The sequence below is a fragment of the Gorilla gorilla genome, chromosome 4, assembly GCF_029281585.2.
Source record: "Gorilla gorilla gorilla isolate KB3781 chromosome 4, NHGRI_mGorGor1-v2.1_pri, whole genome shotgun sequence".
NCBI lineage: Eukaryota > Metazoa > Chordata > Mammalia > Primates > Hominidae > Gorilla > Gorilla gorilla.
In genome coordinates this window covers 37682597-37754685 of record NC_073228.2, presented here as the reverse complement: position 1 = coordinate 37754685, position 72089 = coordinate 37682597, and positions in this window count along the sequence as shown.

The window sequence follows — 72089 nt, the reverse complement described above, 5'->3', positions numbered from 1 at the left end:
ATGGTCCTGCTTTTAAAGCCACGATAACTCAGAGAATTTCCAGGGCACTAGGGATACAATATCACCTTCACTGCACCTGTAGGCCACAATCCTCAGGGAAGGTTGAGAAGGCAAATGAAATACTCAAGAGGCACTTAAAGAAACTAACACAAGAATCTCATCTCCCATGGCCTACTCTCTTGCCCATGTCCTTGTTGAGAATCCAAAATTCTCCTCACAAAATGGGGCTCAGTCCATATGAAATGCTGTATGGATGACCTTTTCTCACAAATGACCTCCTGCTTGATCAGGAAAAGGCCAACTTCGTCAAAGATATAACTCCTTTGGCAAAATATCAATGAAACCTTAAAAACCTACCCAAAGATTTTCACAGAGAAGGGAATGGAGTTGTTTCAACCAGGAGTCCTAGTGTTGGTCAAATCCCTCCCTTTTACCTCCCCATCTATGGATTCTTTGTGGGAAGGACCATACTCAGTAATCCTCTCTACCCCCACTGCAGTTAAGGTGGCAGGAGTGGAATCTTGGATTCACCAGACCCGAGTTAAACTTTGGACACCCCCTGAGGAACCTGTGGGACCATCATCTCAGGAGTCCCAAGATCAGCCAGACCAACCTTGATACACCTGCGAACAATTGGAGGACTTGAGTCTCCTATTTCGGAAGGAAACATCCCAGACTAAAAAGGTTCCTACCAATGATCCTGAAGAAAAACCCTTTCCTCCTTAAAAAAGATAAGTGAAAACCTACATAATCTTTAACACCTCTCCTTCCCCCTTTAATGGAATCCATTTACTAGTTCATCATTATTAGCAGCATACTAATCATACTCTTTGCAATAGGACTATATACTGTAGCTCTTGCTGGGATGAAAATCCTAATCACATCAACCTTCTTTCTATCATCCTTCCTTCTGACAGCAATTTACTCCTACCTTTAACAGACTGGATAAAATGATTTTATCTTCCAAGGTACCCTCTTTCCTTTCCTACTTACTCTTTGCCTATCTATCCCTCCTGCTACCACACAATTGCCCCTACCCTTCCACTAGCTCCTAATTACCTCTACAAGTCTCACAGACTTTAAACTGTCTTATTTTTCTTATTAAACTAGAACCCATAGAGTGAACTTTTCTCAATTTGCTTATGACAGGTCATCTACTTCTGATAACTGTTCACTAATTTTGACCTTGCCCCATCTCACATTCCTGTTTCTTGTTTCATTTTTTTTTTCATAACTAACTAAGGACCTATATCCTAAGTACCAAAAGAGAACAGTCCCCCTTACATTCTAACATTCTGGCTAAGGGTGAATTAGGGCTTTACCTTTGTTGAGCCACGTTGGCAGAATATATTGAGAATCTTTGACATCTGTTTAATTCAGTATCTGGTACGTGTTAGGAGTAGACACTAAATATGAATTTATCAGATTTCCAAACATACTACCTTTGGAAAAAGTTAGTCTTGGGTCTATGAAGAAATGAAGTTGGAGATAAATAAGCCTTAGATGTGAGTTCAGGAGAGATTTTCTCACTTCTATGAGCCAGGGCTCAATATAACCTGGATTCTGAGCCAAAGAGAGTCCTAGACCAGATCAAATAGAGGTGTTAAGCCTTGGATAAACATATCAGAAAGACACAGTAAACAGGCCTAGGAAGTATTTCAGGCTCTGTACTTGTATAATAATTCTATATGTTGTATGGCCTTTCCATTATCCAAGACTATTCAGTAAAGTGTTATTAATAGTTGCAGCCTGACTATAATGACATGCAGAAAATTAGAAAAGTACTATGCCCACGTGGGGTAAAGTGATACAAAAGGAAGCAATTTCCCCTTTCTTGAGTAGTCCTCCTTCTTCCTAGAGTAGAGAAGGGTGAAGGCAGGTGGTAGCTATCATTAACAGAGGACAGCTACATCTGAAGAAGAAAGGAAGAAAAAGAGAGAGATTTTAACTTGTACCATTGATATGGTTTGACTTTGTCCCCACTCAAATCTCATCTTGAATTGTAGCACCCATAATTCCCACATGTGGGAGGGACCAGGTGGGAGATAATTGAGTTTCCCCCCATACTGTTCTCTCAGGAGTAAATAAGTCTCACAAGATCTGATGGTTTTATAAGGGGTTTCCCCTTTCACTTGGCTCTCATTCTCTCTTGCCTGCTGCCATGTAAGACGTGTCTTTTGCCTTCCACCATGATTGTGAGGTTTCCCAGCCACGTGGAACTGTGAGTCCATTAAACCTCTTTTCCTTTATAAATTACCCAGTCTTGAGTATGCCTTTATCAGCAGCATGAAAACGGACTAATACAACTATTATAATTTGAATACAAAAAAGAACTATGATCTTATTTTGTAGTCAAAGGCAGGTGAAGTCTAGAATATTGAAGTTCATGTATTTCCTTTTCAACGTTTTCTACTGTACTACAAGTTTCTCCAGAGAAAGAATCATGCCATTTTTATCTCAGTACTCCTGGTGCCAAGGTTATTCTTGCCATGATATGTAAGTGTTTAAGTGTTTAATAAATGCTCGTTCAGTCAATGAGACAGAAATAAAGCAGGAAAGTTTTTAAAGGTAGTTTAACCCTTTAATTCATTTTGACATGTATTTATTATTTTCCTAAAACATGAAATATATTTTTACCAAGAACTTGAAAGTACAACTATGAATAAGGTATGATTCTTGCTAACAATGTACAGCTTAGTGAAGGAGACATTGATGCAACTAACTCTAATATGAAACATGTGCAAACAGAACACTTCCTTATGAGTGTCAGAGGAGGCATTTTGGAGAAAATGTGGGCCTGACAGTCAAATAGGATCATGACCTCTGGAGAAGAACAGGGTATAAAAAGTGAGAGTATTTCCTAGGAATAATAATGTGGAGGCCAAGATGGGCTGACACTTACCCCAAATCATTCATTCAATCATTCAGTCATCTATTTAACAGACGTTTACTAAATATTTAATACGTGAAGCACTCGTGAAACAGATCATTATGATGAGGAAAAGAGGTATATCAAAATATTCATTTTCTAATGAAGAATAAGAGGGGAATGCCCAGTGAAAGGAGACATTTTGGGCATTTCTAGGCTTAGACAAGGCATTCTGAGGGCTTCTATGCAGCATGTCTTCTTTCTCGGAGAACAAGAGGAGGCTACCTGCATTGGGGAAAACCAGGGAAGGTCTTGATATGGCATTTCTAGTGCCAGATGGCAGGGCCTGGAATGGATCATAAAGGGCCAGAACAGGGTATGGAGATCCTAAAAAGTATAGGAATGGTTTAGGGATGTATTTGAGAAATGGCTACACTTCAGAGTAGAAAATCAAACCAAAAAAATCAAGGTGAGCAGTAAGCCAAGGGCAGAGGTAACACTAAGCTGAGGTCTAGGAATTCAAGCCCAAAGCACTAGGTAAGGTTTAGAAGAGGTAAGTTATTAGCCGGGTTTAAAGACTGACTACAGGCCGGGCGCAGTGGCTCACACCTGTAATCCCAGCATTTTGGGAGACCAGAGTGAGCAGATCACTTGAGGTCAGGAGTTTGAGACCCTGGCCAACTTAGTGAAACCCTGTCTCTACTAAAAATACAAAAATTAGCCGGGTGTGGTGGTGTGCACCTGTAATCCCAGCTACTCAGGAGGCTGAGGCAGGAGAATCGCTTGAACCCAGGCGGCAGAGGTTGCAGTGAGCCAAGATGGCACCACTGCACTCCACCCTGGGTGACAGAGTGAGACACTGTCTCAAAAAATAAATAAATAAATAAAATAAAGACTCACTATAATTTATAGAGGCAATCCACACAGTTCCTCCTCCAGAAGGGCATTATGGCTTATGTTAGAGGGTGGAAGCAAAAGGGGACTAAAAAAAGGAATAGAAGGAGTTGGAGGAGTTGGTGAAAAGCTGAAATGACCATCAGTAATCTGTAAGAAAACTTCAGTTGGCTTCCAACCCTGTGTTAGAATTTCAAGGGAAGACCCATTTCATTGGAATGATAATGACATGAACATAGTTTGTAAATTCTGGAGTGGATAAATTTATTGTTTAAGCCAGAACCAAGATAATTATAAGGGTATTGTCCAAATAAGAGTAAGACATAATCTCCAGAAAATGAATCTTGGATTAAAAATAGGGGAGAAAGATCATCATCTAATAATTCATGTACACAGCAGAGATTCACTTCAAATAAACAATGTACTAGGAGAACAGAGAAACCTTAGATGTCCAAATATATGGAACTGGGAGAGACTTGTTCCCTGAAAATATAGAATAAAAAATGGGTCCCTGTTTCATTACAGAAGTGTTGGCATGACTGTTGTTGCCATAAGCATTAATATCTACTCCTGGCTGGGCGCGATGGCTCACGCCTGTAATCCCAGCACTTTCGGAGGCAGAGGCGGGTGGATCATTTGAGGTCAGGAGTTCTAGACCAGCCTGGCCAACATGGCGAAACCCTGTCTGTACTAAAAATACAAAAATTAGCTGGGCATGATGGTTCATGCCTCTAATCCCAGCTACTTAGGAGGCTGAGCCAAGAGAATAGCTTGAACCCGGGAGGCGGAGGTTGCAGTGAACCGAGATCGCAACACTGCACTCCAGCCTAAGTGACAGAGTGAGAACCTGTTTCAAAAAAAAAGAAAAAAAAAAACTACTCCCGATGGTTTAGGTAAGCAAGTACCCTAAATGCTAATCCAATGACATTTTATCTTATTTTATAATTTTATCTTATAATTACCTTACTTAATACATCTATATGCTTTTATCTCACTCACTAAATTAATGGTTTTTAATCCCCAGTGTATATTAAACAACCTGGAAATGTTTATTTTAAATAAATATTTTAGAGCTCTACCAAGAAATTGTGATTTAATTGTTCTAGGTTACACCTTGGGTGCCAGTATTTTCAAATCTCCTAGTTAATTCTAATGTGCATTCTGAGTTGCAATTTCCACAGCACATTAAAATATCATCAACTACAAAACAGGGTCCCAATGGTTTATTTGGATTGGTAGAAAAATCTAAAGTTGAGATTCAGAATCATTGCTTATTAAAGATTACTTTGGAATGAAAGTAAAGATATTCAAAAATGTTCTAAAATATTCGTCCATGAGTATAGAAGGCTTCTGAATCAAAATATCTGAGAATAATCATTACCTGTCTTCTTCCTCAAAATCCAAAAGAAATGATGGGAGTTATAAATACATAACAGTCCAAGGAAACTGAGAAGCATCCTATTCTACATATCAAAATAATGAGGAATTTCTGGAAGATAAAAAGTAGATATGACGAAGAAACTGAGACTCAGTACATGCTTGAGATGTGACTAATGAAAAAGTAAGTTTTCCCCCTTAAAACTCTGGAATAACAAATGATGAGAGGCAGCAGGAAATAGAAGCAAGAGCCAGAAGTAGAAAATTCAGCAAGTAATTAATTAAAGACTGCAAAATAGCTACTCTGTCTCTGGCTCGCAGAGCATCTGGCAACATGGGATGCTAGAAGTGCTGAAAAAGGATGGGAATAGATATTTTTCATATAAAGAGAATGTTAAAATGTACAAACTCAGTTTAAGAATAAGTGAATACTCATGTGACCATGACTCCAGTTAAGAATAGAACATTGCTAGTACATTAAAATGCCTCTTTTGGATAACAACTTCTTTTTCCCCTAAAAGTAACTACTAGGCTGGGCACTGTGGCTCACGCCTGTAATCCCAGCACTTTGAGAGGCCTAGGTGGGTGGATCACGAGGTCAGGAGATCGAGACCATCCTGGCTAACACGGTGAAACCCCGTCTCTCCTAAAAAAAAATACAAAAAAATTAGCCGGGCATGGTGGCGGGCTCCTGTAGTCCCAGCTACTCAGGAGGCTGAGGCAGGAAAATGGCGTGAACCTGGGAGGCGGAGCTTGCAGTGAGCCAACATTGAGCCACTGCACTCCAGCCTGGGTGACAGAGCAAGACTCCGTCTCAAAAAAAAAAAAAAAAAGTAACCTTCTATGATCACAACTATAAACATTACTTGGTTTTTTCTCTTTTGGGACTTTGATATACATGGAATCATAGTGTATCTACTCTTTTGTGATTGCTTTTCTCGCTCAACTATATATTTGTAAGTTTCAAACTTGTTGATGTATGTACCAGCAATTCATTCCTTTTCACTGATAGATAATAATCTAGTTTATAAATATACAACCATTTTTTAACCAATTCCTGTTGAAGAGTATTTAGATTGCTTCCATTTTTTAAATTTGATGAACAGTACTGCTATAAATATTTTTGTAATAAAGCCTGATGCACATGTGTAAACAATTCCCTTTGTTATACAAATCAGAGTAATATATTCATATGCTCAACTTTCTTAGGGCATGCCAACCTATTTTCAAAATACTTGTACCAATTTACACTCCCACCAGATGTATATGTGAGATTCTGTTGCTTTGCATTTCTTGCCATCATTTGAGTCATTAAAGTTTTTTTTTTTGAGATGGAGTCTCGTTCTGTCACCCAGGCTGAAGTGCAGTGGTGCGATCTTTGCTCACTGCAACCTATGCCTCCCAGGTTCAAGTGATTCTCCTGCCTCAACCTCCCAAGTAGTTGGGATTACACGCGTGCACCATGAGTTTTGTCATGTTGGCCAGGCTGGTGTTGAACTCCTGATTTCAAGTGACCCGCCTGCCTCGGCCTTCCAACGTGCTGGGATTACAGGCATGACCCACCACACCTGGTCTTGAATCATTAGAGTTTAAAGCTTAATCTTGCGTTTATGTAAAATTATCTCATCATGGCTTTCATCTGAATTTATTTGATTACAAATGATAGAAACTTTTTGTAGTTTATAAGTCATTTGGGTTGCCTTTTTTTGTGAATTTTTTATTCAAACTTTTACCATATTGAGCTGCCCATATTTTTCTTACTTGTTTACAATATTTCATTAAGTTATTAATTCTAAAACTATTGGGCACTTTCTGTGTTCCAGGCCCTGTTCTAGACACTTGAGCTACATTATTAGAACACACACAAAATACACACATCCCTAAGTAAATATTCTCTGCTCTTAGACACCTTCTAGTGTTGAAAGTGTAAGGGGAAATAGGCAATAAAAATACAAAGGTAAACTATGTTGTATTTTATAAGTTAATAAGTTCTATCAGTTAAAAAAAGAAAAAAACATTAAACAAGGTAAAGGGTGTTAGATTGCTGGTGCCGCATGGGAATGGAGCAAATTACAATGTAAAATATTATAAGAATAAGCCTTATGAAGATACATATGAGAGAGTGAGTACATGAATATGCAAAGTTGAAGGCTTCATCATCCTGGGTCCTACAGTCACTGTGCTGATTAGAGATCCCTTACTGACCTGCACTGGGTATAAAATATGAGCAAAGAAGTTTATTTTGTCAAGCTATTGAGATCTGCAGGTTGCTCTTTACTAGGTCATCACCTGGCTCATCCTATCTGAGGCAGTTACAGTAAGACATGCAAATAAAAAGACTATTGTGATATTCTTGGAGTGTGGAATCCTTTAAGCAAAGGAGACAACCCAGAAATTGTAAAAGAAGGGAACAAATTTGATTACATAAAAACTAAAAGCTCTCTATAGAAAACCTACCATGGAAAAACGATAATAGATACATAATACTTTGTTGAAAAAATGATGATTTATAGACAAGGAATAGACATCCATAATGTACAAAGAGTTCTTAAGAATAAGTAACAAATAAAAATTAATTCTAGAAACATAGACAAGGAATATGGATAAAGCATTAATATAGAAGATCTGTGTTACATAACATAGAAGAATATTCACAGTACTTTAGAAACACACACACACACATTCCATACCTTTTTAAAAGTACACATATATAACATATAAAATGGAAACACACACATATGTGTGTGTGCGTGTATACATACACATACGATATATATTTTATTTGTATGTGTAAATAAAAAGTTATGGATAATATATAATAATATATTAACTATTAGAGTTCGAGAACTTTTTTATCAACTGCAAGTTCTTTAATTTTACAAAACAGTTAAAAATGTCAGAGTATGGTTATGTTTGGTAAATTCCAGTTAGCAATCGAAAATAATTGTATTATGTAATTTTGGTTATACTGCCCTATAAATATCAATTAGGTCAAGTTGGCTAATTATATTGTTCACAGTCTCTTTATGCTGATTGATCTCCCTGTTAATGTAAGTTATTGAGAGGGAAATATTAAAATCTCAAACAATTATTGCAGATTCACCTGTTCCTTTTTTGGGTTCTGTCATCTTTTCTTTACATATTTTGAAGCTGTGTTATTAAGGAAAATACATTTAAGATTTTTCAAATTATTTTTTCTTTTTTGCTGTTCTTCATGAACTGTAGATTAAAGATGGTTATATCTTCCTGTGAAAAAGAGATTTTATCATAAAATACTCTTATTTTTCTCTCATAACACTTGTTGTTTAGGTGTACTTTGATATTATTACAGTCATATCAGTATTCTTTTGCATAGTATTTATTATACATAGCATATCTTTTCCATTTTTTTATTTTTAACCTATATGTATGTTTATTTCAAGTGTGTTCCTTGTAAACAGCGTATAGTTGGAGCTTTTAAAAAAATTTAGTCAGCTGGGCGTGGTGGCTCACGTCTGTAATCCCAGCACTTTGGGAGGCTGAGATGGGCAGATCACCAGGTCAGGGGATCGAGACCATCCTGGCTAACACGGTGAAACCCCGTCTCTACTAAAAATACAAAAAAATTAGCTGGGCGTGGTGGCGGGCACCTGTAGTCCCAGCTACTTGGGAGGCTGACGCAGGAGAATGGCGTGAACCTGGGAGATGGAGTTTGCAGTGGGCCGAGATCCCACCATTGCACTCCAGCCTGGGCTACAGAGCGAGGCTCCATCTCAAAAAAAAAAAAAAAAAATTTACTCAAACAGATTTGACTTTGAACAAGTATGCAACATCATTGGTCAGTATGAAAATGCATTGTAAAACCATAATTAAATGCCTCCTTAAATCCAGCAAAATCGTTAAAATTTAAAAGAATGACAATAGCAAGTTTTGCAAGAATATAGACGAACTAGAATTCTTATACATTATTAGTAGGAGTGTTAATTGGTTAATAAAGCCACTTTGGAAAATGTTTTAGCAGTATATACTACCAAACTTGAACACATGGGGCTCTAAGACACAGTAATTCTACTCCTAAGTATATACCCAACAGAAATTAGATGAGTGTATAGTCCAACATAAGACATGCACGAAGTATTCATAGCATCTTCAATAATCACAGACAAAAACTGAAAATTAACCAAATGTCTATCAATAGGAATATTGATAACTAAACTTTGGTGCACTCATGCAGTGATATACACACAGCAATAGAAAAGAACTGATATGCAGGAAAACATGAATAAATCACATTGACATAACGTTGAGTGAAAAAATCTAGACAAAAAGGTGTATATACTGTTTGATTCAAATTATATAAAGTTTAATAAGAGGCAAAATTAACCTTGGATGACAGATACCAGACCATGGTTACTTCTGGGAGAGGATGATTGGTAATAAGATTGATTGGCATGAGGAAACCCTCTGATGTGCTGAAAATGTTCTGTCTTGACCTGAGTAGTGGTTTCATGGGTATATACAAATATAAAATGTCAACAATCTGTACACCTGAGATTTGTACATTCTATGTAAGCTATACCTAAATTAAAAAAAGAAAATAAAATAAATATCCAGTTTTTCATATTTAGAAAAATCCAAAAATCAGTTTATATGAAACCGACTTAGCATACACCATTTTGGGTTTATGTTATCTTTCCATAACCTAATGTTGGTTGAAATGAGGTGCTTTCCTATAGTCCTGTTCAGCAGTGCATACATATTTTGGGTGTTACTGTTTCTAAGTTTTTGAGCTGTGAAACTGATCCTTGGTCTTCATGAAGGATTGTGCTGAAGACACAATGAGGAGATATGACGGGAAACATAAAAGTGTCCAGCTCTGAATTTTATTGCTCTTTCCCCTCCAGATAAATAATTTGCCTAGATAAATGATTTATTAAGAATAATCATTTTCATGTATGACCTTACCCAGGTATTTCTGTTGATGTTGAGATGGCTGACTAATGACATTTTTGGAAGCATTTTCATCATACAAGAAAGTAGTGGTTATATTCATGCTAGTGAAATGTGCTAATGTTTTCTCTTCAAAAACACAACACATTTTGTCCCTTTGAAAAGATCAATTGAAGTTTCTTTAAAAGCTCAGCTAAATACACACCACCCTGTGAAAGATCACCTCTAGCAGAAAGTAGACAGCTGGAATCTCTGGGACAATTAAGTAGATGAGATGTGAGAACAGAGGTGCTGTTTTAATGGTTTTGTGACTGATTCTAAGCTCAGTGGAATTATTATGCCAACTTTTCCTCTTGTCTTGCTTTGATCTGGTAGTGGATACTTTTGAGAATGAATATTGGCAATAATCCTCCTGGCAGCATATAAGCAACTGAGCGTAGTTTCAAGAGTACCAGTTCTAGGTTGCTCAGGCTCAAATCCTGTGATCACCAGGTCTATGCTGGGAGTCCAGAGGAAAGTTACTCCATCTCTCTGAGCTCAGTTTCCTCATCTGCAAAAGTGGGTATATCAGTACATTCCACACAGCTTGTTGTGAAGATTAAACAGAATCATTTATGTGAAAGCATTTCAGGAAAAAATGAGGGATTTTTTTTTTTTTTTTTTTTTTTAGACAGAGTCTCACTCTGTTGCCCAGGCTGGAGTGCAGTGGTGCAATCTCAGCTCATTGCAACCTCCACCTCCTGGGTTCAAGCAATTCTCCTGCCTCAGCCTCTCAAGTAGCTGGGATTACAGGCATGTGCCACCACATCCGGCTAATTTTTTTGTACTTTTAGAGAGATGGGGTTTCAGCATATTGGCCCGTCTGGTCTCAAACTCCTGACCTTGTGATCTGCCCGCTTCTGTCTCCCTAAGTGCTGGGATTACAGGTGTGAGCAACTGCACCCAGCTGAAAATTTGTTTATACTAATCATGCCCAGAAAGAAGCATGAAAGATGTATAATCCAGCTGGAACTGAGAAGGTATATAGTAGATTTTATAGTAATAATTTCATGAGACAATGCATTAAATTAATTTAAATAGTACTTGATGTATAATGCTTGATAATAACATTAGCTCTCTTTATGTTAATTTTTAGCACTTTGAAAAAATGTGCATATTTAAAATCTAGACATACCTTAATTCTTGTGAACATTCAGAACAGACATTAATTGGCTTTTAATCTCTGTTATGCATTGATGACACAGCATTAGAGTGGGAACTTGGAAATTACTGGTCAAAGGTGATGAGGAACAAGTGGCTCTTTTCTTCCTTTCATTTTGTTCATGTGGGTTCTCTTTAAAACCCGTGCTCTACACAATCAGACCACAGTATTCCCTATTTCCCACATGGCAGGATGGGTGAAGATTGGAACTTCTATAGTCCTCCATATTATTCCCTCTTCCACATTATTAAACTTTTTTCAATTAGGCTTCAAGTTCCTTCAGATAGATTATAAGTGAGCCCTCTGGATTCAAAGGAAGCTCCCTTGTTACCTAGAGCCCAGGTATTCCGGCTTCTCAGGTAATCAGAAATTAATCTTTTCATCATCTCTCTATGAAGAGTGACAAGTTTTTAGAGAGTTAAAATTAAATTTAGCATCTTTTCAGTGATTCATTTTGCATTAAGAAAAACCACAGCCACTGAATAAAAAATAAAAAATCCTTGAGGACTCTACTTCATTTTATGCCTAGTGGCAAATATTACAGGATCATGCAGGCAGTTAGAAATGGTTCAGATCTAATTTAACTTTTCTGAAAAATGGCTTGTAGCCCATTGTCTACAGGATGCCAAAACATCTGATGACAGGTGAACACCTCAGCTGGCCATCTGGATAGTTACTAAATGTCAATCATCTGGGAGTGCCCAAAGAGCTGAATGGAAGACTGAATTTTCACTTTACTTCCTTTTTTCATATCTTTTCTCCATATTTTGTCCTTTTCACTATTCTTATTTCCCTTCTTATTCATCTATAACAACAGCTATTGGGTGAGCAGAATTTTCTTCCAGAATGACATGCCTTTCTCTCTGCCAGAGTCTCATCTTCCTTCCTCCATAGGACTTAACGTTGGTTGAGGATTCAAGCAAGTAATAAATTGTTAATAGGCTTCCCCACATGTAATTGATGTTGGCATTCTTCCAGGGCCCTTCATGTGAGTTTGGGGTGTAAATGTAGTTGTCCAACAGATAAAATGTGTGCAAAGTCCTGAACACTCAGTAAATTTCCCAAATTAATAACATCTTTGGTGCTTTTGATCTTTATGATAAAGAGAGAGATGAATATCTATTTGGCCATCCAGTCTACCTTGAATTTGTGTTCCTTATCATCACATCTTGCTGTCTGTAAAACTTTGGCAATTTTTTCTTTTACTTTGAGTCTCCTTTCGCTCACCAGTGAAAACAAAATAACCTGTGAGAGTTGCTGTGTGGACCAAATGAGATACCAAAATCTGAAAAAGTGCCTTGGAAACTGTTGAAGGATTTACAATTGTACAATATTATTTACTATGGTAGGAAGCATAGCATCAGGAGCTGAATACAAAGCAGAGACTTAAAAGCTTAGAAAGACCTCAATAACAAGAATCATGTCATTGTATGATTCCATGTTGGCTGAAATGAAGTGATTCTTACAAACGTTTGCTAAATGAGAAAAAAACTTTAAAAATCTATGAAAAAGAAGAATATTTAAATTTTAGTACTGTTACATTCTAATAGATTCAATCTGTTGTATAAAGTGATTGTTTTCAACCTGCTAAAAGTCAATCATTACTTATTTCTTAAGGTCTTACTATACACCAGGCCCTTGACTAGGACTACAACAAAGGTAAAGAAATCATTCAATATCAAGTAGAGAGAATTTTGGTTTGGGGTAGTGAATTCAGCCTATGTGTTTAATTCTCTTTTGTGTTCTTCACCCTTAGCCCCTTCCAATGAGTAAATTTTGTCAACACGACAAAGAATGAAAATGTTGGAAACCTACAAAATTTTTGAAAGGAAAACTTTCCAACCCCCAAGTCACTGGATACAGATAACTTGCCTAAGGATTGTGTGTAATAGGAGACTCCAGAAGGAGGTCAGCAAAGCAACCAGTCTGAGTGACATGGGCTAGAGGTAAGGCTGGAAGTCTTCCTGACTCCCCAGGTAGTAGTCAAGTAATAGACACTAAGCAAACAGAGATTGGGAACATTGCTTACAGGTTAAATACATAATTGCTCAACTAAAAAGAGAAATGGAGGTAGAAAGGAGTCTACTGGAAGTTGTAAATACTATGTTGAATTAGATGACCATCTAGAGAATTCTTAGAATGTCCTAGAACTCAAAGGCAAATAATGAAGAGATTCACATAATGATAAAAAATAAAAGAGGCAAACAGGCATGAAGAATAGATCCAAGATTATATATACACATATATATGTGAGTGTATACACACACAGAGTCCTCCTCTGCTCTCTATTTTGTGAAATAACTCCACCTATAATAAATACCATACCCAGATGAGTACAGAATATTTCTATATTCTTTGAAAATATTTTTCTGTAATGTTTAAACTATTTCAGGGAACTGAAAAAAATGAATTTAATTAATGAGAACAAAACCAAAATCTTAAAAAGAGAACTCAGAAAACCACACAGACCTGTCTGAGATACAGATGCAAAAATCCTAAATTCAAAATAAACTACTTAAAAGAATGAACTGTCAACACTATTCTACTTTTGTCTAATGAACTTGTTTGTTAGTTTAAAAAAACTTACTTGGATTTTGATTAATATTTTATTTAAATGATAGATTGATCTTTGGACAACAAATTTATTTACCTGAAGTACTTTCTAACTTTCTTAATGCTAAAACAATATTCTTTTCTTTCAACTATTACTACTCAAATTTGTTAATCCAAATCTCCTTTGGATGAGCCACCCTATTTTCAAATAACGCTTAAGCTTATATACTCATTTTTCCTGTAATCATTTGATGTTAATGTGACCAATGAGTCTGCTTCCAGTAGACTTCCACACACCAGGAGACTGGAAAGTTGAACTCTTAAGAGGATCACTTTCAACATCAAATCTGTGTCTATCTACATAGAGTTAACTGCTGCAGTAACGAATCCCCCCTTTTAGTGGCTTGCAGCAGCCTGTTTCTTTCTTGCTTATGTTAAAGGTCGATTGTAGCTTAGCTGAGGCTTAATGCTGTCTTTACTCTGGATCTCAGGTGTATGGGGCTTCAAGAATCTGGACGATGGCTGGTGTACTGGGCTGAATAGTGTTCTTTAAAATTTCATGTCCATCTAGAACTTCAGAATGTGATCATATCTGGAAATAGGATCTTTGCAGAATTAATTAGTTAAGCATATTGAGATAAAATCATCCCAGATTTAAGGTGGGTCCTAAATATAATGACTCATGTTTTGATATGAGGAGAGGACACAGAGACACAGAAAGTGATGTGAAGATGGAGGTAGAGATTGAAATGATGCATCTACAAAGCAAAGAATGTCAAGCACTGTTAACCACCAGAAACCAGGAGGGAGGCATGGCTTCTCCCTTGGAGCCTCTGGAAACAACCAACACTTTTAACCCCTTCACTTTGTACTCTTGGTCTTCTAAACTATAGGAGGCTAAATTTCTGTTGTTTTAAGCCACCTAGTTTGTGATAATTTGTTATGGCAGCCTTAGGAAACTCATACAGCTGGTGACTTAGGCAACAGGTAACTGAGTTCCAGAGTGTGTCTCACTTTGGCTCCACATAGAAGTGTCCTGCTTCCTTTCCACTCATAACTTGTTAGCCAAAACGACTTTCACAACCCCACACAACCAAAAAGGAGTCAGAAAGTGCAATCCTGTCATGTGTCAAGAAGCAGAGAACCAGAAATATTTGGCAACAGTACTAATGACTACACTGAGCCCGTGGTATTACTTTGCTTTCAGAGGCAGAAATGCAGGAAAAAATACGATGACTATACTGAACCCACTGTATTACTTTGCTTTCAGAGGCAGAAGTGCAGGAAAAAATATATCTTTGCAAATGCATTCTGATGAAAACATATGACAGGCAAATCCTATTCTCTTGTGACAGACAGAGAGATATTTCGCCCCCCAAATCTCCAAAGCGGCATTCCATATATTCTTTCTGATAGATACATCAAAGTTGAATTCTAAAATTTCTCTTAAAATCTGGCAATGACTCAACATTAGTAAGAAAAGCCTTCCTCATAATCATCTAAATGGCATTTTCAGAAGCAACATTAGGAAAATATTGCCTGAATTCATTCTACAGAAATTGGATTTGGATATTTTCTTTGAAATAATTTTTAAGACTCTTGTCTTTATAAGCTTCATTAAGACAAGAAAATGAGGAGGCATTTTAAGAGAAAAATTACTAAATTCATAGCTGGAGTCTGTTTCTGTTAGAGGTAAATAAATCATAAAGAGAAATAATGCTGGTGTTTTAGATTCAACTTACACAAAACTTCAATATATCAGCCAAATATTCCCAGCTTTGCTAAAAGTTATACTTTTTTGATAGCTTGAAGAACTTAGTCTTATGCCTGCTTTTAGAAAAGCGGGAAAAAAGTGTACCTCAACTTTTAAATCCAGCCAGGCTGTCACCCTTTGATAACAGAGTATTAGATAGAATAACTGAGAGCATTCAAACATTTTTTGAGATTTTCTTCTTTAAATTTTATTCTTTTTAATATACTGTGCCCAAATGGCTCTCTGCCTCCTGTTTTATATACTATGCAGAATTAAAGTAGGTGTTTTTATTTATAATATTTTTTATTTTTATGGGTACATAGTAGGTGTATATATTTATGGGGTACCTGAGATATTTTGATACAGACACAACAAGTAATATTCACATCAGGGTAAATGAGGTATCTGTCTCCTCAAGCATTTATCATTTCTTTGTGTTACAAACATTCCAATTTTACTCTTTTAGTTTTTTAAAATATATAATAAATTATTGTTGACTTTTGTCACCTTGTTTTGCTATCAAATACTGCATCTTATTTATTTTACCTAACTGTATTTTGTAGCCATTAACCAACCAACCCCATGAAGTAGGTGTTTTTAGATTGCAATGGAAAATTCAATACGTGATTATGTTAAAAACTTGATTTTCAATCCTTACTGATACCTTGTCCTTTTTCAATGTAAAATAATTAACAGAGAATACTATTTTTTAGCACTATGAATTTTAAAGAATGTTATAGTGTACCTAATTTTCCCTTAGCTATTTTTGGAAAAGTCTCCTGAAACAAATTCCATACAGAATGAAATATATAGAAAATATGTTAGCTTGTATGAGAAATTTAACAGCCTCTTGCCTTCAGACATTTCTAAGCCACTGCCCCATCTTCAACTCAACAAGTCATCAACTGTATTTTATTTTTAGTAACTTTAAAAATCATGAATCATGTTGAACCATTTAGGCAAAAATAATACGTATTAATAAAACTGTATTGTTAATTGTGAAGAAATTTATGTTTGGTCAAAAAAACTGTCATTTTGTTTCTTTATGTGTCAGTTTCTTCACATGAAAAACTATTTGACAAAGAACACTATGGATAAAATGTCGTAAAGAATTGTTGCCTGATTCAAATCTTCATAGAGTAATGCAGATACCTGGTGTGTAACAGTTTTGCATGTAATTTACTTCTTTATGATGAGATGATGTGTTCTTATAGATTACTGGGCTGTTTTGGAAGCCAGTGCTTAGAGGTCAATGATGCAAGATAATCTCTTGCTTCCTTTGTCCTATGAGATTTTTTTTTAATTTTTGCAAAAATGATGTTCATGAGCCTAACATTGCTGCATTATTATTATTGTTTAATTTTTAAAATTTGGGGGTACATAGTAGGTGTACATATTTATAAGGTATATTAAATCTACCAATTGACCCAGTAATCCCATTACTGGGTATATACCCTTTGGGTATATACCCAAAGGAATATAAATTGTTCTATCATGAAGACACCATGTACACATAAGTTCATTGCAGCACTATTCACAATAGCAAAGACATGGAATTAACCTAAATGCCCATCAGTGATATACTGTATAAAGAAAATGTGATACATATACACCATGGAATGCTGTGCAGCAATAAAAAATGATGTGAGTATATATATACATATATATGTCATAGTTTATGTCACAGACAGCCTGAGACCGTTCTTACAGAAACACCCCAGATCACAATTGAATTATGTGTGTGTGTATATATATATATATATATACACACACATATATATATATATACACACATATATATATACACATATATATATACACACACATATATATATATATACACACACACATATATATATATATATACACATATATATATATATGGCAGGAACATGGATGGAGCTGGAGGCCATTATCCTTAGCAAACTAATGCAGGAACAGAAAACCAAATACTGCATGCTTTTACTTATAAGAGGGAGCTAAGTGATGAGAGCACATGGAAACATAAAGGGGGGCTACACACACTGGGGCCTATTGGAGAGTGGAAGGTGACAGGAGGGGAGGCTTAGGAAAAATAATTAATGTATACTATGCTTAATACCTGGGTGACAAAATAATACATAAAACAAACTCCCATGACACAAGTTTACCTATATAACAAACCTGAACATGTATCCCTGAACTTAAAATAAAAGTTAAAATAAAAATGACAGTATATATGATACTGAACACACTTAGCAAGCATTTCAGGTAACTAACATGTACCTCACACTGCTAGCCCTGAATTCTTTCTCACTATATCTATCTTCTAAGTATGCTCACCATCTATGATTACTCAAAGAGAGATTACTTTTTATAATTTGAATTATAAAAACAAGAGCTTTCTTTCACATTTCTTACATATTAAAATTGTGTTGTAATATTGAATAATTTATCTCAAGCCACACCTGTCTCTTTTTATTCCCAAAAATGTGCTAGCTCCTTTCAACTTCACCCCTTAATTCAGAATTACTGTCCTCACATATACTATGTGCAGGCTGATGGTAACCCCAAAGCATTTGCTGGTTGAGTATTTGCATTTGTAGACTAGGAACTAGACAGTCGAAGTCAACTTGAAAATACAAATGTCCATCATAGAATCTGCAGTGTGGGTAATCTGCATAAGAATAATTGAGAATTTTCTCTAAGAAAAATTTTAACCCATAGTGAAGGCCTTGGATACATAAAATAATCTTATAATAGTAAAAAAATTACCCCAAATTATTATTCTTTCACATTTTTCATGGTAGTTTTTACTAAATTACAGGTGGAAAATAAGATGCTCATAAGAGTTTATCTATTCTAAGAAGCCACTCGCTACTCCTTTCTCTGACTGATGAAATACTTCTCATCCTCTAGGTTCAGGTTAAATGTCATATTCATATTGAAGCCTTCATTGATACTCCCACTCAAACTCATTTGTTCTCTCTTTTCTGTTTCTATGGCACCATATTCATGCTGTTAATACGTTTTATGTTGCCTTCTAGCTTATTTTATATAGTTTTGCTTCTCAGAGAGATTTTTAACTTCTTGACGGTAAGGACCTAGGATGATTTTATTTTTTTCATCCTCAGTGCTTAGTTCAGTTGCTGACAAGATCAGGTACATATCTTTTTAAATAAAGCTCCAAAGGTGATTCTGATGCACAACCACTTCAGAGTTTATATGAAATAAAGAATTTCTTAAATAAAAAGGAACATTTGATGAAAATTGAAAATACTGACTAAAAAACTAGATGTAAATTCAGCACAAGAGAGTGCTCATAGTGTAATGAGATGCCATTATTACTCATTTTTAACCTATTTCACATTAATTTTTGTTGTTATTTACCAAAAAGTTTTTAACCAACATACCCCATTTAGTAGCAGCTCTCTCCCTGGGTTTTCTGGATAACATAAAAAGGGCAGTGCCAGCCAGCTCTGACACCAACATAATGAGAATTTGTTAGACTCGTGACATCTGCCAGCTTTAGGGAGGTACTCAACGTAATATTGCAAATAAAGCTTGAAAATGACATTTTTAGTAGAGTTAATATAGTTTTTAAAAAAACCTTTTTCCCATCATACAACTGTTTTTAGTCCTCTCTCAGTTCAACTAGCTTCTATTTGCATAAGAAGCATTTTATGTCAGGGAGAAGCAGTGCTTTCCAGAGGGGGACAGGCGGGACAGAGTGGGCAGAGGGGGTAGGATGAACATGCCAAACAGCCAACACTCCCAAATAGAGATATTTCTTCTCTGAAATGATCAAGATAAGAGGTTTGAAATTTATTCATTTGGTAGTTTGAAGTGAATTTGTTTACAAATAAAAAGCCATTAATCATTTCTGAGGAGTAAGGAAGGAAATTAATATTTGTTATCTGCTAAGTGCCAATCATGCTTTCAGAACTGGAGGCTCTTGTAACTAACACTCTTTTCTTACCTACTCTACTCTTCTCAGCTTAGAGTCAAATCTTTCAGGGTACACCAATTATGGCGTTAAGGCATCTGAAATTTCAAAGGCCCTAAAGCCCCACAGTTTCATACTCTTCTGTGGCTACAGTGTACACTAAGCCAGTAAGAAGCAGTCATTTCATATTTAGACCTTTGTACTAATCAGAAGAAATTATACTCAAACAGGTTAAGACAGTACTTAAAGTGTGAGCCCAGACCACTGCCATCAAACTGCAGAGTGTAGGTGCTTAAAATAAAGATTTCTAAATGTCACCTTAGCCACACTAATGCAAAACCTTTGAAACTAGAGTCTACAAAGCTGTATGTTAACAAACACTTAGAGTATTCTAAAGTACAAAATAAGTGACTCAGGGGTTCATGCAGATACAACTTCGTAAGGACAAGATCCCCAATGAGTTGCCTGAGGGGTCCCTTACTGAACATTCTGAAAGTGGAGTGCTCGGACCCGTGGCCAACACTCATGCCAGTAACCTTCATAGTTGTTGTGCTTCAAGGAACCAAAGGAACCAAATTATAGTCAATTGTAAGCAAGTTTCACTATGAGTCTTGCCAAGCAACATACTTTGCTCTTCTCTCATCTCCTAGAGTACAAAGAAGGAGCAAAAATGCAATCTATAAAATCATGTTTCAGTTTTTGTTTCTGTCTTAATCTGTTTATGCAACTATAACAAAATACCACAGATTAGTTATAAACCATAGAAATTGCTTTCTCATAGTTGGGCAGGCTGGAAGTCTAAGATCAAAATGCTGCCAAGTTCAGGGTCTAGTAAGGTCCCAGCCAGTCTCTCTGTTTCTATGATGATGACTTATTGCTGTGATTTCACATGGTAGAAGGATGAAAAGGCAAGAGGTCAAACTCCCCTTGTAGCCTCTTTTATAAGGGCATTAATCCATTCATGAGAGCAGAGACCCTTATGATTTAATCACTTCCCAAATGGGCCTACCACTTAATAACACCAAAATCAGGATAAAGATTCAACATAAATTTTGAAGGAGACTCACATGTAACCCACAGCAGTTTCCAACTCCCTTGGACTTATTTTATACTTTTCTTCTCATTAAATATCAGCATAAATAGAGAAGAATATGTAGGTGTACACGTGCATATATATACCTTCACATTCGTTGTGGCCTGTGATAAGTCAAGTTTGGATGTTCAAGACTTAGAGATTATTTTTGATAGATTTCTGAAGCCACCAGTAGGAACTAAATGAACATTATACACATTAAGCACTACTTACTTAATAGAAGGTTGTAATGAAAGAAATGTGTAGATCAAATTCTAGCTGCATGTACAAAACTTTATTTATAAGCAGATGAAACCATCATAGATAACATTTCAGAAACATAAATTAGCTGTTTGTCAGAATAAAATGACCACAAAAATCTTCAAAGCAACATCTTGACAAGAAATGTTTAGAGAACAAATTTACAATGCAATTTAAAACTACAAAGTATTTGTATGTCCTGTTTATAATGAACATATATTGGATACAACTAATTTCAAGAACCTGTTGCTAGCATCCATTATAGCATTTGCAAATCTTCTAGTATTGATGGAGATAAATAAAGTTGAAACAATTAAAATAGCCATCTCTGGACTTGCAGATTAAACGCCAGCTGACCACCCTTGAAATGGGAATTTCTGAAGTAGACTACTGACTGATTGTTAAGCTTGAAATAACATATTCCAAATATCAGACCCTCAGTGAAATTTGGAACCATCATCCACTGCAAAAAAGAAATTTGCTTTCTTCTTTAAAAGGTGAAAAAGCTTCATTCCCATTCATTATTTCTAAGTGTTAAGTGGTTGAGATATATTTATATCAATGATTTTCTATATTTATATTCATATGTATATCAATGATTTTCTATTCTCCTAGGGTTTCCTTCCTATGTACTTATAGAACACACTCATTAACTTATTCATCTATAATAATATTACTGTCTACCTACTTTATCAAGTTTACTGTATAACAATTATAACATACTTTAACAATTTATGTGCCACTAAGAAAAAAAGAAAACATGCTGGTAAGTTGGGCAAATGCAATTTCACAATTTCAAGATGGTAAACTTCGAAAAAAATGGCATCATAGAACTGATGAAATATGGGGTATTTTATAAAAGGTAATTTTGTAGGTATTGAGACATTTACAAAGAAAAGAATATGACACGTATTTTTTTACAAGTTTTGTGAAAGAGAAAAATTACATTAATATTAATGCCACCAAGTGATATGGTGTAGAGAACACAGTGGTCAGAAGCAACAGAGAGTCTCAGATGTTTCTTCTACAAAAAAAGAGCATCTGTAGTTGTTACCAGACCCCACCACGTACCCAAAGTTAGCCTTTGGATTGCGGGTTTCCTCAGTATTGTTCCTTTAGTGGTCACCAGAAAGATATTACCAGAAAGGGGTCTGGATCCAGACCTCACGAGAGGGTTCTTGGATTTCACACGAGAAAGAATTTGAGGCAAATCCATACAGCAAAGTGAAGGCAAGTTTATTAAGAAAATAAAGGAATAAAAGAATGGCTACTCTACAGGCAGAACAGCCCTGAGGGCTGCTGGTTGCCCATTTTTATGGTTATTTCTTGATTATATGCTAAACAAGGGGTGGATTATTCATGCCTCCCCCTTTTAGACCGTGTAGAGTAATTTCCTGATGTTGTGATGGCATTTGTAAACTATCATGGTGCTGGTGGGAGTATAGCTGTGAGGATCACCAGAAGCCTCTCTTGTTGCCATCTTGGTTTTGGTGGGTTTTACCTGGTTTCTTTACTGCTACTTGTTTTATCAGCAAGGTCTTTATTACCTGTATCTTGTGCCAACCTCCTATCTCATCCTGTGACTTAGAATGCCTTAACTGTCTGAGAATGCAGCCCAGTAGATCTCAGTCTCATTTTACCCAGCCACTATTTAAGATGGAGTTGCTATGGTTCAAATGCCTCTGGAATTTTACCTCTCCCTTTTACAAGAGAACCAGTAAACCTAAGGGTTGCAGAGGGATGAAGATCCATCTTCCATAACTTCTTTAAGCTGAAAAGGGGCAATGATATTTCTGCCTAACTATGAGGGTCTCTTGTATTTGGGGTAGAGAGGAGCCGGTCAGAAAGCATTGGTATGTCAAGGGCCATTCAGAACTCCTGAGTTCCAACAAAAGGTTGGTATCTGGAAGATTAATGTGTTCAATTTAAGAAAATATTGAGTAAGTGTATTCTGCATTCCTACACAGAGTACAACAGCAATATATTCCACATGAGAAATTATACCAAGGTAACTGAATTTGAAGGCTTTCCGTGAACTGGGTAATGGTTGGAACCAAGCTGATATGGGGTTGCTAGCTGATTCCACTGTGCCCGTGATTAGAATATTGACTCCAGATTTTTACATTACCCATCTTTTTTGCTTCTTTTGAGCAGAAGCCAGAGATCACTGGTTGTTTTATAGAAATAAGCAATGTCAACCTAAATTTCAGGAAAAAACTCAAAAATAACTGATGAGATTAGACTCTAATAACAAGTGTACCATAGTTCTTGAAACATAATTTCTCTCTACAGTTTCCCATTTTTGCTAAAGACAAATCATGGTAAGACTGATTTGCTTTATTATACTTGGCCTAATTATTTGTATAAAGTGCATCAAAAATAATTACTTTTCACATAGATTTTAAAATTGGCTTTGATGGAACTCTGTTCTATAAGGAATCTCAGATAAGACTTTTTATTTAAAGGTGAGTCCAGCCATGGACCCTCAAATAACTATGAGTTGTGTAAATTCCTCTCCTGTTGAGGTCCCAAGATACCTTGGGCTCCTGGACCTGTCAGAAAGTGACATTTCATGACATTCTTTACTTACCACAGGTCAGAAACCCTGTACATAGACTGTGTAGATAAGGCATGAGGCCAGTTTTCCCAAAGTGCTTTTACTGGCTTTACAAGTAAAGTTTGATTTTTTTAAAGGAAAGCACACCATTCCAGCCAAAGCCTTGGGAAAATAACCAGTTTCTCCAATTGTGTTCTGTTGAAAAAAACAAAAAACAATTCTTATTGCACTTATACAAACAATTATATTGCTATAAATGAAGAATACTCACAACTAGTTTCCAAATTCTGGAGAAATCAGGTAGAAATAAATAAATATGCTCCAAATATTCTTTATAGGAATATACTTTACTCAATTGTTAAAAGCTGTAAATAGCTCAAAAAAAAAAAAAAAACCAGTTTCCTCTACTCTGAAAAACAAAGGATCAGCAACATTATCAGAAGAGTCAAAGTGGATGTGTCCAAGATGGTCAAATAGGAAGAGCTCCAGTCTACAGCTCCCAGTGAGATCAACACAGAACACAGGTGATTTCTGCATTTCCTACTGAGGTACCTGGTTCATCTCACTAGGACTGGTTGGACAGTGGGTGCAGACCATGGAGGGTGAGCTGAAGCAGGGTGTGGCATCGCCTAACCCAGGAAGTGCAACGGGTTGGGGGATTTCCCTTTCCTAGCCAAGGGAAGCTGTGAACAGACTGTACCCAGAGAAATGGTATATTCTTGACCAATTACCATGCTTTTTGTGCGGTCTTAGCAACCAGCAGACCAGGAGATATTCTCCCATGCCTGGCTCGGCAAGTCCCACACCCATGGAGCCTTGCTCACAGCTAACACAGCAGTCTGAGATGGACTTGTGATGCTGCAGATTGGTGCGGGGAGGGGCATCCACCATTGCTCAGGCTTGAGTAGCTCACAGTGTAAACAAAGAGGCCAAGAAGCATGAACTGCATGGAGCCCACAACAGCTTAGCAAGGCCTACAGCTTCTATAAATTCCACCTCTGGGGACAGGGCATAGTAGAACAAAAGGCAGCAGAAAGCTTCTGCAGATTGAAACATCCCTGACTGACAGCTCTGAAGAGAGCAGTGGTTCTCTCAGCACAGCATTTGAGATCGAAGAACGGACAGACTGCCTCCTCAAGTGGTTACCTAACCCCCGTATAGCCTGACTGGAAAACACCTCCCAGTAGGGGCCAACAAACACCTCAAACAGATGGATGCCCCTCTGGGATGAAGCTTCCAGAAGAGTATCAGGCAGCAATATTTGCTATTCTACAGCCTCTGCCAGTGATACCCAGGCAAACAGGGTCTGCAGTGGACCTCCAGCAAACTTGAGCAGACCTACAGCTGATGGGTCTGACTGTTAGAAGGAAAACTAATAAACAGAAAGGAATAGCATCAACATCAACAAAAAGGACATCCACACCAAAACGCAATCCGTAGGTAACCAATATCAAAGACCAAAGGTAGATAAAACCACAAAGATGGGGAGAAACCAGAGCAGAAAAGCTGAAACTTCCAAAAAACAGAACATCTCTTCTCCTCCAAAGGATTGCAACTCTTTGCCAGCAAGGGAACAAAACTGGACAGAGAATGAGCTTGACAAGTTGACAGAAGTAGATTTCAGAAGGTCTGTAATAACAAACTTCTCCAAGGTAAAGGAGCATGTTCTAACCCACTGCAAGGAAGCTAAAAAACCTTGAAAAAATGTTAGATGAATGACGAACTAGAATAAACAGTGTACAGAAGACCTAAATGACCTGATGGGGCTGAAAACCGTGGCACAAGAACTTTGCGACACATGCACAAGCTTCAATAGCTGATTCAATCAAGTGGAAGAAAGGATACCAGTCATTAAAGATCAAATTAATGAAATAAAGACAGAAGACAAGATTAGAGAAAAAAGAGTGAAAAGAAACAAACAAAGCCTCCAAGAAATATGGGACTGTGTGAAAAGACTAAATCTACATCTGATTGGTGTACCGGAAAGTGATGGAGAGAATGGAAGCAAGTTAGAAAACACTCTTGAGGATATCATCCGGGAGAAATTCTCTAACCTAGCAAGGCAGGCCACATTCAAATTCAGGAAATACAGAGAACACCACAAAGATAGTCCTTGAGGAGAGCAACCCCAAGACACATAATTTTCAGATTCACCAAAGTTGAAATGAAGGAAAAAATGTTAAGGGCAGCCAGAGAGAAAGGTCAAGTTACCCACAAAGCAAAGCCCATCAGACTAACAGCGGATCTCTCGGCAGAAACCCTACAAGCCAGAAGAGAGTGGAGGCCAATATTCAACATTCTTAAAGAAAAGAATTTTCAACCCAGGATCTCATATCCAGCCAAACTAAGCTTCATAAGGGAAGTAGAAATAAAATACTTTACAGACAAACAAATGCTGAGAGATTTTGTCAACACTAGGCCTGCCTTATAAGAGCTCTTGAAGGAAGCACTAAACATGGAAAGAAGGAATTGGTATCAGCCGCAGCAAAAACATACCAAATGGTAAAGACCATCGACACTATGAAGAAACTGCATCAATTAATGGACAAAATAACCAGCTAAAATCATAATGAAAGGATCAAATTCAAACGCAACAATATTAACTTCAAATGTAAATGGGCTAAATGCCCCAATTAAAAGACACAGACTGGCAAATTTGATAAAGAGTCAAGACCCATTGGTGTGCTGTATTCAGGAGACCAATCTCAAGTGCAAAGATGCACATAGGCTCAAAATAAAGGGATGGAGGAAGATCTACCAAGCAAATTGAAAGCAAAAAAAAAGCAGGGGTCACAATCCTAGTCTCTGATAAAACAGACTTAAAGCCAACACAGATCAAAAGAGAGAAAGAAGGCCACTACATAATGGTAAAGTGATCAATTAACCAAGAAGAGCTAACTATCCTAAATATATAGGCACCCAATACAGGAGCACCCAGATTCATAAAGCAAGTCCTTAGAGACCTACAAAGAGACTTAGACTCCCACACAATAATAATGGGAGACTTTAACACCCCGCTGTCGATATTAGACAGATCAATGAGACAGAAAGTTAACAAGGATATCCAGGACTTGAACTCAGCTCTGGACCAAGTGAACCTAATAGACATCTATAGAACCCTATATCCCAAATCAACAGAATATATATTCTTCTCAACACCATGTCACACTTATTCTAAAATTGACCACATAGTTGGTAGTAAAACACTCCTCAGCAAATGTAAAAGAACAGAAATCACAATAAACTGCCTCTCAGACCACAGTGCAATCAAATTAGAAGTGAGGATTAAGAAACCGACTCAAAACTGCACAACTACATGGAAACTGAACAACATGCTCCTGAAAGACTACTGGGTAAATAATGAAATGAAGGAGAAATAAAGATGTTCTTTGAAACCAATGAGAATAAAGACACAATGCACCAGAAATTCTGGGACACATTTAAAGCACTGTGTAGAGGGAAATTTATAGAACTAAATGCCCACAACAGAAAGCAGGAAAGATCTAAAATTGACACCCTAACATCACAATTAAAAGAACTAGAGAAGCAAGAACAAAGAAATTCAAAAGCTAGCAGAAAGCAAGAAATAACTAAGATCAGAGCAGAACTGAAAGAGACAGAGACACAAAAAACCCTTCAAAAAATCAATGAATCCAGGAGCTGGTTTTTTGAAAAGGTCAACAAAATAGATAAGCCACTAGCAAGACTAATAAAGAAGAAAGAAGAGAAGAATCAAATAGATGCAATAAAAAATGATAAAGAGAATATCACCACCGATCCCACAGAAATACAAACTACCATCAGAGAATACTATAAATACCTCTACACAAAGAAACTAGAAAATCTAGAAGAAATGGATAAATTCCTGGACAAATACACCATCCCAAGACTAAACAAGGCAGAAGTTGAATCTCTGAATAGACCACTAACAGGTTCTGAAATTGAGGCAATAATTAAAAGCCTACCAACCAAATAAAGTCCAGGACCAGACAGATTCACAGCCAAATTCTATTAGAGGTACAAACAGGAGCTGGTACTATTCCTTCTGAAACAATTTCAATCAATAGAAAAAGAGAAAATCCTCCCAAACTCATTTTATGAGGCTAGCATCATCCTGATACCAAAGCCTGGTAGAGACACAACCAAAAAAAAAGAGAAATTTAGGCCAATATCCCTGATGAACATTGATACAAAAATCTCAATAAAATACTGGCTGCAGGGCATGGTGCCTCAGGCCTGTAATCCCAGCACTTTGGGAGGCCGAGGCTGGCAGATCACAAGGCCACAATATCGAGATCATCCTGGCTAATGCAGTGAAAACCAGTCTCTACTAAAAATACAAAAAATTAGCCAGGTTTGGTGGTGGGCACCTGCAGTCCCAGCTACTCTGGAGGCTGAGGCAGGAGAATGGCAGGAACCCAGGAGGAGGAGCTTGCAGTGAGCCGAGATTGGGCCACTGCACTCCAGCCTGGGTGACAGAGTGAGACTCCATCACAAAAAAAAAAAAAAAAAGTACTGGCAAACTGAATCCAGCAGCACATCAAAAAGCTTATCCACCATATTCAAGTCAGCTTCATCCTGGGGAAGCAAGGCTGGTTCAACATACGCAAATCAATAAATGTAATCTATCACATAAACAGAACCAATGACAAAAACCACACCTCAATAGATGCAGAAAAGGCCTTCAACAAAATTCAAGAGCCGTTCATGCTAAAAACTCTCAATATGCTAGGTATTGATGGAATGTATCTCAAAATAACAAGAGCTATTTATGACAAACCCATAGCTAATATGATACTGAATGGGCAAAAACTGGAAGCATTCCCTTTGAAAACCAGCACAAGACAAGGATGCCCTCTCTCACCACTCCTATTCAATATAGTGTTGGAAGTTCTGGCTAGGGCAATCAGGCAAGAGAAAGAAAGAAAGGGTATTCAATCAGGAAAAGAGGAAGTCAGATTGTCTCTGTTTGCAGATGACACAAATCTGTATTTAAAAAACCTCATCATCTTATCCCCAAATCTCCTTAATCTGTTAAGCAACTTCAACAAAGTCTCAGGATACAAAATCAATGTGCAAAAATCACATGCATTCCTATACACCAATGATAGACAAACAGAGAGCCAAATCATGAGTGAACTCCCATTCACAATTACCACAAAGAGAATAAATTACCTAGGAATTCAACTTATAGGGATGTGAAGGACCTCTTCAAGGACATCTACAAACCACTGCTCAAGGAAATAAAAGAGGACACCAACAAATGGAAGAACATTGCATGCTCATGGATAGGAAGAATCAATATCATGAAAATGGCCATACAGCCCAAGGTAATTTATAGATTCGATGCTATCCCCCATCAATCTACCACTGACATTCTTCACAGAATTGGAAAAAAACTACTTGAAAGTTCATATGGAACCAAAATAGAGCCCACATAACCAATACAATCCTAAGCAAAAAGAACAAATCTGGTGGCATCACGCTACCTGACTTCTAACTATACTACAAGGCTACAGTAACCCAAACAACATGGTACTGGTACCAAAACAGATATATAGACCAATGGAGCAGAACAGAGTCCTCTGAAATAACACCACACAGCTACAACAATCTGATCTTTGACAAACCTGACAAAAACAAGCAATGGGGAAAGGAGTCCCTATTTAATAAATGGTGCCAGGAAAACTGGCTAGCCATATGTAGAAAGCTGAAACTGGATCCCTTCCTTACACCTTATACAAAAATTAACTCAAGATGGATTAAAGACTTAAATGTAAGACCTAACACCATAAAAACCCTAGAAGAAAACCAAGGCAATACCATTCAGGACATAGGAATGGGCAAAGACTGCATGACTAAAACCCAAAAGCAATAGCAACAAAAGCCAAAGTCAACAAACGGGATCTAATTAAACTAAAGAGCTTCTGTGCAGCAAAAGAAACTATCATCAGAGTGAACAGGCAACCTACAGAATGGAAGGAAATCTTTGCAATCTACCCATCTGACAAAGGGCTAATATCCAGAATCTACAAAGAACTTAAACAAATTTGCAAGAAAAAACAAACAACCCTATCAAAAAAGTGGGCAAAGTATATGAACAGACATTTCTCAAAAGAAGACATTTATGTGGGCAACAAACATATGAAAACATACTCATCATCACTGGTCATCAGAGAAATGCAAATCAAAAACACAGTGAGATACCATCTCACACCAATTAGAATGGCTATCATTAAAAAGTCAGGAAACACCAGATGCTGGAACGGATGTGGAGAAATATAAACACTTTTACACTGTTGGTGGGAGTGTAAATTAGTTCAACCATTGTGGAAGACAGTGTGGCAATTCCTCAAGGATCTAGAACTAGAAATACCGTTTGACCCAGCAATCCCATTACTGGGTATATACCCAAAGGATTATTAATCATGCTACTATAAAGACACATGCACACATATGTTTATTGAAGCACTATTCACAATAGCAACCAACCCAAATGTCCATCAATGATATACTGAAAATGTGGCACATATACACCATGGAATACTACACAGCCATAAAAAAGGAGGCGTTCATGTCCTTTACAGGGACATAGATGAAGTTGGAGACCATATTCTAAGCAAACTGTCACAGGGACAGAAAACCAGACATCACATGTTCTCACTCATAGGTGGGAGTTGAACAATGAGAACACATGGACACAGGGTGGGGAACATCACACACCGGGGCCTGTCAGGGGTGGGGGGCTGGGCGAGGTATAACTTTAGGAGAAATACCTAATGTAAATGACAAGTTGATAGGTGCAGTAAACCAACATGGCACATGTATACCTATGTAACAAATCTGCACATTGTGCACATGTACCCTAGAACTTAGAGTACAATAAAAAAGAGTCACAAAGATTACTTCAGTCTTCTATTAGTTTAGTCCACTCAGATAACTCCTGTTCTGTTTGATATTCATGAACATTTCAGCACTCCATGAGAGTCCTGAAAGGTTTTTCCCTATGCTAATGTTACAATCTCCCAAGTTATCAAAAACCTGCATTTAAGAACACCTATCAAAGCCCCATAGCTGACTATAAACCGCAATTTGAAGAGGAACAAAACCAGACAACATTTGTCTGTGGATGATTAAAAAAAAAAGTCACAGGACAGCCACTCTTAAAGCCACAATTGATAAGAAAATTTTGGTTACTTCTGTGGCATACAACAATTGTACATAACAATTACAACTTTTAATAACATACACTAAGTTATATCAGGATTATAGGAGTTTTACATAATTTTGGAACAGATGCTAATAACATATTTATATAAACACAGCCAAAAGAAAGCCAAACACCATTTTATATTTGACAATGTTTCCTAGGTGATTTTCATACTAAATGAGCCAAATTTCACTGTTACATTTGTACATTATTGATATCAAACCCAATTCTTAATAAAACCTTATAGACATATCTATAATGTTTTTATTTTAATTGTTGACCATAAGGTAAGAGTCTCATAAACCTTCTATAAACCTTTACACATCTTTGTTAAAGAGCAGATCATAAGCAAGTTTTTGCTATAAGAAAAATCTTTTGTGCTTTTATTCCAATGTTTAATTTAAGGAAAAACTGAATAATACCCCTTTAACTTTAGCCAATAATTTTTTACAAGATTAATTTTTTACACACCTTCCACAACTTGCTTAAAGCTTCAGCTTTATTCTCACTTAAAACAAACTTTTTAACTTTTAATATGGCCAAGAACATCCACATTTCCATGACTTCTTATAATCTTTCACCAAAAACACATTTCACTTTCCTTACAAGCATTACGTGTAAAACTGTTTCTTCAGTAGTTTCAATTACGTATATTACACTGTTAACTGTTAGCAACTCTTACTTTTGGTGAAAACCTTGGTAAGTAAGGGATTATAATTATGTACTAGGTGTGCAGCTTAGGAAACCAGATAAGTACGACTTTTTCCAGCATTGCTATGGGTATGGCTAACACCACATGTTTCTGGGCCTTACCTAAAATCTAATGCTCCAAAGTAGGTAAATTGAACAATTTTCAAAAGTCAAAGGAGCAGTTTATGACCTTAAAGCATTTAGCAAACTTAATATTTGACCTGCATAATTTAGACCAAATGTTTACATTTTTGAATATATTTTTATTTTACCAATAATCTTTAAAACTGTTTTTGTTTCCCAAAGATTACTTAAGTCAAATGAACCAAAAGGCATTACACTTTTTATTTTTTTGACCAAATATTTAATTTAAGCACTTATTATTTTAAACCAATTAAAGCTTTTTTATATCACACACACAACACATATAAATACACACACAGAAGATAAAGGACTCATTTCCTAAGCCGAGAATTGAACCCTGAACCTGCACTGCCATTGTGATGGTGGAGACCAAGACTAAATATCGCCACATGGTTACAAGGTCAAGCTCTTAAGGACATACAAGACAAGAGGGAAACTTCAAGCAGTTTTTATTTTTTTGCAGGGGGTGGACCTGTAGCAAAGTTTGTAAGTGACCACTTCGTTGGGCCATCTTGAACCAGGCTTATGGGGTCCTAGGCCCGCATTTTGTCCTAAGGTACCACTCTTTATGAAAACAATACCAAAAGACACAGAAAGCACACCAGATTCACTACAGCTTAAGATTAGCTTCATGAATTCTTTTTTCTATTAATCAAAACCTTACAGAATAGATAAAGAGTGATTTCTTTTTACCATTCATTCAATCAGTTTGCACAGAGAGAGAGGCCAGAAGTCTGACTAGTAAGAAATTCTTACCATTTTGCCAGCATGCCAGGCTTCTGGGTTACCTTTCCCTGAGTGGCCCTAGTGACCTAGCTGGCTGCACCATAGCCCTAGGGGCCAAGACCCAACACAAAAGAATATTATCTTTTCCTGTCCTGGCCAGAGCAAAATATATGGGATAAAACATAGACATTAGCCACTCTGCTTAGCACCCAATATCAAACTGGCAAGACTCAAACTTGCCGCCAATTGGGCCCCATTATCGTTAAACCAACTTCCTACCAGGAGTTTCAACATGTGGTCTCTGGGCAAGATGGTCATCCTGAATAACATAAAAGATAGAAAAGGGGAAGAAGAGAGAGAAAAGCATTGCCTGTGGCAGGGTAGGGAAGGCAAACAGTTCATTGAGGCCAGAGAAAGACCCATCCACTGCAGCAACACTGAAAAGTTCAGGCAGCCACTTATCACTAGTGAAGGGATCTTTTCCAGCAGTTCCATTCACTCTCAAGTTTCCCCTTTTGGGAAGGAAAAAGCTACCCATGTCCCATGATCCTGTATATGCCTAATTCCATTACTCATAGCCATAAGCAAAAAGTGCAAGGCAGATTAATCCAAACAGAATAGCAGTTAATATCCCATAGTGCCAAAATCATTCTTAGTTGAGAGGGACTTTACTGAGAGGGGCCTCCAACCCCCTAAATCTTAGGAAGCACTCTAACCTTCATAAGTTAGGCCTCGAGTCCAAGTTTCCTCAAGCGTTTTTGCTTTTTATTAAGAGGAGCCCTTAACCCTCTCTGTCTTAAGAGGGACTCTAACTCATCTAAGTTGGGCCTGTAACTCAGCCCTATCCTTTACCCAGGTTTATGCACCCCACATGCCCAAAGTCAGCCAACTGGTGCACACAGATAATTACCCTTGGGGTTGGGGGGGTCTCCTCAGTTTTGCCCTTCAGGGTTCACCAGACAGATGTTACCTACCAGACCCTACCACTTAACTAAAGTTAGCCTCTGGGTCAGGAGTTTCCTCAGTATTGTCCCTTCAGTAGTCACCAGAAAGATGATATCAGAAAGAGGTCCCAATCCAGACCCCAAAAGAAGGTTCTTGGATCTTGCACAAGAAGGAATTCAAGACAAGTCCATACAGTAAAGTGAAAGCAAGTTTATTAAGAAAGTTGGATTAAGAAAATGTGGCACATATACACCATGGAATACTATGCAGCCATAAAAAATGATGAGTTCATGTCCTTTGTAGGGACATGGATGAAACTGGAAACCATCATTCTCAGCAAATTATCACAAGGACAAAAAAACGAAACACCGCATGTTCTCACTCATAAGTGGGAATTGAGCAATGAGAACACATGGACACAGGAAGGGGAACATCACACACTGGGGACTGTTGTGGGGTGGGGAGAGTGGGGATGGATAGCATTAGGAGATATACCTAGTGCTAAATGACGAGTTAATGGGTGCAGCACACCAACATGGCACATGTATACATACGTAATAAACCTGCACATTGTGCACATGTACCCTAAAACTTAAAGTATAATAATAATAAAATAAAACAAACAAACAACAACAACAACAAAAAAGAAAGTAAAGAAATAAAAGAATGGCTACTCCATAGGCAGATCAGCCCTAAGAGCTGCTAGTTACCCATTTCTAAGATTATTTGATTATATACTAAACAAGGGTGGATTATTCATGTTTCCACTTTTTAGACCATATAGGGTAACTTCCTGACATTGCCATGGTATTTGTAAACTGTCATGGTGCTGGTGGGAGTGTAGCAGTGAGGAAAACCAGAGGTCACTCTCATTGTCATCTTGGTTTTGATGGGTTTTAGCCAGCTTCTTTACTGCTACTTGTTTTATCGACAAGGTCTTTATGACCTGTATCATTTTGTGCCAACCTCCTAGCTCATCCTGTGACTTAGAATACCTTAACTCACTGGGAATGCAGCACAGCAGGTCTTAGCCTTATTGTACCCAGCCCCTGTTCAAGATGGAGTTGCTGTGGTTTAAACATTAAAATGGAATGAATAGCCATACAAAGTACTTCTTCTCAGTAGATGGTGGCCAGAAACAAATAGGAAGGCCCTGGCTCTGTCAAGGAAATAAAAATTGCTGATAGCTCTACATTCTTCTGTTATCACCCTTAAGCCCTAATGCTCCTTTTTGAAAACCAGCCATCAGTGTACATTCCCCAAGACCTGCCACAGATCACAGAAGACTCTGATCATCAGAGCAGTGAACAGGGGCTGGGGGCCGTATCCTAGAAAGGTGAACAACAGGTGAAAAAACAGGAAGAAATAAAGAGAAGAGGAAATTTTTTAAAAAGTGATAAGTTATTTCTTTATGAGAAGGAGGGAGATAGGAGGATTGACGTTTTAAGTAAGAGGAGGTCCTCTTTTGTTTAATATTTACATGGATATTTTTCTTCCTTTCACACCTATTTGTGTTTTAAACTGCAATCTGCCACTTATGGACTTTTAACTGGTGAGCTTAATCCATTCATATTTAACCAGATTACTAATAATGAAGAACTTATTTTTGCCATTATGCTATTATACATATATATGTTTGTGTGTATGTGTGTGTGTGTATGTATATAAGTGTATATATCTTTTTGTTCCTCAATTATTTTAATACTGTCTCCCTTTGTTTTTGATTTTTTTTTTGGTGTACCACATTTGATTCCCTCTTTATTTACTTTTCAGTATTTTTTTTAATTACCTTCTTAGTGGTTACCATGGAGATGACAGTTAACATCCTAAATTTGTATCAATCTAGTTCTAATTAATAATACATTGGGGCAACCCACTCAGGTCCCTTTCCATGCTGTGGAAGCTTTGTTCTTTCACTCTTCACAATAAATCTTGCTGCTGCTCACTCTTTGGATCCATGCCACCTTTAAGAGCTGTAACACTCACTGCGAAGGTACACAGCTCCATTCTTGAGGTCAGCAAGACCATAAACCCACCAGCAGGAACCAACTCCAGACACTTCTTGGGGGCTTGTCCAGGATATCGCCACGTGGCGAGTACCACTGGACCCCTGTCACTTGCTATTCTGTCCTATTTTTCGTTAGAATTCAGGGGCTAAACATCAGGCACTAGTTTTCCTCCTAGATCACAAAGGGGACTAAGAAAGGTGGATTTAGTGGCCCTTACCAATGCCTTCTTGAAAACCTGCACCCTTGCCTTTCTTCTTAGACCACAAAGAGGACTGAGAAAAATTGGATATAGTGGCCCTTACCAATGCATTCTCAAAAACCTGTTAGAGTCCTAAGCATTTTCTCCTGTTGGTATTGGGACCTTATCCTTGTCCTGTAAAGATGATATGCCTCAAAATGGGGTGGAGGGCCATACCCTGAGGGAGGGAAGGGATCTCCAGGGTTGGAAGAGTGACGCCTTTTGTCCTCACTTCTTATCATATGAATAGGAAGGATATTCTCCTAATTTGGGAGTCTATAATTTCTGAGGGTCCCCATATCCTAGCTTCAGGAATAGCCTTTGTTAGGCCTGCTAGACTGAGGAGGGATCCTAAAATTCCAGATAGTCCACCTGCCCCACTACCCCCTATGCTGGGGCTTTGGGCAAAAATTATGTCTTTCTGATTGGTGAGCCCATGTGCCTAAAGAAGGGAACAGAGTCCCAAAATGTATACTAGAAATCATTCGTATAAGAGAAACTAGAAGAGCACAGGGACAGGGAGTGGTATTTAGAAGTGGGACTAACCTTGGAGAAGAGAGGTGGGAGGAAGTTTGTCTGACAGTTGTTAGGACCCAGGAGGCAAGGGTCAGGATAGATAGGATAGATGGTTGACTCTCGCTTAGGCAACATAACTCTGAGGGTTCTGCTCACCTCCTCAGTTGTAATTGGGAGACTTCGCTCTTTTCATGTTCTATCCTTGTTATGCATGAAAATCCCACACCCTTATTAGGGAGGGATATATTAGCCATAGTTGGAGCTATTATCTGCATGAATATGAGGAAAAAGTTACCCATTTGTTGTCCCCTGCCTAAGGAGGGAATCAACCCTGAAGTCTGGACATTGGAAGGACAATTCAGAAAGGCAAAAAATGCCTGCCCCGTCCAAATCAGGCTAAAAGATCCCTTAAGGCCTGAAGCTCATAAAGGATTACAGGATACTGTTAGACATTTAAAAGTTCAAGGCTTAGTAAGAAAATGCAACAGTCCCTGCAACACCCCAATTCTAGGAGTACAAAACCGAATGGTTAGTGGAGACTAGTGCAAGATCTTAGACTCATCAATGAGGCAGTAATTCTTCTATATCCAGTTGTACCCAATACCTATAACCTGCTCTCTCAAATCCCAGAGGAAGCAGAATGGTTCACAGTTCTGGACCTCAAGTATGGCTTCTTCTGCATTCCCCTGCACTGACTCCCAGTTTTTCTTTGCCTTTGAGGATCCCACAGACTACATGTTTCAACTTAAGTGGATGGTCTTGCCTCAAGGGTTTAGGGATAGCCCTCATCTCTTTGGTCAGGCACTGGCCCAAGATCTAGGCCACTTCTCAAGATCTAGGCCACTTCTCAAGTCCAGGCATTCTGGTCCTTCAGTATGTGGATGATTTACTTTTGGCTATCAGTTCAGAAGCCTCATGCCAGCAGGTTACTCTAGATCTCTTGAACTTTCTAGCTAATCAAGGGTAGAAAGTATCTAAATTGAAGGCCCAGCCCTGCTTACAACAAGTCAAACACCTAGGCCTAATCTTAGCCAGAGGAATCAGGGCCCTCAGCAAAGAATGAATACACCTTATACTGGTTTGTCCTCACCCTAAGACAATAAAACAGTTGTGGGGGTTCCTTGGGATCACCGGCTTTTGCCAACTATGGATCCCCAGATACAGTGAAATGGCCAGGCCACTCTGTACTCTAATCAAGGAGACCCAGAGGGCAAATACTCACCTAGTAGAATGGGAACCAGAAGCAGAAACAGCCTTCAATACCTTAAAGCAGGCCCTAGTACAAGCTCCAGCCTTAAGCCTTCCCAAAGGACAAAACTTCTCTTTATACATCACAGAGAGAGAGGGAATAGCTTTTGGAGTCCTTAGACTTGTGGGACAACCCCACAACCAGGCATGCCTAAGTAAGGAAATTGATGTATTAGCAAAAGGTTGGCTTCACTGTTTATGGGTAGTTGCAGTGGTGGCCAACTTAGTATCAGAGGCTATCAAAATAATACAAAGAAAGGATCTCACCATCTGGACTACTCATGATGTAAATGGCATACTAGGTGACAAAGGAAGCTTATGACTGTCAGACAACCACCTGCTTAGATACCAGGGGCCATTCCTTGAGGGACCGGTGCTTCAAATATGCACATGTGCAGCCCTCAACCCTACCACTTTTCTCCCAGAGGATGGGGAACGAATCAAGCATGACTGCCAACAAATTTTAGTTCAGACTTATGCCGCCTGAGAGGATCTCTTAGAATTCACCTTAACTAATCCTGACCTTAACCTATATACCGATGGAAGGTCATTTGTGGAGAACGGGATATAAAGGGCAGGTTATGCCATAGTTAGTGATGTAACAGTACTTGAAAGTAAGCCTCTTCCCCCAGGGACCAGTACCCAGTTAGCAGAACTAGTGGCATGTACCCAAGCCTTAGAACTGGGAAACGGAATAAGAATGAATGTGTATACAGATAGCAAGTATGTTTACCTACATGCCCATGCTGCCATATGGAAAGAAAGGGACTTCCTAACCTCTGGGGGAACCCCCATTAAATACCACAAGGAAATCATGAAGTTACTGCACACAGTGCAAAAACCCAAGGAGGTAGCAGTCAAAAAGCCATCAAAATGGTGAAGAATAAAAGGCAGAAGGAATCCACCAGGCAGATGTGCTGAGTCCAAAATTGCTGCCAGGTGGAACCTCCCATTAGAAATACCTATGTAAGGACGCTTGGTATGTAACAACCCTCTCCAAGAGATTAAGCTCCAGTATTCCCTGACTGAAACAGATTGGGGACTTTCATGGGGGCATAGTTTTCTCCCCTCATGGTGGTTAATGACAGAAGAGGGAAAGGTACTCATACCCAAAGCCAGCCAGTGGAAAATACTTAAGACCCTTCACCAAACTTTTCATATGGGTATTGAGAACATTCATAAAATGGCCAAATCCCTATTTACAGGGCCAAATCTCCTCCGGACCATCCAACAAGTAGCCAAAGCCTGTGAGGTGTGCCAAAGGAATAATCCCTTGGTCCATCATAAGGCCCCACTGGGGGAACAAAGAATAGGTCACTATCCTGGAGAGGACTGGCAGTTAGACTTCACCCATATGCCTAAGTCAAGGGGATTTCAATATTTGTTGGTCTGTGTTGATACCTTTACAAATTGGACAGAAGCCTTCCCCTGCAAGACAGAGAAGGCTCAGGAAGTGGTTAAAGTCCTAATTCATGAAATAATTCCTAGATTTGGTCTTCTTCCCCATCTCTGATTGCACCAAGAATAGCCTAACAGGATGTGACACAAGTTTAACTTTCCAAGTCCCTTTATGCACCCAACACAGCCTGTTATACACCTCCATTCAGATGGCTTGTCTGCTTCTCAGGGCCCCCAAAAATCATGACCTCCTCCCTGCTTAGCAAACATCCAGGTTTTGTAATGGCAAACATACTCGCTGCATAACCATTCTCCCCTGGACCCTCTGCAGCAGCACCCCCACCACTAGTGACTGCCTTCTCATCCCCTCTTTTAATTACTCTCTTGAATGGTTTCTAACAGATACAAAATGGTTTTTTCTCCAATGGGAAAATAGAACACTTGGAGCTACTCAGTTTGCGCCCAACATTCCTTTCCAGCTGCTCACCAGAGCTACTTTGGCAACTACTCTAGGAGTATGGTAAAATGAAAACAACAAACTCACACACCTTTTTAACATACACAACCAGTTCTGTCTACTTAATTGAGACATATTCTTCTTATGTGGAACTTCAACCAATATCCGCCTCTCCACCAACTGGACAGGCACTGGCACCTTAGTCTTCCTAAGTCCCAACATTGACATTGCCACAGGAAATCAGACCCTATCAGTGCCCCTCAAAGCTCAAGTCCATCAGTGCAGGGCCATACAATGGTCACTACTACAGGAACTGGAATAGCAGGTTTGTCCACTTCACTATCCTACCTCCACACATTCTCAGAGGATTTCTCAGACAGTTTGCAAGAAATAACAAAATCTATTCTTACTCTACAATCCCAAATAGACTCTCGGGCAACAGTGACTCTCCAGAACCACTGAGGCCTAGACCTCCTCACTGGTGAGAAAGGAGGACTTTGCACCTTCTTAGGGGAAGAGTGTTGCTTTTACACTAACCCATCAGGGATAGTATGAGATGCCACCTGGCATTTACAGGAAAGGCTTCTGAAATCAGACAACACCTTTCAAACTGTTATACAAACCTCTGGAGGTGGGCACCATGGCTTCTCCCCTTTCTAGGTCCCATGACAGCCATCTTGCTATTTCTCTCCTTCAGGCCCTGTATTTTTAATCTCCTTGTCAAGTTTGTTTCCTCCAGGATCGAGGCCATCAAGCTACAGATGGTCTTACAATGGAACCCCAAATGAGCTCAACTCACAACTTTTACTGAGGACCCCTGGACTGACCCACTGGCCCTTTCACTGGCCTAGAGAGTTTACTGCTGGAGGACCCTACAACTGCAGGGCCCCTTCTTTGCCCCTATCCAGCAGGAAGTAGCGAGACTGGTCATTGCCCAATTCCCAACAGCTGTTGTGGTGTCCTGTTTAGAGGGGGAATTGAGAGGTGAAGCCAGCTGGACTTCCTGGGTCGAGTGGGGACTTGGAGAACTTTTCTATCTTACAAGAAGATTGTAAAATGGACCAGTCAGTGCTCTGTAGCTAGCAAGAGGATTGTAAAATGCACCAATCAGTGCTCTGTAAAATGCACCAATCAGCGCTCTGTAAAACTCACTAATCAGCAGGATCCTAAAAGTAGCCAGTCTCGTGAGGATTGAAAAAAGGGAATTCTTATAGGACAGAAACAGAGCATGGGAGGAGATAAATAAGGGAATAAAAGCTGGCCACCCCAGCCAGCAGCAGCAACCTGCTTGGGTCTGCTTCCACGCTGTGGAAGCTTTGTTCTTTCACTCTTCACAATAAATCTTGCTGCTGCTCAAAAATAAATAAATAAATAATAATAATAATAATAAATTGGCTTCAATAGCACACATTAACCCTGCTCCTATTCAGTTCTTCTCCCTTATGTTGTTATTGTCACAGATTACAGCTTTATTCAATGTATGCTCATTATCATAGATTTATGATTATTGTTATATGTATTTGTCCTTTAAATCATATGGAAAACAAAAAAGAGGAGTTACAAGCCAAAACATCAATAATATTAGACTTTATATTTACCTTAGCAGCTATCTTTACCAGTAATCTTTGTTTTTATGGCTTCAAGTTACCACCTACTTTTATTTCATTTCAGCTGAAGGACCCCCATTAGCATTTATTATTTTCTTTTTTTTCCTTTAGCATTTCTTGTATGACAAGTCACTAGTAAAAAACTTCCGTTTTTTTTTTTTGTTATTATTGATAATGAGAAATTGGTTGTTAATCCTTTTTAGAGTCCCTTGTATGCTATGTGTTGCTTCTTTCTTGTTGTTGCCAGGTGAGGTATCAGAGCCCTGGCATCAGGAAGTGGTCAATTTGCAGTTTACTAAGAAGAATTTACCAACAATAGTATGGGTATGCACAGTGAAAGTTTATTAGAAAGAAAGAACACTGCAAAAAGGTGCAGTGGGGGCTCTCAGAGAAAGGATTGAGCGCACCATGGTGAATTTTTCTTAGGAGTTTTTATGAACCTTAAGGCAGGAACTTAAGGATAATTTGGGCCATATTAGCCATGTAGACCATGATAAATGATTACATTTTGATGCCTTAACATCAGCAAGGGTTGCAAAATGAGTTTCAGCATGGCATTCTGGAGACATATAGAAATTCTAAGCCTGGAGCAAGATGCTGACTTTATTTATTATTATTATTATTATTATTATTATTAAGTTATTTATTTTGAGATGGAGTCTTGCTCTGTTGCCCAGGCTGAAGCACAGTGGCGTGATCTCAGCTTACTGCAAACTTCGCTCCTGGGTTCAAGCCATTCTCCTGTCTCAGCCTCCCGAGAAGCTGGGATTACAGGAATGCACCACCACACTCAGCTAATTATTGTATTTTTAGTAGAGACAGGTTTTTGCCATGTTGGCCAGGCTGGTCTCAAACTCCTGACCTCAGGTGATCCACCCACCTTGGCCTCCCAAAGTGCTGGAATTACAGGTGTGAGCCACCACGCCTGGCCCAGATGCTGACTTTAGGTACTAGGCAAGTTTAATTACTTCTAAATTCCCCAGATATGGAGTTTTGCCTCCACATGGCCTGTTTGATGGTCACCAGGTTGTCTTTGCTCCCTTCTAAATTCTTCAGATAAAAAGTTTTTGTCTCCAGGGCCTGTTCAATGGTCACCAAGTAATTTTCACTCTCCTCAGGTGATTTTTAGATTCTCTGTTTGTTTTTAGCTTTTGACAGCTTGCTTATATATAATGTATCTCAGCATAGATCTCAATCTCTTTATTTTTATCCTGTTGGATTTTGTTGAGCTTCTTGGTTGTGTAGATTCATGTTTCCTTCAAGTTTGGGAAGTTTCTTGCCATTATTTTTTCAAGTATCTTTCTTTCTTTCTAAACCTTTATCTTTCTCTTCTCCTTTTGGAGACGTCCATAATGTATATGTGGGCATGCTTGGCAGTGCCCCATAGATCCCTTAGGCTCTGTTCACTTATCTTCATTCTTTTTTCTTTCCTGCTCCTCAGATTGGGTAATTTCAAGTGTCCTATTTTTAAGTCTGCTAATTCTTTTTTGTGCCTGTCCAATTCTACTGTTTTATCCTGTTTTAGTCCATTCCCTACTTCTATAACAAAATAACTACAGACTGGGAAATTTATTTTTAAAGGGATTTACTTGACTCACAGTTCTGGAGGCTGGGAAGTCTAAAAGCATGGCACCAGCATCTGGTAAGGGGCACCTGATGGTGGAAGGTACCACATGGTGAGGAACCACACACTCAAGACAGACAGAGAGAAAGGGGACGAAACTCCTACAAAATAACCCACCCCTGAGATAACAGCAAAGCCTTCATGAACTAATCACCCCTTAAAGGTCCCACCTCTTAATACCATCATGATGGCAATTACATTTTAACATGAGTTTTGGAGACAGTGTTCAAACTATAGCATACTCACTATTATGTTCCCCACACCCCCACCCCCACAATTTTAGCTGTTATAATTTTCAGTTCTAGAATTTCTATTTGCTTCCTATTTCTATCTCTTTATTGGTGTTCTCTACTTGTTTGTACACTGTTATCCCAAGTTTTTAAGTTTTTATCTATGATTTTTTTCAGCTCTTTGAGCATATTTGGTAGTTAATTCAAAGTCTATGTCTCATAAATCTAATGTCTAGGGCTTCTTCAGTGAAGACTTTGGTCAAATCTGCACCCCGCACCCCTCCCTCCCCAACTTTTTCTCCTGTAAGTGGGCCATACTTTCTTGTTTCTTTGTGTGCTTTCTGAATTTTTTTTTTTCCTTGAGAACAGAACATTTTAAATACTGTAAATTTGTTAACTCAGGACATCAGATTCTTCCCTCTCCCCAGTGATTGCTGTTGTTGCTTGATGAAAGCTCCAGATATTCATTTATTTATTGACTTTTCCAAAATAATTTTTTCAAAAAATATATTCCTGGTCACATGTGGTTACCGAAGTCTCTGTTTTGTGATCTATGATGTCAGGCAGTGACCTGAGAGAAATGTTCTCAAATGCATAGATTCCATAAGAAAAGAAGAGAAATGATGTTCTATCTCTTTAAATTCCCACAACTAACTGTTTGGGGAAGTTAATTGTGTTTGAGAATTGAAACGATGGACAGGTCTTTTGCCAGTCCCTCAGTAATCTGTCAAGCAGATCAAAAGATGCAATCTCGATTTTGGGGGAACAAAATCTGTATTGCCCACTGTGGCACCAGCAAGCTACACTGGAAATGTAAGCCACCATCCTTGTGACTACATGCTGTCAGGCTGGGAGATGGTGAATTTAGGTCACTTCATAAAATATTGAAATTCAATAAAATTTACCAGGCTTTTTCTTCACCAAGCACTCTTCTAGATGCTAGAAGTATTACACTGGACTCTAGAGTTCTAAAATACTTGATTCTTATGTTTCTTGCCAGCTCAGTAGTTGTTTCAGTGGAGAGACCAATTCCTGGAGCTTCCTACTGTACCATCTTCTATGACATCACTATGACTTTAATCTTTTTTTAGCATTGATATGCTTTATGTATTGAAAATAAAGAAGAAAGGAAGGAAGGAGGAAAGGAAGGAAAAAAAGAGGGAAGGAGAAAAGGAGAGAGAAGGAAAAGGAGAGAGAGTGGTAGGTGATATGGTTGGGCTCTGTGTTCCCACCCAAATCTCATCTTATAGCTCCCATAATTCCCACGTGTTGTGGAAGGGACCTGGTGGGAGATGATTGAATCATAGGGGCAGGTCTTTCCTACACTGTTCTTGTGATAGTGAATAGGTCTTATGAGATTTGATGGTTTTAAAAACAGGAGTTTCTCTCCACAAGCTCTCTTTGCTGCCATCCACGTAAGATGTGACTTGCTCCTCCTTGCTTTCCACCGTGATTGTGAGGCCTCCCCAGCCATGTGGAACCATAAGTTCAATAAAACTCTTTCTTTTGTAAATTGCCCAGTCTTGGGTATGTCTTTATCAGCAGTGTGGAAAATAACTAATACAGCAGGAATGGATGGAGGGAAAGAGAAAAGAAGGAAAGAGAAGGATTTTTCATTGCAGAACATAACCAAGTGCTTAATTCAGCATTTCAGTCATGGGGTAAACACAGAATCCTGAGAATTGAACTCTACATGGGTGAGAAAATGCTGACACCTAAGCCACAGAATAAAAGCCAACTGGCCTAGATTCTTTGGTTACCTTGTTGGAGTTTCTGCCACATGGACATTAGCTCCCCTTTTGTCAATATTATGTTGAAAGAGGTTGTGCAATTGCTGGCATAGTCGTATTCTTATAATTAAATATTTGTTTGTTTCTGGAATTACTTTGCTCTTCCACTATAAACAGTCACCACGGTAAAATTTGCAGCACCAATTTTCTATCAGCATCACTATGTATTCTTGTTCTCTTGCTTTAATGACATTTTTCTTAGGCTGTATGACTATATGATCCTAATGGACTTCAGTGAACTGTGCATGGGGGCAGGGTGGTTGTAAACTGCATCGTTCTTTCCATACTTTCTGCCTTTGTAATCAATTTTGTAAGGCTCAAAGAAAAATATCAAACTCCCCAATTCCTAAATGATTAATACAGAGATCTAATTGCCTGGTACCTTAAAATATATATTGTGCTTGGGTTGGGCCCGGTGGCTCACACCTGTCATCCCAACACTTTGGGAGGCTGGGGCAGGCGGATCACCTAAGGTCAGGAGTTCGAGACCAGCCTGACCAATATGGAGAAACCCCATCTCTACTAAAAATACAAAATTACCCGGACGTGGTGGCCCATGCCTGCAATCCCAGCTACACGGGAGGCCGAGGCAGAAGAATCACTTGAACCCGGGAGGCAGAGGTTGCAGTGAGCCGAGATTGTGCCATTGCACTCCAGTCTGGGCAACAAGAGCAAAATTCCTTCTCAAAATAAAAAAAATATATATATATAATTTTATATATAATATATAATTTTATATATATTATATATAATTTTATATATAATATATAATTTTATATATATTATATATAATTTTATATATAATATATAATTTTATATATATTATATATATAATATATTATATATTATATATTATATATTATATATATTATATATAATTTTATATATATAATTATATATATATAATTTTATATATGTTATATATTAATTTTATATATATTATATATATAATTATATATATAATTTTATATATATTATATATATAATTATATATATAATTTTATATATAATATATATAATTATATATATAATTTTATATATATTATATATATAATTATATATATAATTTTATATATATTATATATATAATTATATATATAATTTTATATATATTATATATATAATTATATATATAATTTTATATATATTATATATAAAATTATATATATAATTTTATATATATTATATATATAATTATATATATAATTTTATATATATTATATATATAATTATATATATAATTTTATATATATTATATATATTATATATGCATATAATATATATATTATATATGCATATAATATATATATTATATATGCATATAATATATATATTATATATGTATATAATATATATATTATAAATATATTATATACGTATATAGTATATATATTATATGCATATTATATATTATATATGTATATAATATATATTATAAATATATATATTATATACGTATATAATATATATTATATGCATATTATATATTATATGCATATAATATATATATTATATGCATATTATATATTATATGCATATAATATATATATTATATGCATATTATATATTATATGCATATAATATATATATTATATGCATATTATATATTATATGCATATAATATATATATTATATGCATATTATATATATTATATGCATATAATATACATATACACAGTTAGGGGGAACCCTCTGAAATAGTTCCAAGGAAAATAAATTTAAATTGCATTTATTAAGCAATCCACTAAGTGCCAGCAGGAGATTTCTTCCTACAGCGTTGCAGAAACATTTTAGAGATATGGTTTGGCATGCTGCAGAATGCACAGGTCTTCAAAGAAGTCTCTGACCTACTTTGTTTATGCCTAGTCTGTGCTGGTTCTTGCTACTGTAGCTTTCTGAGTCAGGCAGAGTCAGTCATTGCACCATTTTTGGTAGCCAGTCTGCTCATACAAGACCCAAGGCAGAGTCATAATACAGAAGCTTCTGATTTCTTACCTACATTTAGGAACATTATTACAAGCATTGTGCTCAGAGTTGAAGGAGCTTTCTGTTTTCATCATTTTAGTGTAAATTTCAAAATAGCTAACAGGAATGTCATCTTAAGTAGTAGACCATGATTTCCAAATATACACTGGCTATATCTCATAGGCAGCAACTTATTAATAAGAACTTTAGAGAATATTTTTTTGCCATAACCCAATAAGGCTAAGCACAAGGATGGGAGCCCCAAATTAGGAACCTCATTGGTTTTCATAGGCAATATACATTGTGTGCCACTATAATCCAAATCCATATAGGCACTACCAGTCCCCCTTGATCAAGAAGCTAAAGGTAAAGTAAAGGGGTCCAAGACACAATCGTGTGGAAGGAACAAATTGAAAGACTAACCTGATCCTGAAGACTACTAGAGAAAGGCCATACGAATTTTAAAAATTCTTCTGAATAATCTTTCCTCTCTGCCTTAGACCCAGCTCAAACTTTCTGCATTGTGTGCCTTAATGAGAATATTTGTCTTCATTCAATTTATTCATTTAGGCACTCATTCTGTGGACCTAGTATTCACCTTTCCAGGAAATGTGTAGCTCCTTTCGTCTTTCTCTTGAGGCTTCACGCACAGTCAATAGGTATAATTTTTCATTAAAGGTCCAATATGATTTAAAACTTAACCTGAACTGATAATTTAAACAGTTCCTTTAGGCAATATTTAAGCTTTTCTTTGGATAATAATGCTTAGTTTCTTAGGAAACCTTCCCCTCCCATTGCTTCTCTTTCAAAAGTACCATCTGTTTATACGTCAGGGAAGGTTCTGGTTGGCCCATTCTTGAGGCATTAGAAGGGACTTCCTGGTGTGGGTTGGTGTTGTGTGTGTGCTGATATCCTCTTGTCCCTGAGGGACTGTTTCTTACTTACCTGGTTGCTGACTGCCCTGCTGCCATTGAGATATTAAGTTTCTGGTAGGTATTATTCTTAATCTGGTCTCTGCTGCATCAATCCATATTTGCAGTGGCTCCCTGTCTGAGCTGCCCTGACCGTGGTTCCCACGGGTACTATGAACCTCTTTGAGGTCCTGCATTGACTCCTAATTATTTCTTCAGCCCTTATTACATAACATTATTTGGCAAGGTCCTTGATTACTTTGAAGTTCCGTATAGAATATAGGAAAGCAAGGGGCTTCTAGGAAAATACATGCCTTGAGATTTCTCTCTTCCTGGAAACACCATACTTTTTTTTGTTTGTTTGTCTGTTTGTTTGTTTGTTTGTTTTTGAGACAGAGTCTCACTCTTGTTGCAACCTCCACCTACCAGGTTCAAGAGATTCTCCTGCCTCAGCCTCCTGAGTAGCTGGGATTACAGGCACCTGCCACCATGCCTGGCTAATTTCTTTTGTATTTTTAGTAGAGACAGGGTTTCACTATGTTGGCCAGGCTGGTCTCAAACTCCTGACCTCGTGATCTGCCCGCCTTGGCCTCCCAAAGTACTGGGATTACAGGCGTGAGCCACTGCGCCCAGCCGGAAACACCATACTTATAAGTTAACTTTGCAGTGACAATACCTTGCAAGGTGTTGGGGTTTTTTACAGTCATAAATGGGGAGTAAGGGAGAGTTCCTTCTTCTCAGTGCTCCTGTAAAAGCAGTAGGGGAAACTGGGAGAAATTACTTATAGCTTCTCTGGCCTAACCCTCAAACCCTTTCCTTCCCTTCCCATCACCAATTAGACAGAAAAGAACCTGAATTACTTTTTCCTCCTCTTGTCTGAATCTAACTTATATAAAATTTTGGACCAGACCTCATATCCAATCTTTGATAAAAAGGAAGCTATCAGGGATCCAAACAATCCTTTCTAAACACAGAGCCTGACTTACTGGATTTGTTGGAAATTTTGTTTTAAATGTCATTGAATAGGAGTTTCCTTTCTGGTAATGGCAAAATAGCTTGTAACAGACTAAATCTTTTACAGAGAAAAAACAGTCTGAATTAAATGAAAACAAAGATATAAAAGATTTTGAAGACTAAATAGAATTACAAAGATGGCTGAGACTGGAAGAACCAAAGTCATGGACAGAGGAAAGTCTTATTGAGGTAAGCTGGCCTGTTATGGCTCTTTTCCTTAAAACATTCACCAATCCCTGACTGCTGTAGATAACAAAGACTGGGAAGCCAACAGAAAGTGACTTCAAAGAGGCAGAGGAGATGAGCAGTGCTGTTGTCATTATTGTAGGATCATGATAAAATTTAGATTGCAGGGCTAATCAGATAGGAAGGATTTGCGAAGCCAGCATTTCATGGAGAAAAAAAAAAGTGTAGAGTTGTGAGCCCAATGGTGTGAGCTGCTTTTACTGTCAAGGTATTCATGATTCATAAAAGTAAGCAATGAAGGCAAAGTGAAGCCCAGAGAGAAATGGCAGTGAAGAAAATAAAGACCTAACTGAGCTTTTGGCAATCTCATTATGCTTAAGAGATTTAAATTGGAGTTTATGACTTGTCAAGGAAGAAGGACCCCAGGATTTCAGTTTGGAATCTTGAAGGACTACCCCCAAAGAGGAAGGGAAAAAATGAATAAATAAAAACATAAATAAGAAAGACTAAATGAACACCCCAAAACATCTCAGCTCCTATTAGGACTAAGGTTTTTTTGCCTTTAATTTGCTAACAGAAACTAACTAATCCAGAGCTTTTATAATTTTGTATATACAAAATGTTTATTTAATCAAAAAAATTTAAAGATAGAATGAGAATGGACCAAAAGAGACAATAAAAGTAGATTTGCAGGTAATACAGAAATTAAAGTTTTCAGACACAGACTTTAAAATAATTTTGATTGGTATGTTCAGAAACAGACGACCAAGCAAAATTCACCAGATACCTGAGATCTATAATTTAAAAAAATCAAATGTATGCTCTAGAGCAAAAAATGCATAAAGTGTCAGTAGACTGATAACACCTTGATCATTTTCTTTGAATTATTTCTGTGCTAAATCATCATCCCTCTGTTCAGCTTCAGTGAAGGGAAGCCAAGATTCACCATTCAGTAAATCCCCTAAACATCTGATCTCTTAGACTCTTAAGTTCTTTGACTGCTTCTAGCATCCTCTCCCTACTTTCCTGAGTTTCAAACTTAAGGAATAAGCCAGGATACAAGGGTCTCTCCTTCTGTCTGGCCAAACTCAAACTAATTTTTAAAGTATAATGCCAGAGCTGAAATGAAACAGGAAGTACACAAAAATAGACCAAAAACAGATTATTAAGGAAAGAAAATTAAGGAACAAATTTGTCAGAACAAAAAAAAAATCACTAGTCATTTGGGAAAAAAAATAAATGTTTTTATCCTGATAAACTATTTTATGTCAAAACAGAAAAAATGTATTAGTTAATATTTTATAATCTTAGTATGAGAGCAAAGTTTTCTAAGCATGAAAACAAAGTCAAATGAAAAGGTAAAATTTTCTGTATAATATCTCTTAGGGAAAAAAGGGAGATAAATAAAAGAATAAATCCAAACTATATTAAATTTTCACAATTTAGGCAGGACACTATAATAATAAGTTTCTATTCTTGATTATATAATGAGCTATTATGAAACAAGAATACCCAAATAGATTAGAAACATAAGCAAAATATATGTATGGGCCATTTTCAAAGATGAAATAGAAATTACATGGTATTCAGCCTTACCTGAAATGTTTAAAATGCAAATTAAATGGCAATTAATTTTAGCTTTACTCCATTAGCCTAAAACAGAATTTAGGATTTAATAATACCTATTATCAGAGTTCAAGTGGAGAAATGGGCACTGTCAGGAAATAGTGGTGGGATTATAGGTTGCTATAATATTTGTAAAGGATGTTCTAAATATGAATGAAACAACATAGTATGAAAAAGAATAAGGTAGGGATTTCCAGGATTGATTTTGGAGAAAACTCTCTAGGTCTGAATCACAGTGGTTAGACACTTGTGAAGCTGCCACGGTTTCAGCATCTCTCCAAAGTTTTAGCTTTCCTGACAAAGGATGACTCAAGCATCTCTTGGCTTCACCATCTTACATGGCTCTATGTACATGCAAGGATGCTGGAAAATATACCCGTTTTCAGGTCCAGAATGGAAAGAAAAAGCAGATATTCATGAACACTAGGACTCTCATTCTCACAAGTGGGAATCATATATTAAATGTAGCTATTAATATTATCGCATTCCTTTTGTCCCAAGAATTCCACTTTTCAAAGTTATCCTATACAAAAACATGGAAAAGTGTGCAGAGAGATACATTTAAAGATTTTATTTATAGTATCCTCTATATTGTTGATAGTTTTAAACTACATTACCATTCAAAAGTCATGATAAAGAGCTATAGTTACGGACAAAGAAAAATGTCCATAATTTATCTTTAAATGAAATATTCTATATCAATACAATAACAATTGTGTAGAGGTGTGTTTCCTTGTATTTCAGTATGTGCTGTTATCTAAATGTTTGTGTTTCCCTAAAATTCATATGTTGAAATTCTAATCCTCCAAGGGACAATATTAGGAAGTGGGGCCTTTAGCAGGTGATTAGATCACGAAGGTGGAGGCTTCATAAATGGAATTGGTGGCCTTATAAAAGACTGCAGAGAGATAGCTATCTCCTTTCATCATATGAGAACATAGTGAGAAGGTGCCACCTATGAGAAAGGAGCCCTCAATAGACGCTAAATCTGCTGGCACCTTGATCTTGAACTATCCGGACTCCAGAACTATGAGACATAAACTTCCGTTGTTTGTAAGCTACCTAGTTTATGGTGCTTTGTTACAGCAGCTGCCAAGTGAACACAGGGGGAAAAAAGCATGTATGAGAGACACTGTAAAGGTTTTCATGCTTGCTTACATTAGCAAGTTAAAGTTGTAGGGATTGTCCTTTAGTAGAAAAATTTAAAAAACTCTTAAAAATGCCTTACTTAGTTTTAAAAGTAAAAGCATTTTTTCTTTCATTCTTGCTTTTGTCTTTTAATATGTTTCAAAAAGGACAAAATATATTATGTTCACAAACTCATAATATAAACATGTATATCAGACCCAAAGTAAATGTAAATTTAAAAATGGAAATGTAAAACATATCCCATTCACTACATACTGAAAATTATAAATACTTACAAATAAAAGTAACAAGAAAGAAATAGGAAATATATGAGATAAACAATAAAATCTTATTGTAGAATATAAAATTAAATCTGAACACATTTGAACATATACCATTCTCTTTATGGGAGGAATTACTTTCATAAACCACTATTCTCTCTAAATTAGTATAAGTGTAATATGCCTCTAATTAGAATGATAATAGAGATGTAAATCAAATTCTATAAATGGATCTCGAAGTTCATATGGAAGAAAATGACACCTAAGATTAGGCAAAAAGAAGAGGACAGTGATGATAATAAAGAGAGACTTGCCTTAACATAAATCAGGCTACACCAAAAATTCCCTGTGATTGAATCAATATATCATTAGCATAAAAATAGATGCATGGATGGGTGAAACAAGATGTAGAAAAAATAAATGGGCATTAGCATATATGAGAATTTCCTACACACTAATACTAGTATTTCAATTTAATGGAAAAAATAAATTATAAGATTGTGTCATGATTGGTTATTTATATAGAAGACAATATAATTTTTCCTGATATTATACCATATACAAAATAAAATTACACAGGAAATAAATACTTAAATGAATTTAAAGTTTAAATCTTTATAAAACTTTAAACAACCTGGGAAACAGGTCCAATATCTTAATGGTGAGCTGAAGGGAATGTTCTTAAGCAATATGTAAAACCAGATTCTATAAATAAAAGATAGACATTTCTGTCTAAAAAAATGTGAAACCTTTGAGTGGCAAAAAGCAACATAAACCAAAGTAATAGACAAACAATGGATTTGGAAAGAAAATTGTAAAATATTCAACCAAAAATCATTTGCTATTTATAAAATTGAGAAATAATTTTGCAAACAATAAAACAATTTTCCATAATTCATACTTCATATATACTTAACTAACAATTTCTATATGACAAACTGCTGAACAATGTAAATGTAAACTATGCATTTAGAATCTCAACACAAAGCCCATGGCCAGTCAGGTAAAGACAATATTTAATTACTAATAAAGCAGACAATCCTACACTTTGGTTAAAAACTCAATGTTATTTTTTTTTCTTTTATATAAACATTATTTCCCAAGGATCCATGCAGAGTAAATATTGTGAGTGGCCTCTATGTAAAGTGTTTTAACATGTAAAAAGTTTTTGTGTTTAAACTTTTCCTTAACAAAATGCAAAGCTCTGAAATTTTGACAAGAAAAAGGGCAAATAACTCAATAAAAATGGGAAAGAGATATGAGAAAATACATTTCTTAAACGTAAATCCTAAGGTCAAGAAATATATGGTCAGGTCGGATGCAGTGGCTCACACTTGTAATCCCAGTACTTTGGGAGGCCGAGGTGGGCAAATCACCTGAGGTCAGGAGTTCAAGACCAGCCTGGCCAACATGGTGAAACCCCATCTCTACAAAAAATATGAAATTTAGTCCCAGCTACTAAGGAGGCTGAGGCACAAGAATCTCTTGGACCCAGGAGGCGGAGGTTTCAGTAAGCCAAGATTGTGCCACTGCACTCTAGCCTGGGCAACGAAGCAAGACTCTTTCAAAAAAAAAAGAAAGAAATATATACTCAAACTCACTGGGAGTCAGGAAAATGCAAATTAAAAATTAAAGTAACACTGAGATATCGCCTTCCTACACCTTTAAAAGGAGCAATAGCACTTACTGTTGGTGGGAATGCTGATACAGGATGCCTTCAGAGGAAGAAACAAAACTGGAATTGTTTAAAATCTTTTTGGGAAAATAATCAGGCAATACTACTGAAATTAGTCAATATATCATTTGAGCTATGAATTTGCCATCCTCCTTTTTGGATCATATTTACTGAAATAAAAACACAGGTATTAAAATATATATGCACACAGATTTTATTAGAGCATTGGTTGCAGTGAGAATGGTTGAAAAAGATGGTACATTCATACTTTCAGAGTCGCTTCAACCAGAGTGACTCCACCTTGAACAGGGGCTGGGTAAAATAAGGCTGAGACCTACTGGGCTATTCCCAGGAGGTTATGTATTTCTTTTCACAAGATAAGATAGGAGGTCAGCACAAGATCCAGGTCACGAGGGCCTTGCTGCTAAAACAGCGTCCATTAAAAAGCCAGCCAAAACCCAACAAAACCAAGATGGCAATGAAAGTGACCTCTGGTCATCCTCACTGCTCATTATATGCTAATTATAATGCATTATCTGCTAAGACACGCCTGCCAGCACTATGACAGTTTACAAATGCCATGGCAACAACAGAAAGTTATTCCATATACTCTATAAAGGGGAGGTAACCTCAGTTCTGGGAATTGCCACACCCTTTCCTGGAAAACTGATGAATAATCCACCCCTTATTTAGCATATAATCAAGAAATATTAATAATTATTTAATAACTGTAAGTATACTCAGTCAAGCAGCCCATGCCACTCCTCTGTCTATGGAGTAGCCATTCTTTTGTTTCTTTACTTCTTTAATAAACTTGCTTTCACTATACTCTATGGACCTGCCCAGAATTCTTTCTTGCATGAGGTCCAATCTCTTGGGATCTGGATCAGGACCCTTTTCCAATAACAAAACCATGAAACACTATGCAGCAATTAAAAGAAATAAAATAGAACTATACCTGTTGAAAATAAATTTCCATGAGGTATTCTTAAGTGAGAAAAGCAGAATGCAGAATGTCAGGCCTCTGAGCCCAAGCCAAGCCATCGCATCCCCTGTGACTTGCACGTATATGCCCAGATGGCCTGAAGTAACTGAATAATCACAAAAGAAGTGAATATGCCCTGCCTCACCTTAACTGATGACATTCTACCACAAAAGAAGTGTAAATGGCTGGTCCTTGCCTTAACTGATTATATTCCACCACAAAAGAAGTGAAAATGGCCGGTCCTTGCCTTAAGTGATGACGTTACCTTGTGAAAGTCCTTTTCCTGGCTCATCCTGGCTCAAAAAGCTCCCCAACTGAGCACCTTGCGACCCCCACTCCTGCCCACCAGAGAACAAACCCCCTTTGACTGTAATTTTCCTTTACCTGCCCAAATCTTATAAAACGGCCCCACCCCTATCTCCCTTCACTGACTTTCTTTTTGGACTCAGCCCGCCTGCACCCAGGGGAAATAAACAGCCATGTTGCTCACAGAAAGCCTGTTTGGTGGTCTCTTCACACGGATGCGCATGAAACAGAACATTTGCATATAATCTCACATTGAAAGGAAAGAATAAGCTCCATATGTGTGTATTTATACTTTGCACTTCTATTGTATATAAATAAGTTGATGAAAAAGCAAACTCTTTAAAATATTTAAAGAAGTGATAATAATGAAGAGGAACTTGGCTTAACATACATCAGAATATGACAAAAAATCTCCTATAACTGAATCAATATATCATTAGCATAAAAATAGATGCATGGATGACTAAAACCGGTTTCTAAACCAATATGAGTGACCATGGCCCTGGGAACAGTCTCAAGGGATCCTGAGAAAGTGTGCCCTAGGTAGTCAGGTTACAGTTAAGTATTGTACATTTTAAAGAGACAGACATTACAGGCAAAGACGTAAGTCAACACAGGTAAGGTATACACTGGTTCAGCCTAAAGAGGCGGAATATCCTCAAATGGGGAGAAGTGGTAGCTTACAAGTCATAGGTAGATTCAAAATTTTTCTGATTTATAATTGGTTCAAAGAGTTATGCTTTGTCTAAAGACTGTAAGTCATTAGAAAGAAATGCTTGCATTAAGATAAGGGGAGCTGTGGAAGCCAAGGTTCTTCTTATGTAGATGAAACCTCCAGGTAGCCCTTCAGACAGAATAAATGGTAAGTGTTTCTTTTCAGATTAAAAAAAATATCAGACTCAGTTATCTCTCCTAGATCCAGGAAAGGCCTGGTTACATTAATGCAGATTCTCTACGGGTGCGAATTTCCCCCATGAAAGATGGCTTTGCAGGGCCATTTCAAAATTTGTCCAAGAAATATATTTTGGAGTAAAATATTTTTATTTATTTCCTTTAGGGTCAGCTATGTGTCATGTAATGCTATACCAGAAACAGGTGGGAATTTGGTATCTTATTGCCACAAAGAGTATGTTTTTTTCAGTCTTATAATCTCTATTTTAACTTTAATTTTGGTCAGTTGTGCCTAAACCTCAAAAGGGAGGAGGGGCTGGGCACGGTGGCTCACACCTGTAATCCCAGCACTTTGGGAGGCCGAGGCAGGTGGATCACAAAGTCAGGAGATCGAGACCATCATGGCTAACATGGTGAAACCTCATCTCTACTAAAAATATAAAAAATTACCAGGGCATGGAAGTGGGTGCCTATAGTCCCAGCTACTTGGGAGGCTGAGGCAGGAGAATGGCGTGAACCCGGGAGATGAAGCTTGCGGTGAGCCGAGATCACACCACTGCACTCCAGCCCGGGCAACAGAGCAAGAATCCGTCTCAAAAAAAAAAAAAAAAAAAGGGAGGAGGTAGAATGAAGGAGGTAGGTCCGACCCCCTTCCTGTCTTGGTGGAAATTCAGTTTTTCAGGTTTCTCTGGGGTCCTGTTAGCCAAGAGAGGGTCCATTCAATCAATTGGGAGACTTAGGATTTTATTTTTGGTTTACAAATTGAACAAAAATTTGAAAGGACAATGATTAGGTTGTTCTCATATGTTTTCTAAAGGTGCGGATAGGGAGGCCTAAGGGAGGATGGATATGAGAAGAAGGAATGATAGCACAGAGGAGGCCAATTTTGCTGACTATGATTTTCCATGTTGTTGTGCATGACTCTCATTAGGAGGATCCAAAAAGAATTGTCCCAATTCATGCAAAAGCGATTTCCTACACCACCAAGTAGGAATCTGCATAATGGGTTTGGGAATCTAAAATATCAAACATAAGGCATGGGACCCTAGATAGTTACGTAAGGTCTCAGATTTTCACTTTCCCCACCTTATAATAAGATAGTAACTCATAGCAACTGATAGAGTTGTGAAGGTATTGACAATGAAAATGAGTGACTGAGACATAAGTCTCGATCATGATCATTGAGGTTTATTAAGTCACCTTAGGGTGCATCTGAGAAAAACACAAGCCACAGATACAGCTGCATCTGTTTACCTGAAGAGATTTTTAGGAAGTTTGGTATTTATACATTTCCTTAATGGGGGGAAGGCTTGTAGGAAGAGGGACAGGTAGATGGTTAGGCAAGCACTACATTTTACATACGGGGAATATCTGAAGAGGAAAAGGAAGTAAAGGAAGGGTCAATTATGCAGATGTCTCTAAGTAGATGAAGGAAATGACTTGACTTTGCTATGCACATAGGAAGGTAAGCTTGTAATGGATGTTATCAGTCTGGAGTTTTAAAAGCTAGACTTACATTGTAGACCTACAGTTACAATTGGCTTGTCCTCTTTTAGGGGAGATCTGCAAAAAATGTACTCATGAATGGTCTGTGGAGGCTGTCCTTCCCTGATGCCTGAGGCCTTTTTTCTCTGCATGGGGATCTGGCTGATACAGTGTTAGTAACAGCTATTCATTTGGAAGAGGATGTTGCAATGACCTTCCCTTTTGCATACAAAGCTTGGTGGGGGCGGTGCTGGAATGTTTTAAAAATTGTCTTTTACAGTATTAAGGTAAAGTATGTAACATATTTAGTAGAGTATGGACACATACCAAGCACTCAAAAATTTTAAGTCTTTCCTTTCCATTTCTCAACTGAAATTATGTCTCTTCATAGTCTGCAGTAGTCACTGTTAAATAAAGGTTAGCCTAAAGTTGCCTCCTTATATATTTTAGGTTTGTACTAAAGGTTTTTCTGTACATCATGAACTATAACAAGTGGAGGTGTAAACAGACCTTAGCCTACCCTTATGCCAATCACTGAATTTTGCCAATCAAATATAGCCAACTGTTCGAACCATGTTCAGATAACACAAACGCTCAGCTAACCAATCCAGCTGTTTCTGTACCTCACTTCTGTTTTATGTACATCACTTTCCTTTTTCTGTCAATAAATCTTCTTCCACTCCCCTGGCTCAGGAGGCTGCCCAATTTGTGAATTGTTCATTGCTCAATCAAACTCCCTTAAATTTAATTCAGCTAAAGTTTTTCTTTTATCATCACTTAAAATCAATTCTTAAAATGGATAAAGGCTGACGGTAATCCAGATTTGTTTTCAAAAACTAAGATTTAAAATAATTTTTAAAATAAGAATTCAAAGATTTGTTAGATACTCAGGAGTATACAATGATCACCAGGGCTAACTAATTTAAGTCTGTTAATATACTCTGTGACCATTTTGAGGTATGGCTTTTTTTTAAAGCTCTCACAAACTCTAGTTATCCTGCTGGAGAAGATAGTGTTTCATTATTCAGTTGGATGCACATGGTTGTTTTTTCATATCTTTTCACAATTTTGGGGACCAAGCTTATCAGAGAGCAAAAGAACAAAGTTAACTGGAGACAAAGGAGCAGGGAAGAGCCCAGCAAGTCAGGTAGAAATAAAATTTACCTAATAAGTATACACTTTTTTAACCCTTTCTTCATTTTGCAGTGTGCTGTATCACACTGAATATGAAACCACCTTTGCAAAAATTATGACTGAGAAAATTACGACAGTGAAAGAGATCTGACCTAACTGACTCCTTCTTGCTTCTAACATCCAAGTTGTCTAGCTCATTCCTGAGCAAAAGCCAAACTAACTTTGGGAGGAATGTATTTTATAGTTTGACTTTGAGACAGAGATGATAACAGCCCCCTTCTTGCCTGAGGACTAGAATGCCTTTGCAGGAGTAACAAATTAACCAAGGGTGAGAAATTATGTTTCAGGAGTCACTGTTATAAAACATGAGATAAGTGCTTGAGATATTTTGCAGACCCAGCCTTTCGATGCACCAGCTGATGCCACCCAGAATGATACACTGTCTCGTCTAGTCTTGTGGTCCCCCGTTTCCCAACCCCATACCCTACAAATTATCCTTAAAAACTCTGATCCCTGTATTTTCAGGGAGACTGATTTGAGTAATAATAAAACTCAGTTCTCCCTTAACAGCTGCTTCTGATGAATTGAATTTCTTTCTCTATTGCAATTCCCCTGTCTTGAAAAGTTGGCTCTGCCTAGGCAGCGGGCAAGGAGAATGCACTGGGTGGTTACAAATATAACAATGTTTCCAGAGCTTGCATGCATACTATTACACGAGTTGGAGGTATGATAGGACACAGACTATTAAATAAGCATATTTTTAACTTTATAGAAATAAAATGAGATAAAAACACAAGAGAATACAAAATAGCCAGGCAGATAGGAAAAAGAACCAAATAGGACTTCCTCAAACAAAAAAATGTTATTGCTAAAATGAAAACGCACATACACACACACACACACAAACACACACACACTGATTAAATCAAATAACAGAGCTGAGGAGAGAATTAGTAAACTGGGGATAGATACCAAGATATCATTCAAAAACTATCTGGAGAAACAAAGAAGTATCTTCTTCCATACATGAGGGATCAAAGACATGGAGGATTGACTGAGGATTTCTCACACACCTCTATTTTGGGTTCCAGAGGAGAGATGAGAGAGTATGGGAAACACAGTGTTTGCAGAGGCAATGGCTAAGAATTTGCTAAAATTATTAAGAAATGTGAATCCCCAGATTCAGGAATGCAATAAATATCAAGCAGAACACATAAAAATAAATCTATACCTACACCCATCATATAAAACTGCAGGATATCAAAGATGATGTTGAGATCTTAAGGAAGCTAGGGAAAAGCAAATTTTCCCTGTAAAAAGATTGATAGAAGACTTCTGAAAGGTAACAAAGGAATCCAAATAGTAAAGAGAATGGAATGATATCTTTGAAGTGCTGAGAAAAAGATAACTACCAACTTATAATTACATACCTAGTTAATGAGGCTTTCTTTTTTGAGACAGAATCTTGCTCAGTTGCCCAGGCTGGAGTGCAGTGGCACCACCTCCATTTATTGCAATCTCTGCCTCCCATGTTCAAGTGATTCTCCTGCCTCAGCCTCTTGAGTAGCCTGGGACTACAGGCACGCACCACCACAGCTGGCTAATTTTTCTATTTGTGTTAGTATAGATGAGGTTTTGCCATGTTGGCCAGGTTGGTCTCAAACTCCTGGCCTTAGATGACCTGCCCACCTCGGCCTCCCAAAGTGCTGGGGTTACAGGCATGAGCCATTGTGCCTGGCCAAGACTTTCAAGAAAAACAAAAGAAGAAAGGAGAAAGATATTTTTAAATAAACACTGAGACTATACCAACAGCAAACTCTCATTAAAGCAACTTCTAAAGGATGAATTTGAAGACTAAAGAAACAGACTCCAACACAATGTCTGGGTGACAAATAGGAGGAACAAAGAAGTTGTTGAACATGAAGATAAACATAAAGCCAACGTTGATATGTCTTAGAAAACTCAGCTACAGTGGTCTTAACCTCACAATGGCCTATTCTTTAACGTGAAAGACTTAGTCACTTTCATTCTGCTCTGCAATACCAGGCTTCTGGCAGCCAATAAATTCATCCAAATCCAGACAACAGGGGGAGAAAAAGGCACAAAAAGTCTTGCTTTTATAAAAAGGCTTCCATAAAATTCCACATAATACTTTCACTCAATGTTTGGCTATAATTTAGTGATATTGGCACTCCTAGAAGCAAGGGAATCTGGAAAATGTAGTTACTTAAATATCACAGGAACTAGATTCATTTAAAAGGGGAGAAAATGAGAGTACAACTGCAGTCTCTGCCACATATTTATTGGTAAGTTTTAGTAAACAGATAATAAACTAATCACTTCAGTTTTATACAAATTATCTCGGAGAATATGAAAAACATAAATACTCTGCAAATTGTTTTATGAGAATAATATGACCTTAATTACTTAAACCAGACAAGTATAGGATAGGAAATGAAAATTACTAGCCAGGTTCACTCATGAATATAGATAAATAAAATATTAGCAAATTAATTTAGTCATGTATTTTTAAGAAGAAATCCACAATAACCAGTGTGTCTCAGCAGTGTAGACCTGTAGGTGTGAAGCCCAAATTGCCCTTAAAGAAAATCTTTGTTTAAGATCTGTTTGGAGTATTGTGAAAAGATGTCTTTCAGCAGAAGCCCCTTCAGGGGCTGTTCCAGCTTCAGAGTGATAACTTGTCCAAGGTCATGCCCTTACAGGAATGACATTACACCTCATGGGCAGCTGAAGCTATAAGGTCTGCATCAAAGCCAGACCTCCCCATTAGCCTAATTCTACTATTTCTCCATCCCTTCCATTGGTATTGGTCTTAAGAATATCCCTAATAAATATCCTGCAAACTGAAACTTCTCCGAGTCTGCTCCCTTTGGGACCTAACTTGTAACACCCAGAAATGCAAAGATGGTTTACGACCAGAAGATCCATTGATATGATTCACCACATTAACAGATTGACAGGGGAAAAAAAAGCATTTGATTGTTTCATTAAATGGAGATAAACGGTTCAATACAATTAAATATCTATTTATGATAAGAACTCTTAACAAGCTTGGAATAAAAAAGAAAAGTCTTTAACCTGATAAATAAAGGTATTTGCACTTAACTGCACTGCCTAAGACTTCCAGCACAATGCTGAATAAGAGTAGTGAGAGTGAACATCCTTGCCTTCTTCATGATCTTTAGGGAAAACTATTGAGTGATCACTGTTAAGTATAATTTTATATGTAGGCTTCTTATAGATGTGCTTTATCAAACTGAGACAATTTCTATTTTTTGAGAATCTTAATTATAAATATATTTTGAGTTTTGCCTTTTTTTTTTTTTTTTTTTTTTTGAGATGGAGTCTCACTGTTTTGCCCAGGCTGGAGTGCAGTGGCATGGTCTCAGCTCACTGAAACCTCCACCTCCCTAGTTAAAACGATTCTCTTGCCTCAGCCTCCCAAGTAGCTGGGATTACAGGCACGTGCCATTACATCTGGCTAATTTTTGTATTTTTAGTAGAGACGGGGTTTCACCATGTTGGCCAGTTTGGTCTCAAACTCTGACCTAAAGTGATCCACCCACCTCGGCCTCCCAAACTGCTGGGATTACAGGCGTGATGTGCCATGCCCACCTGGAGTTTCGTCAAATGCTCTTTCTGCATCAATTTATATAATCAATGATTTTTCTTCTATAGCCTCTTATAAAGGTGAATTACATTGACTAATTTTTAAATATTAAACCATACTTAAATGCTTGGAATAAATTTTACTTTGTCACAGTGTATAGTTCTTATTTGTATATCTGAACCCTATTTGCTGATTTTTTATGGACATGCATCTATATTCATGAAGGATATTTGTCGTAATTTTTATTCTTTGTATTGTGTTTGCCTGGTTTGGGAATAAGAGTAGCATTAGACTCATAAAATAAATTAGGAATTGTTTCCTTTTCTTCTATTTTCTGGAAGAGATTATATAGAATTGGTGTTAATTCTTCTTTAAACATTTGGTAAAATTCTCCTGTGAGACCATCTGGGTTTGTTGGTTTCTTTTTTGTGAGTTTTTTAATTAGGCATTAAATTTTTGTAATAGTCATAGGGCTATTAAATTTTTTATTTCTTTTTTGGTAAATTGTGACAATTTGTGATTTTTGAGGAACTTTAAGTCATCAAATTATGTGTTTAGATGTACAGCTTGTTCATAATGTTCTCTTGTTATCCTTTTAATATATACACAATCTGTATTTATATCTCCTGATTCATTCCTGATACTATAATTTCCGTCTTTTCTCTTTTTGTCAGTCATCTTAGATGCTCATCAATTGTACTGGTCTTTTCAAAGAACCAGATTTTTATTTCATTAATTTTCTTTTTTTTTTTTTTTTTTTTTTTTTAAGAGACGGAGTCTCACTCTTTCTCCCAGGCCGGACTGCAGTGGCGCTATCTCGGCTCACTGCAAGCTCTGCCTCCCGGGTTCACGTCATTCCTGCCTCAGCCTCCCGAGTAGCTGGGATTACAGGCGCCCGCCACCGCGCCCGGCTAATTTTTTGTATTTTTAGTAGAGACGGGGTTTCACCGTGTTAGCCAGGATGGTCTCGATTTCCTGACCTCGTGATCTGCCCGCCTCGGCCTCCCAAAGTGCTGGGATTACAGGAGTGAGCCACCGCGACTGGCCTTCATTAATTTTCTTTATGATATTTCTGTTTTCAATTTCACTGATTTTGCTTTTACTTTTATTATATCTGGCCTTCTGTTTGCTTTAGTTTTATGTTGCTATTTTTTCCTAGATTCTTCAGGTGGAAGCTTAAATTATTGATTTGAGTGATTCCGCTTTTCTCATGCATGCATTTAGGTTGAGCAAAGCTTCAGTTGTGCCCCACAGTTTTTAATATGCTTTACTTTCATTTTCACTTAGTTCAAAGTATTCTTTTTTTAAATTTTCTTTGAAACTTCCTTGTAAACTTATGAAACGCAGGTGTGCTATTTAGTTTTTAAGTGTTAGCAGATTTTTCTGTTAAGTTATTGATTTCTAATTTGATTCCACCGTGCTTGGAGAACATATCCTACATGATTTCAATTCTTTTAAAATTTTATAAGATTTGTTTTATAGGCCGGGTGCAGTGGCTCATGTCCCAGCACTTTGGGAGGCTGAGGCAGGCGGGTCATGAGGTCAGGAGATCGAGACTACCTGGCTAACACAGTGAAACCCAATCTTTACTAAAAACACAAAAAAATTAGCCAGGCGTGTTGGCAGGCACCTGTAGTCCCAGCTACTCGGGAGGCCGAGGGAGGAGAATGGCATGAACCCGGGGGTGGGAGGCAGAGCTTGCAGTGAGCTGAGATCCTCCCACTGCACTCCAGCCTAGGTGACAGAGTGAGACTCCATCTCAAAAAAAAAAAAGAAATAAAAAAGTTTGTTTTATGACCCAGTATACGGTCTGTCTGTATTGGGATATGTCCTGTGGACCCTTGAAAAGAATGTATATTCTGATGTTGTTGGGTGGAATGTTCCATACATTTTGATTAGATCATATTGTTGATGGTGTTGTGGAGTGCTTTTGTATTCCTAATGATTTCTTGTCTAGTTATTCTATCAAATGTTGAGAGAAGGTTGTTGTAGTGTCCAATAATAATTGTGTATTTTTCTATTTCTTCTTCCAGTGCTATCAATTTTTGCTTTATGTAAGTTGCAGCTCTGTTGCTTGGTGCAGAAACATAAAAACTTACTCTATCATTTTGGTTACTGATAAATTTATCATTATATAATGTCACGCTGTCTCTGATAATTTTCTAGGCTATGAAGACTACTTTATTTAATATTAATATAGCCTGCTTTCTCTTGATTGATGTTTACATGATATATCTTTTTCCATCCTCTTATTTTCTATTTGCTTATATTGTTGTATTTGGAGTGAATTTCTTACAGACAGCATATATCAGATAATTTTTAAAATTTACTTTTATGATCTTTGCCTTTATTTGGTACATTTAGGCCATTTATATTTAATTTTTGATATAATAGAGTTGAATTCTGCTGTTGTATTTTACTTTCCTGTTTGATCTCTTTTTATTACTTCTGTTTTCTTTTCTTGCTTTCCTATGGGTTACTTGAGCAATTTCATTTTTACTTTTTTGTAGTGTTTTTATGTGTATTTCTTTATATAGTTTTTTTCTCTTTTAGTGGCTTTTCTAAATAATACATAATGTATACATAATTTACCAAGCATACTATAATCACTCTACTAGTTCAAGTGAAATGTAGAAACCTTAACTCTGTCTAGGTCCCTTTATTCTCACACATTTAATATATAGTTGTTTTAAATATTTTCTCTATGTACATTTAGTGGCAGTCAGTGTTATGATTTTGTTTCAACCATCAGGCATAATTTAGAAAAACACAGGAAGAGAAGAGACGCCTATTATATTTACCCATGTTTTTGCTTAATATATTATTTCTTTTTTCTTGATGCTCCAGTGATCCTTCTTTTATCATGTCCATTCCGTTTAAAGAAGTTCCCTTATATACTACTTTAGAGTGGCCTGATGATGGACAAAGTATCTTAGATTTCTTTCATTCCAGAATGTCTTCATATTGTCTTCATGCTTTTATTGATTTTGCTTTGTATGGGGCTCTGAGTTGACAGTTTTTTTCTCTCAACACTTAAAAAGTAGTGTGCCACTTCCTTCTGGCCTCCATTATTTTTGATGAGAAACTCATTGTCATTTGAATTGTCTTCCCCTGTGGATAAAGAGTCTTTTTTCCTCTGGCTAATTTTAAGATTTCTTTTCTTTAGTTTGGTATCTAATTACATTGTTCTTAGCATGAATGTCTCTGAGTTTATCTTGTTTAGGATTTCCACAGATTCTTGAATGTGTAAGTTTATGTGTTTTTCCAATTTGGAAAAATATTCATTCATTATTTTTTAGCATACTTTTTGAGGGCTGCCCTCCTTTTTCTCTTTTTCTTGGATTCTGATGACATGTTAGACCTATTGTTACAGTCTTGCAGGTCTCTAAGGTTGTATTCTCCTTTTCTTTCAGTCTATTTTCTTTCCATTGTTCATATAAGAATTACAATTGTTCCATTTTCCAGTGTGCTAATTCTTTCCTCTGACTCCTCCATTCTGCTATTGAGATGATCCACTGAGCTTTTTATTTTGGTTATCTTATTTTTTATTCTAAAATTTCCATTTGATTCTTTTTTATATTCTCTATTTTTTTCTGAGACATTCTGTTTTTTTATTTGTCTCAACCATGTTTGTAACTGCATTCTGTAGCACTGTCATGATGACTGCCTTAGAGTATATGACAGAAGACAATTCTGATATCTCTCCCACCTTAGTGTTGTCATCTGTATTAGTCTGTTTTCATGCTGCTGATAAAGACATATATGAGACTGGCAAGAAAAAGAGGTTTAATGGACTTACAGTTCCAAATGGTTGGGGAGGCCTCACAATCATGGCAGAAGGCAAGGAGGAGAAAGTCACATCTTACATGCATGGTGGCAGGCAAAGAGAGCTTGTGCAGGGAAACTCCCATTTTTAAAAACATCAGATCTCGTGAAACTCATTCACTATCACAAGAACAGCCAAGAAAAGACACCCCCACATAATTCAAGCACTTCCTACCAGGTTCTTCCCACAACACTTGGGAATTGTGGGAGCTACAATTCAAGAGGAAATTTGGGTGGGGACATACCCAAACCATGTCATTCCTCTCCTGGCCCCTTCCAAATCTCGTGTGCTCATATTTCAAAACCAATCATGCCCTCCCAACAGGACCTCCAAAATCTTAATTCATTTCAGCATTAACTTGAAAGTTGACAGTCCAACATCTCATTTGAGACAATGCAAGTCCCTTCCACTTACAAGCCTGTAAAATCAAAAGCAAGTTAGTTACTTCTAGATACAATGGGGTACAGGCATTGGGTAAATACAGCCATTCTGAATGGGAGAAACTGGACAAAACAAAGAGACTACAGGCCCCATGCAAATCCAAAATCCAGTGAGGCAGTCAAACCTTCAAGTTCCAAAATGATCTCTTTTGACACCATGTCTTGCATCCGGGTCACGCTGATGCAAGAGGTGGGTTCTCAAGGTCTTGGGCAGCTCCACGTCTGTGGCTCTGCAGGGTACAGCCTCCCTCCTGGCTGCTTTCATAGGCTGATGTTGAGTGTCTGAGGGTTTTCCAGGCACCCAGTACAAGCTGTCAGTGGATCTACCATTCTGGGGACTGAAGGATGGTGGCCCTCTTCACACAGCTCCATTAGGTGGTGCCCCAGCAGGGACTCTGTTTGGGAGCTCCAACCCCACATTTCCTTTCCACACTACCGTATCAGAGATTCTCCATGAGAGCCCCACCCCTGCAGCATACTTCTATCTAGGCATCCAGGCGTTTCCAAACATCTTCTGAAATCTAGGCAGAGATTCCCAAACTTCAATTCTTGACTTCTGTGCATTTGCAGGCTCAATACCATGTGAAAGCTGCCAAGGATTATGGCTTGCACCATCTGAAGCCATGGCCTGACTTGTACCTGGGCCCCCTTTAGACATGGCAGGAGGAGCTGGGAACACAGGGTACCAAATCCTTAGATTGCACACAACATGGGGACCCCGGGCCTGGCCCATGAAACTATTTTTTCCTTCTAGGCCTCTGAGCCTATGATGGGAGGAGCTGCCATGAAGACCTCTGATATGCCCTAGAGACATTTTTCTCATTGTCCTAGGGATTAACGTATGCAAATTTCTGCAGCCAGTTTCAATTTCTCCTCAGAAAATGGGATTTTCTATTGCATTATGAGGCTGCAAATTTTCCAAAGTTTTATGCTGTTTCCCTTATGAAACTGAACGCCTTTAACAGCATCCAAGTCATCTCTTGAATGGTTTGCTGCTTAGAAATTTCTTCTGCCAGATACCCTAAATCATCTCTCTCAAGTTCAAAGTTCCACAAATCTCTAGGACAGGGGCTAAATGCCGCCAGTCTCTTTACCAAAGCATAACAAGAGTCACCCTTGCTCCAGTTCCCAACAAGTTCCTCATTTGCATCTGAGGCCACCTCAGCCTGGACTTTATTGTCCATATTGCTTATCAGCATTTTGGGCAAAGCCATTCAACAAGTCTCTAGGAAGTTCTAAACTTTCCCACATTTTTCTATCTTCTTCTTCGCCTTCCAAACTGTTCCAGCCTCTGCCTGTTACCCATTTCCAAAGTTGCTTTCACATTTTCAGGTATCTTTTCAGCAATGCCCCACTCTACTGGTACCAATCTACTATATTAGTCCATTTTCACGCTGCTGATAAAGACATACTCAAGACTGGGAAGAAAAAGAGGTTTAATGGACTTACAGTTCCACATGGCTGGGGAGGCCTCACAATTATATCAGAAGGCAAGGAGGAGAAAGTCACATCTTACATGAATGGCAACAGGCAAAGAGAGAGGTTATGCAGGGAAACTCCCATTTTAAAAACCATCAGGCATTGTGAGACTCATTCACTATCATGACCACAGTGCAGGAAAGACACACTCCCATAATTCAATTACCTCTCACCAGGTTCCTCCCATGGCACATGGGAATCATGGGAGTTACAATTCAAGATGAGATTTGGGTGGGGACACAGTCAAACCATATCATCATCCAGTGACTATCTTCTTTCATTCAATTTGAGATCCTGGTTCTTGGTATGAAAAGTGATTTCAGTGAAACATAGTCATATTTGCCTTATGTTATGAGGTTCTGGATTTTATTTAAACCTTTTGTTTTCACTGACTTTCTCTGACACCATTCTATCAGGAAAATAGAACACTACCTTTTAACTATCAGGTGGAGACAGAAGTTCAGATTCACCATTTGGCCTCTCTTAACCCTGAGGCTTGGCCACTCCTTTTTACTGCTCTGTGCTCTCTATGTAGTTTCCACTGACATTATTGTGGGGGTGGTCTTTTTAGAACTATACAGTGGTAAAGGCCTCACTCTCCACTTGGTGTCCTTCAACATCACTCTAGCAGGAAGGGAGAGGGCCACTTTGTCACTTGTGAGTGCGGATAGAAGTTCAGGCTCCTCATGTGGTCTTCATTGACACTGTAAGCAGGGATCCTAATTACTGGGCAGTTTCAAATCCCTACTTGACCTTCTCTGACACAATAGTTGCAGGGGTGTTGGGGTAGATACCTCCTTACAGTCTTGCATGGGTAGAAGTCAAGGTTCTTCATACTGCCTTTGTTGGCATGTATGGGGATTTGACCACAGATTTGAGGGAATTTCCATTACCTGTTACTTTATTTTAGACAGGAACAGAAATTCCCCTCATTTTCTTTGTTGTCTTGGTTTTAAATATGTTTATTTTGGAGCATAAAACCTCAGAACATATAAGTTTATTCTTCCTCTCACACATCAAAAGTTTTCCATTTCCAATTTCTTTTTACCCCATGCATTAGATTCTTATTCTACTTGCATTTGAAAACCTTAAGTGGTAGCAAAGGCTTATTAAGTGAATGGATAAATAATAAATGTATTAATACCAAAGTGATGAGAGTGAGAAAAAACATTCTGTTATCTTTCCCAGTCCTACAATTTGAAGAAGTTTCTTAGCAATTTTTAAAAATTTATAGAATTGCATTATTTAATTGCCATACAGCTTCAAATAGAAGTAGTACAACATAGAAAGAACTCAAGAGTTGAGAGCTGCATCCTAATTATGCCACTGACTAACTAAATAATCCTAGGAAATTCACCTCTATGAAGACTTAATTTCTGCATTTACAAAATGGAAACAAACATCTGTCCCTTCTTACGGATTATGAATGCTTCAATGTCCCATTAAGTGAAAAGTACCAAGTAAACCAAGTTTAATAAGCATAATAACAGGATAATCAAATTTCACACAATCTGTACTCAACAATTAATTAGGTTCTTAGTGTGTCAGAAAGAAGAGAAGTCCAATTTTTAATTGTCTCTAAGAATGATCAATTTTTAAATCCTAGAATTTAGCCTTTAACATAAGTGGCAGAATATCAACATAGTTTCGTAAGAGCATGATAATAAAAGTAAAACACAATAAAATTTATTAATTTTAAGTATCTTCAAGTTACTATGTAACTCATCACAAGTACCTAGTGATCACCATTCCTTAGGTTTCTTGTCTGCAGAAGTTCTAAAATAATATGGTCAGGATAAAGTCCAATATCTTTGTATATAAGTGTCTAGAATACTTCTAACGGCTTAGAATGAAACTCTGATTTAGGAAGAATGAATCTGAGTAGATAGCCCAACACAAATTAGGTCATAAAAATAAAACAACTGCAGGAAACTTGAAGTTGCTTGTTAAACTAGAGAAAACCATTTATTGAAATCTAATGTATGGATGTGTACCTTTAAGGTTTGTTTCTGAATTTAACTGGAGGATTACTTTAAAATTGTTTCTGTTTCTCAACAGATCATATACTGAGAAACAAAATGAAATAAGCTTTTTCCTACTTCAATAGGCATGAGAAAACTTCTCTAACACTGAGTTTTAAAATAGTTCTAATGAATATAATTATAAAAATAAAGCATTTAGATTGTATCTAGTATACCTCTCTCTCAAATAACTACCATAAGAAACAAATAAATAGAACAAATGTTCTCAAATGTAAGGTGTGACAAACCATCTTTAATGTTTCTTACCAAACTTGTATATCAAATATTAACCCATATTATAAGTATACACTTGATATTCAGAATTATTATCTAGTCTTGGCTGTGTAAGTTGTTATGTCATCTGAGGATTGTCAAAGATAAATTGCACTGGACAGGTTAAACAGGCTAAGGAGATTTTTAGTCAAGACAGTTGCAGTGGGAGAGAGGTTGAACTGAAACAAAAATAGGGGAGAGATTGAACTGGAACAAAAGGTAGGAAAGTTTTTAAGTGCCTGTATTAATCCATTCTTAGGCTGCTATAAAGAACTACCTGAGACTGGGTAGTTTATAAATGAAAGAGGTTTAATTGACTCACAGTTCCACAGAGCTGGGGAGGCCTCAGGAAACTTACAGTCATGGTAGAAGGGAAAACAAACACATCCTTCTTCACATGGTGGCAGGAAGGAGAAGAATGAGAGCTGAGTGAAGGGGGAAGCTCCTCATAAAACCATCAGATCTTGTGAGAACTTACTCACTATCATGAGAATAGCATGGGGTAAACTCTCCCCATGATTCAGTTACCTCCCACTGTGTACCTCCCACGACACATGTGGATTATGGAAACTACAATTCAAGATGAGCTTTGGGTGGGAACACAGCCAAACCATATCAGTGCTTGAGTGAAGTAGCGGAAAAAGTGAGGGCAGAGGTTGGTCGATATAATTAGGCTACCTGTCTTTGCTAATAGTAGTTTATGGAAGTCAGACTCCTACCTTGGCAGAGAGACTAAGACAGAGAGGCACTAACTACCTTGATGATTATATTTCAAAAGGATGGCTCTCAGGTCCTTGAGAAAAAAATTTCCTGGATTATAAACCTGGTAAGAGGCTGGAAGAAGATTAACATCTCAAAGGGGCAGAGAAACAATTTACAACTGCAAATTTTCTAAAGTAAATGCTCTAAGAAAAGGGAAATCAGGTGCCTACAGTCAAAGATAAACGTGTCTAAAGTTTAGTCAGCCTGAGGGAAATATTAAGGGCATCTTGGTCAGGATATTATTTATTATCTCCATACTATCTGGAAAAAAGAAGAATTCAGACTTGATTAACACTAACCCAAATTGTGTTCTGTGGGAGGCAAACTTAAGACCTATGAGATGTTTCAAAAAATATTTTATTCTCAACTAATGTAGTATTTACTCTGCTAATTCACAATGTTTGTGAGCAAATTACAGGCACTATGGCGTCCTGCAGTTTAAATAAAACAAAACAAAATAAGAACACTCTAGCCTTTCCTTAAGTCAATATTTTTCAAATCGAATACCAAATCCCTGAAAAACTTACGTTTCAAGAAACAGAATTAAGGATCAAATAATCCTTAATTTCCCCTTTACTTCTAAAATTCTGTTATTATATGCATTTAATAGCATTATTTTCTTGGAATATAAAAATTCATTTCTGGTTTTTGTGCGTCTTTAAATTCTTTGCTCCCCATCTCTGCACTCTAATGCAAATCCCCAGATGGATTCTTTAACGCTTCAAATGATTGAGAAATCACTACAGATTTTTAAAATTCCAAAACAGACCATTTAGTATTCAAAGTTTTCTAAAGCCAGTAGCTACTCAACTAATCATTACTTGTATCTTAGAACGAGTAAGAGGATTCCATAGAAATTCAGGGAAAAAAAAAGAATCCTAAAAACCATTACTAAGCAACAACTTTTTATGTGTAATCCTTTGATTGTTTCTTGAGAAATTTCCAAAAAAAAAAAAAAAATTGAAAGGAGGGAAGGGAGGAAGGGAGAAAGCAAAAGAAAGCTGCATGTGTGCATTTATCTCCAAGGGTCCTTATTTCACTAGTTATGTAAACAAAATTTATATGCTCCTATTTATCTTACTTTCCGAAGTATCCTGAGAGTTTTAGCCTTGTAAAATCTCAGGCAGCATTTCAGCTTCAAACTTCTTCTTAACCATTGCAGAGGGAGGGGTTATATACTGGGAACATTTATTTTCTTTGCTGACAGAAGTAAGTATAGAGCCAAATGGCTGAAGTTAGTTGGCAAATTTCTCACTTTGTTATAACAAATGCTAGGGAGATAGCTCCTTTGAGCCACATAATTCTAATTTTGCCAATTGGTAACAGCAAACTAAGAAGCAAACTGGTATTGGATTTTCTTGTAAATAGTACAAATACATTATTCTACCACAGAACAGAAGATATTAATGTAGCGTTCCTTCAAGAAAATAATAAAGTCACCAATATAAATAAAATAAGCTTTATATAATTAGCTCAGAAAGTTAGATGAAAATTTTTAAAAATGCTTTTGATTATTAAAGCATAACAGTGCTGTTAAACATATCGGTTTATGTTACTATGTGCATTGGGGTTGGTATATCTAAGACTAATGATGAGCAAATAACTAAAATGACTTCTACTGTTACTTACCTCTGAACAGCGACGGTAGAAGACAAAAACCAAATTACTCTGTTTTTCCCTGAGAAGTTACTCATGTTTTAACTTTTAATAAGAATCCTATCCCGTAATTATAGATGTCAAAAGAAATCTCATTTCCAACCATGAAAAGTGAATTTTGAGTCCCAAATATGCATTTTAGAAGTACAAGCTAATGTTAAGTTTATAATGAATACAGTTGCCTTAGAAGG